Raw genomic sequence first — 72089 nt, forward strand, 5'->3', positions numbered from 1 at the left:
CAGCAGGAGAGACCAATACCTTTCAGTGTAATGAGATGGAGGGTAAGTATGTTGTTGAGGTCATCCCTGGACAGAACAAGATTCTTACTCTGTGTGAGGTGAAAGTATTGTCAAAACTCCAGAGTTTCCACAGAAGGTACTTCTTTCCCGGTACATTTACTTATTCTGTCAGAGAAGGTATACAGAATAATAACTTAAATGAACATACGAAAATAAGTATCAGACTTCGGATTATTGGAGATGATACATGTTTCTTATGTTGAATGTTTTTTTTGTAACTCAGTGGGAGACATTTTTCACAATGCAAATGAGTACAAATCTGAGAAAAACATCCCTTTTTTTTTCAACAATTTGCTTTAAAAAAAGAACACTAATTTACCAAACTTTTTTTTTTACTAATCACCTTTTTGTACAGCGCATTGTTAAAGAAATATGTTAAATAAAATCATACTGTCAAGATATATCACAAGATGTGGTATGAGTAAAAGCTGTGTGCGTGAAGGGTCTAGACGCCTGGCTGAAATAGTGCCTGTTGTGTTCAGTGATTTAAGCAAATAAACGCTGGGGCGATTCATTGAAGTTTTACGGTATTTGAATGTCTGTAGAAACAACATTATTCCTTTCAACATGTATCAGTTGATATGCAGTTTGCTTCCTATTCATAATGAACATGGTTTTGAAAAGTATATTTTTTCAAGCCTGCATTCTTTTGACGAACCAAAGCAGCACCAATGAGTTAGCCAGCCAACTTTGAAAAACAACCAAAGTAAAGACGGATTTTCAGGTACATTTAAAAAAGCTAAACATCAGTATATGTTTTGCGTTGTTGAGTCAATTAGGCCATGTCCATTTCAAGCGTATCTTTTTTTTTTTTATAAAAAGTTATTTAGGGAAGTTTGTGGCTAACTCATTGATCCTGCTTTGCACTATACCCAATCTGGTCTTTTCTCAATAGAATAAAAGCTTTAGGTGTTTTCATTTCATTGTGCAGTGACCATTCAAATGGGTGACAGAATCACCTGTTAAAACATTGAGACAGAGTTGGGAAATAATATAAGTTCATGTATGAACAGTTTATAGAATATAAATAAATGCAATAACCTGAGAAATATCACAGTGTATCGTCTGCTCTTGGAATGTACCTGCTGTATTACAATGATATTCACTCATTCATTACTGTATTTCAACTGGTATTCACTCATTCATTACTGTATTTCAACTGATATTCACTCATTCATTACTGTATTTCAACTGGTATTCATTACTGTATTTCAACTGGTATTCACTCATTCATTACTGTATTTCAACTGATATTCACTCATTCATTACTGTATTTCAACTGATATTCACTCATTCATTACTGTATTTCAACTGATATGCACTCATTCATTACTGTATTTCAACTGATATTCACTAATTCATTACTGTATTTCAACTGGTATTCACTCAGTCATTACTGTATTTCAACTGGTATTCACTCATTCATTACTGTATTTCAACTGGTATTCACTCATTCATTACTGTATTTCAACTGATATGCACACATTCATTACTGTATTTCAACTGATATTCACTCATTCATTACTGTATTTCAACTGATATTCACACATTCATTACTGTATTTCAACTGACATTCACTCATTCATTACTGTATTTCAACTGATATTCACACATTCATTACTGTATTTCAACTGACATTCACTCATTCATTACTGTATTTCAACTGATATTCACACATTCATTACTGTATTTCAACTGATATTCACACATTCATTACTGTATTTCAACGGACATTCACTCATTCATTACTGTATTTCAACTGATATTCTCTCATTCATTACTGTATTTAAACTGACATTCACTCATTCATTACTGTATTTCAACTGATATTCACTCATTCATTACTGTATTTCAACTGATATTCTCTCATTCATTACTGTATTTCAACTGATATTCACTCATTCATAAGGGCCAGGGTAGACCATAAGTAGGGAGTTTTCCCTGGTCAGATCATGTTGTCAGGGAAAACTCAGGGCCCTACATGTAAGGGATAATCAACGAGGGTAATCAACGTTCTCTGAACAATAATTAGCGACTTGGATGGTGTGTTTCACGACTCGCTAGTGGAGTAAGAGCTCTTTCTTAATTCTTTGTTATTTGAATATGCTGGTAACAGTTTTATAAAAGCAATAAGGCATGTATCAGGAATACAGTCACAGGTAAATGGGTTGACAATCCCGGGGGGCCTAACAACACCATTTGCCTGTGACTGCAGTCATGATACAGCCTCTTGTGCCTTATTGCTTAATTAACATTCCTATTACATCACAATAACTATGATTTATAAGTTTCAATTTATGTGGAAGGAATGTGATGATGAGTATCTGCTCCTGCAGAGAGGTGGGTTGGGAATGTGAACTTGGCACATACTGCAGTGTTCTTTCTGTCACACCATTTCCAGGAAAACTAAAATATACTGACACCAGATAATGAAAGTGTAACTAAATAATCTCACCCCTAGTGTGGTAACCTGACTCAGTTAGCCAGCTAACTTTGACAAAACACCAGATATAACTATTGATTTTCAGGTTCATTAAGAAATCTAAACTTAGATCTGTGTTTAAGGTTGTTGAGTTAATTACACCATGCCCATTTCAAGCTTATCTTTCGAAAACATAAATTATTAATAAAAAATATTTAGGCATATTAGCTGGCTAACCGACTGATCCTGTTTAGTTGTAAACCCCTCAGGTCTAAAATCTGTGTGTTTTATCCAACTCAGACTGTTGTAAAAAACTATCGGCCTATATCGAATCTTCCATTCCTCTCGAAAATTTTAGAAAAGGCTGTTGCGCAGCAACTCATTGCCTTCCTGAAGACAAACAATGTTTACGAAATGCTTCAGTCTGGTTTTAGACCCCATCATAGCACTGAGACTGCACTTGTGAAGGTGGTAAATTACCTTTTAATGGCATCAGACCGAGGCTTTGCATCTGTCCTTGTGCTCCTAGACCTTAGGGCTGCTTTTGATACCATCGATCACCACATTCTTTTGGAGAGATTGGAAACCCAAATTGGTCTACATGGACAAGTTCTGGCCTGGTTTAGATCTTATATGTCGGAAAGATATCAGTTTGTCTCTGTGATGGTTTGTCCTCTGACAAATCAACTGTAAATGTCAGTGTTCCTCAAGGTTCCGTTTTAGGACCATTTCACTATACAGTGCCTTGCGAAAGTATTCGGCCCCCTTGAACTTTGCAACCTTTTGCCACATTTCAGGCTTCAAATATAAAGATATAAAACTGTATTTTTTTGTGAAGAATCAACAACAAGTGGGACACAATCATGAAGTGGAACGACATTTATTGGATATTTCAAACTTTTTTAACAAATCAAAAACTGAAAAATTGGGCGTGCAAAATTATTCAGCCCCCTTAAGTTAATACTTTGTAGCGCCACCTTTTGCTGCGATTACAGCTGTAATTGGGTGGGGTTATATCCTTCCTGTTTGGCCCTGTCCGGGGGTATCATCGGATGGGGCCACAGTGTCTCCTGACCCCTCCTGTCTCATAAATACTGGAGGCTGCTGCAGTAGTTTATGTGTCAGGGGGCTAGGGTCAGTTTGTTATATCTGGAGTACTTCTCCTGTCTTATCTGGTGTGAATTTAAGTATGCTCTCTCTAATTCTCTCTCTCTCTTTCTCTCAGAGGACCTGAGCCCTAGGACCATGCCTCAGGACTACCTGGCATGATGACTCCTTGCTGTCCCCAGTCCACCTGGCCGTGCTGCTGCTCCAGTTTCAACTGTTCTGTCTGTGATTATTATTATTTGACCATGCTGGTCATTTATGAACATTTGAACATCTTGGCCATGTTCTATTATAATCTCCACCTGGCACAGCCAGAAGAGGACTGGCCACCCCTCATAGCCTGGTTCCTCTCGTGGGTTCTTCTTAGGTTTTGGCCTTTCTAGGGAGTTTTTCCTAGCCACTGTGCTTCTACACCTGCATTGCTTGATGTTTGGGGTTTTAGCCTGGGTTTCTGTACAGCACTTTGAGATATCAGCTGATGTACGAAGGGCTATATAAATACATTTTATTTATTTATTTAAATATGTCACAATGGGGGATAATCTTCGAAGAGTCCATAAAAACATAGAATATACAATATTATAACAAATTGATCCTGTGATACTGCTCCACAGTCTACATTTCCTGTGATACTGCTACACAGTCTACATTTCCTGTGATACTGCTACACAGTCTACATTTCCTGTGATACTGCTGGACAGTCTACATTTCCTGTGATACTGCTGGACAGTCTACATTTCCTGTGATACTGCTGGACAGTCTACATTTCCTGTGATACTGCTGGACAGTCTACACTTCCTGTGATACTGCTGGACAGTCTACATTTCCTGTGATACTGCTGGACAGTCTACATTTCCTGTGATACTGCTGGACAGTCAACATTTCCTGTGATACTGCTGCACAGGTTACAGGAAAAACAAACAAAGCACCATTTAATTAAACCATCCCCCAACATATTTTCATTTACAGTGAAATGTAACAATGACATCTTCATCACTGGCATCTAATCTGTCCAGTTCATCCAGTTTACCCTGGGAACCTGGCACGGACTGATGCATAGAGACTAAATACACAGGGGAAATAAACATCAACCTGAACCGGTTTGAATGTGGGTGGCTCAACTCAAATTTGACTATAAAAGGACACATCAAGGGTCATCCATTGTATTACAAGAACCAAGACAGGTAATAATTTTGCAACCTACTTTTATAAACCATTTAATGTATACAATACAAAGGTTGTACTTTTAGATGAACCGGATTTCAGATTAAAATTAATTATTTCTCTGAAGTGTAAATATGATATGTTTCTTTCCAGACTCGGCCGTGATTCCCACAAAAATATAGAACCTTCTTCAAACAGACAAAGGTAAGAGTAATGTCTATTTTCCATGGAATATTTTATCTTGGTAGGGAATATCAAATGTACTCATTGAAGTTAGTCAATCAATTCTGTGTGTTGTTGACTATGATTGACTAACTTTACACTCAAGGGAATTGGCCTATATGGACAGGGCCAAATTTCTAACCGAATCAATGTATTTATTTATTTGAGATGGACAATGCACATCAATTAACTTTTCTGTAAATGTGTCAGATTTTGTCAGCTGGCTAGTTTTCAGCTGTAGTCCCTGGGAAGATATATATATATATATAAAACATTTAAAAAAGCTCCCTAAACATTTCACATAACAGATCATAGGTTCTCAAAGTAGGGTCCGTGGACAGATAGCAAGAATATAACATATTTAAGAACATTTCTCTGCCCCATGACAAAATGTGTAGAATGGCAGGAAATTAGCTAGAAAACGGCAAAATTTTCTCTCCAATGGTAAGAGGCAAATGTTCCTTGCCTGGGCCCTAAGACACGGTTCGTCCGGCCATGCTCCGCCAATGTCATATTAAAACTCCTTGTTACAAAAGTTAAATTACACGTGAAAAAGAAATTACAAGAAAACCTAATAGAAAAAACAACAAACCAGCCAGAAAGTTAACAAGTATCTACAACCCTGCTGCAAATAACATGTCATACTAAATATCCTGAATAATGGAAAGGAATATAGCGTTGCGTCTTGCAGAATAACCTATCGGACCGCTTATCTATGTGCTCAGTTGTAGACTCATGTCTAGCTGCATTTCTCCAGTCCCATCCCTCAGCAGTTTACCAAAACAGCGGAAAGGTGAACACTTTGTTATTGTTCAAACTGCAGGTTGTCCCTTTAATTGTTCAATTCTTAATATATGATGTAACGACAAACACAGCGATTACTGGAAGGAAATTAAAGTAGAGTCACACGATCCTTTACAAATCCGTCAAGACAGCGATCATGAGAAAGTGTTTAAAGTTTTAAATAAGCTTGTGAATTTTATTAAATGTATCTACAATATATCACAAAATTGAGTATACCCCTCACATTTTTGTAAATGTTTGAGTATATCTTTTCATGTGACAACACTGAAGAAATTACTCTGGTGAACTCCATGCCCAAGAGGGTTAAGGCAGTGCTGGAAAATGATGGTGGCCACATAAAATATTGACACTTTGGGCCCAATTTGGACATTTTCACTTAGGGGTGTACTCACTTTTGTTGCCAGTGGTTTAGACATTAATGGCTGTGTGTTGAGTTATTTTGAGGGGACAGCAAATTTACACTGTTATACAAGCTGTACACTCACTACTTTACATTGTAGCAAAGTGTCATTTCTTCAGTGTTGTCACATGAAAAGATATACTCAAATATTTACAAAAATGTGAGGGTGTACTCACTTTTGTGATATACTGTCCCCTGTTATATCTTAATGTAATAGCAATACAATGTTCAGATTATCATCAATGACTCATCAACAGCTCTAACAAGTTATCAACCACAGAACATCCTGTATGCATTACCATGGTAACATTTGAAAGGGAACACTTTTGGGATTATGGGGAAATTATCAGAACAAATATGAGGACACAACAGATTACCTGAATCCAAACTTTACACTTTTGACTTTGTGCAGTTTACATTTACGGGTTCATAGGGTTGGTTCCTGCATGTATCATCAAGTATCAATTTAGATAAACATATTTCTCAGAAAGTGATTAGCTCAGTTGATAGAGTCACCGATTAGATTACTTCCCAATCTTAGTTTTAAGAAGAAGTATTCTTGAATTAAGGTCAGAACTCAGATTCTGAATGTCATGGAGACAAACCAAAATATAGAGTGGTAAGTGCATCGAAGGATTGCCTCATCAATTTCATGTAAAAATTATATGCATTAAAATCCCAGCTCTCATTTACAGCTTGTTTCTAGCTAAAGCGTTTCCCACGGGGGACCAGTATGAACATTTATGCAATCACTACTGTAAGTCACTCTGGATAAGAGCGTCTGCTAAATGACTAACATGTAAATGTAAAGGCCTTTCAGAGTTATGCATCGTTATAGGTCGCTTTATATAAACGGGATTGATTTTTCCATTTCAAAATCTAGCAAGCGGTATACTTTTGACCTTTTTCTTGAACAAGGGGTATAGCAAACTCCCTTAATGAATGTTTCAGAACACATTGCATCCTATTGATTTACATAATTCCTCTCACTCAGACACCAAATGTGCAAAAGTAACCCAAATGGCTGGAAGAATAGGGGCATCTTCTTGTTGCTGGGGTGCTCCTGCATAAAACTTCTGACAATTATATCCCATTAATAATTGTAAAGCGGAATCCCAGAACTTGTATACTATGTTACAGTTCATCCCCTGCTTTCCGATTTAGTGCTTATCAGTAACCAAATCTGCCATTTTGATCTCATTTGAGTGTAAAGGGTTAATTAGTAGTAGTACTCAATGTGTCAGCAACTGTATCAGTTATACTGTGCAGATGAAGGTCAGATGGAATATAAACAGTAGTTCTTTATACTGGTCATGTTTATGTATCTAAATCAGTACTTACAGATATGTACTATTAACCTGTTGGGCTATGTTCCTATTCTTTCCTACCATTTGCATTGAAAGCCAACTAAGACCATGTTGAATATCTTGAATGAAAGCTCAACAGTTTTAATGAAACATCAAATACATTTCTAACAAACTCTTAATTTTCATTATAAATGTATATGATGTCAATCAGACATTTCAGCATAGATGAATGCAATATTAAGTCATTACTAATGGGCTCTTGAATAGCTGAATAGCGTAATAAAAAAAATGCAATCCTTCTCTTCCCTACAGGATCTATCAGCATTCACTTTTATTACAACTCCCGAACCTACAAACTGCACAAAACTGGCATAGAAGAAAAACCCGTATTCACATTTCAAGCTGGGATAAACAAACATCCTCATGGCAACCGATAGAACACCAACCCTGCCTAATGCCTATGGTGGTAATATTCCATACCAATGTGACTCCCTGTCACTTTTGGATGTCTTGTGTGAGAATGAGTTTGAGGGGGACACAATCAACCAAACAGATGCAGCCATGGCACAGGTCAACTTTTACAAGGGAGCGCCACCTCAATGGCTGAATTTCTACATGGCTGAACGAGAAGCAGCTGTGGATTCAACCTTCATAAAGAGGGATGGATACAGTAATTTAAAAAAGCTGATTCAAAGTAAGCGAAAAAAGTCCTCGCAGCATTGCCATTTTCAAGCTTTTGCACGAGCCAAGCAGTGGGGGGTCCACCCTAGCCATGCAGGTGCTCTGGGACATGAGGAAAAAGCATAGGTGTGCAGTCTTAAAAGAATCAACGGGGGCAAACAGCACCGCTATCGCCGACCAAGTAATAAACCTTTTCAAGGCAGGAGATTCACAAAACACTGTGCTCCTCTTGCTTGAGGATGAGAACATGGCGGATTGCCTGATGAGAGAAATTGCAGAGAGAAAGATTACGTCGAAAGTTCCTGTACTCATCATGTTAAACTGTGTGCGTAAGTCTTTTATCGCGGAACATGACGATCCAACAACCAGAATTTCAGTGATCCTTAGAAGACAGCTCTCTGAAGAAGAGAAAGACAAATTCAGAAATAAGCTAGATGTGATCCGTAAGCGCTATGCAGACCAGCATACCAAGTTCCATGGTTTCAACATAATGTGTGGAAATTTCAGTAAAACATACATCCAGGATAGTGTTAAGGCTTGTGTTAATAAACATTTGGTGAAGCCCCAAAACCTGCTCCTTCCATTTTTGTCATTGCTAAATTTCTACGTCCCTGGATCCTACCTTCTAGAGTCTGAATGTGCGGAATTCCCTGATGCAAGGTCTCAAGACTTTGAAAGTAGAATGCACCCTTTCAATGACCTCATAGTCACTTTCTCCGGACAAGAGGAAGACAATAAACGTGTCCGGATGAAGCATCCAATGATAGCTGATCAGTGTGTCAAGTTACTGGCTATGTCCCGTGTGACCAGGGGTGACACAACAAGAAACTTCTTGAAGTACTTTTGTAAGGCAGAGGTGCCGCAACATTTGGTGCCCGTCATCAAAGACATGCTAACAAAGAGGGAAATCACAGAAGCAAAAGCACTAGTGGACGAACAGCAGAACGCAGAAGAGGAAACACAGGATTCCTTTTCCAAACTGATTCAAGATATAAAGAAGTATGAAGGATTAGGCATGTGTGAACACATTCTGAAAGAAGCAGTGGATAAGTTTGGGGCAAATCCTTTTTTCCCTCAAGCTCTAGCACGCCTCTACTACATTGAAATTCAAAACTACGAAAAAGCTGAATATTGTGCTTTAAAGGCTAAAGAGAGGGCTCCCAACAATTCCTTCATCGCAGATACTCTTGGGCAAGTTCACAAGGGCAATTTAAGAAAGAAAATAGGACACACACCGTGTCCACCTGCATGTGAGATTTTGGAAATAGCAGGAAAGGCTATAATCGCTTTCAAAGAAGAGGAGAAGGCTGCAGAAAAAGAAGTGGAACTAGAATCAAATAGTTTCAATAACAGGGGAAGCTTTGGCTATCTACAAGTGGCTAACTATCTTTTTGAGGCACTCACAACGTGTGATAATAGGTGGAAAGACATTCTCACAGGGAAAAAGCAAACTCCCTACATAGCTGATGATTTCCCCAGAGGAAAACTCAATGAGTATTTGCCTCATTGCACAACTCACAAGACGGAGTGAAGAAAAGGTATGAGTTCTTTGAAAAGTACCTGACTTACTCAAAGCCCAAAATAGGAAAAGAGGAACCAGGGTACTTCCATGATGATGTTATCGGTTGCTACCAGAAATACACTGGAATGATGCCAATCAGCTTTCCTGGACTGCTCTCATGTCTTGATCAAAAGAGAATTGATCCTAACCTGCAGTGGATGGAACAGCACTACAGAACAATCAATGGTGAAAAAAGGTCAGATGCCCAAGCTACTCAAAACTACATTCTTGTCAACATCCTTCTGAGCCAAAGGGGAGTAAGACGTCAAACGAGAACCATACCTCTACAAACCTTACAAGACATGCTAAAGAAATATGTCAGTGAACAGATTGACCAACCCACTGAATTTCATCTCTTGGCTTTGATGTTGTTTTGGCCTGAGGGTAGGGCCACCCACAACTTTCCCTATGAACAAACCATTGATCTCCTGAGAGGGTCCTTTGTGTGGGACCTCAGTATGTACTTCCGCTCCAGGTACCTTGTTCCATTGTTCCTACTCGGAAAGGGTCAGGGTTTAAGCAGACTGGTCCACAAATCAAGAGTGGACATTCTGATCATGAATAACCTTTCCCCAAAGCAGAAGAACAGAAAACTGGGTAAACTGTGGAGCAGTGGAAAGATATGGGAACTTGAAGCAATCAAGGATCGTTTACTTAGGATCAGGGGCGTGGTCGAACAGTATGAAATATTCCTGAACATTGCAGACAACAGAATCAAGATTTTCCCGGATCAATTGGCCAGCATTCGGAATCCTGGACCAGTTTCGTTCTACCTTGGCTTCAACATCGGAGGACCCGTGGCCTTCAACATCAAGTATGAGGCCAAGTGAAACATTAACATCTGAGAAAAATCTCAAAGTCAGTCTTCCATGTTAGACATCCAAACAGTAGAGTCTAACCCACTGTATATATTTCGGCAAGACAAAATAATTAAAGTGACATGTAAGGGGAAGTTGTGAACATGTTATTGTAATATCTTTGAAATGTTGACATGAATGTGTTTATACTGTATTATGTGATCTTGAAATGTGATAACTACAGCACATTAAAGCATTGCATTGTAACAAAGAAAAGGGCCAGTAGGTAGCCCAGCTATCTGAAGGGCTGCGGTGTTCAGATCCTGACAACAATTCCCTACTGTTGGGCCCTTGAGCAAGGCCCTAACCCCACTACATGCTTTCTACGTAGAAACGCTGCACTGCAACTGTGTGTATGAGATGTGTCCTATCTGAGGGAGTTGAGCAATCAGAGGACAAATGTTCACTGTAACACGAACAATAAAGTTGCATTGTATGTGTAATCAATCACAGCATAGACCCACCATTTCATTTAATGTGTAAAAGAACAATGTACGGTTTGATATGAACAGCTGACGTGACACTCATAATATTACCAATAAAAGTACTTCAATTAAATAAACCAGTTATTTTGCATACTTTACTCCAATATCTGATGTCCATGGTGCAACAAAACAACACAATTACAAGTCCATATACAGTGCATTGCAAAGTATTCAGACCACTTGGATTGACACATTTTAATGTTAATATTTTATCAATGTATTTTACCTTTTTTTTTTTACACCGACAGATTGTTGACTAAAAAAATAAAAAAAGACAAATCTATTTTAAGTCCACTTTGTAACACAATGTGATGAAATCAAAGGGGTCTGAATACTTTTGCACGGCACTGCATCATGCATGAATCTGTGCGAGAAACAAAAATATAGCAAATGATAACAGAATAATTATGATCAAATGAAAGTAAAGACAGTCAGTGTCCAAACATCCTCCTGACAGAACAATTAAATATTACTCCAAGAACTTCCTGCCACCAAAGAGTACACATGAACATGTATTTGGGTTCAATCACTTCAACAGAAAACATTGGCATCCGCAGATGGTGTTAGTGTATTTGTCTGAAAGAGACATTTAGTATGCTAGCTAGTAACTACACTACAGCATAGTACAATAAGTACAATATAATATGATCTGCCTAGGTAGGGTCAGGAGTGCTTCAAACATGTGGTTTGACCAGAGGAGTATATTACAAAGTAGGATCAAAGCCAGCTAACTTTGATAAAACCAGAAATAACTATTTTATCATTCATAAAAGAACTTAGATATGCATTTTTGGTTGTCGAGTTAAGTAGACCATGCTCATCTTTCAATTTTTGTTTTGTTATTTCAGAATATTTAGGCAAGTTAGCAGGTTTACTCCTTGAGCCTGTATTGTAGTATAGCCCTCTGGACATCTAGGGCCCAGAATGTTTTCCTGGTCAGGGGAAACTGCCACAGTACCTAGGGGAATATAAATGTCATACTCCGAGTACTCTGTAACAAAACCAATTGTAGGAGAAGGTCAGAGTGGAGGGACCTCTGGCTTTCTCAACCAATGGAATTGAGAATCTCACATGGTGTTCTATAACATTATCAGTGTGAGTACAACGAGGTGTGTTATCCATTGTTGTAAGGACCATAGTGTTCATAGTTATAGGTCAGCCATCTTAGGAAGATGCATGCAAAACACTAGTTTCTAATTCAAGACAACTGGGAACAAGGTGAAATCATGACATCAGTGATCTTAAAGGTCGGTTCTAAAAAGAACACCGGGATCCCGACTTGGAATACCGTAAAAAAAAAAAAACTGACATGGAAAATTTGTTTTGATCACAATTTCACAGTTGTCTTGAACGCACTGATGTCTGACATTTCCGATCTCCCAATCGGCATAAGGCTTGGAGTATGCAACAGCCAGGCAGGAAAGACCTTTTCTCAACATCCTGGCTCATCATTCACTGTGTCAACATCATCCAGCTCTAACCTTTCTCTCACATACACACTTTGTTTTCAAAGTCTGTCAGCAAGTGGTTTTCCTGTGTACAATATGAAACATCTAAATGGATCTAACATGTTTTGAAGGATGGATCTACAACATATTGAAGGACTTTACACATGGTCATAGCTTTACAGTTGAAGTCGGAAGTTTACATACACTTAGGTTGGAATCATTAAAACTTGTTTTTAAACCACTCCACAAATTTCTTGTTAACAAACTAGCTTTGGCAAGTTAGTTAGGACATCTACTTTTGTGCAAGTAATTTTTCCAACAATTGTTTACAAACATATAATTCACTGTATCACAATTCCAGTGGGTCAGAAGTTAACATACACTAAGTTGACTGTGCATTTAAAAAGCTTGGAAAATTCAAGAAAATGACATTATGGCTTTAGAAGCTTCTGCTAGGCTAATTGACACCATTTGAGTCAATTGGAGGTGCACCTGTGGATGTATTTCAAGGCCTACCTTCAAACAACTCAGGGCCTCTTTGCTTGACATCATGGGAAATTCAAAAGAAAATCGGCCAAGACCTCAGGACATTTTTTTTTTTTTTTAGATCTTCACAAGTCTGGTTCATTCTTGGGAGCAATTTCCAAACGCCTGACGGTACCACGTTTATCTGTACAAACAACAGTACGCAAGTATAAACACCATAGGACCACGCAGCCATCATACTGCTCAGGAAGGAGATGCTTTCTGTCTCCTAGAGATGAACGTGCTTTGTTGAAAAAAGTGCAAATCAATCCCAGAACAACAGCAAAGGACCCTGTGAAGATGCTGGAGGAAACCGGTGCAAAAGCATCTATATTCACAGTAAAATGAGTCCTATATTGACATAACCTGAAAGGCCGTTCAGGAAGGAAAAAGTCACTGCTCCAAAACTGCCATGTAAAAAAGCCAGACTGCGGTTTGCAACTGCACATGGTGACAAAGATCGTACACTTTGGAGAAATGTCCTCTGGACTGATGAAACAAAAATAGAACTGTTTGAACATAATGACCATTGTTATGTTTGGAGGAAAAAGGGAGGCTGGCAAGTCGTAGAGCACCATTCCAACCGTGAAGCACAGGGGGTGACAGCATCATGTTGAGGGGGTGCTTTGCAGCAGCAGGGACTGGTGCACTTCACAAAATAGATAGCATCATGAGGCAGGAACAGTATGTGGATATATTGAAGCAACAGCAAGACAGTCAGGAAGTTAAAGCTTGGCTGCAAATGGGTCTTCTAAATGGACAGTGACCCCAAGCATACTTACAAAGTTGAGGCAAAATGGCTTAAGATAAAGTCAAGGTATTGGAGTGGCCATCACAAAGCCCTGACCTCAATCCTATAGAAAATGTGTGGGCAGAACTGAAAATGTGTGTGTGAGCAAGGAGGCCTCCAAACCTGACTCAGTTACACCAGCTCTTTCAAGAGGAATGGGCCAAAATTCACCCAACTTATTGTGGGAAGCTAGTGGAAGGCTACCCGAAAGGTTTGACCCAAGTTAAACCATTTAAAAAGGCAATGCTACCAAATACTAATTGAGTGTATTTAAACTTCTGACCCACTGGGATTGTGATGAAATAAACAGCTGAAATATATCACTCTACTATTATTGACATTTCACATTCTTAAAATAAAGTGGTGATCCTAACTGACCTAAGACAGGGACTTTTTTTTACTAGGATTCAATCTCAGGAATTGTGAAAAACTGAGTTGAAATTCATTTGGTTAAGGTGTATGTAAACTTCCGACTTCAACCGTAGTTGTAGATCTCTAGATAACATGAAGGCCGCCTACACTGCATCCCACTCAAGTATTCTATCCAGAATACTCTACTATTCAGTCTTTCACTGTATTGGGGTGGTCTTTCACCTCAATGTCTTTATGTCTGGATATCATGTGTCAAGTTCTTCCGCCCCTTGTTCCCAGAGGGAGCAATATAAGACAAAAGTAGTGTACTACAAAAGGGAATAAGGGTACAATTTTGGACTTGTTCTAACGGTTAAGACATCGGCCAGGGTGTGGGTGTGCGGTGGCCATGTGTGTCTTTAAGTTCTTTAGCACCCTGTATTTTTTCCTACAGAGGGTGCAGCCGAAGGGTTTCTCCCCTGTGTGAAACCTCATGTGGGTCGTCAGTTTCCCGTTGCACCGGAACTGCTTCCCGCAGTCTTTACAGTGGTACGGTTTCTCCCCTGTGTGGGCCCTCTGGTGGTGCTTCAGATTCTTCCGGAGCGAGAACGCCCGGTGACACTGGGAGCAGCAGTACGGTTTCTCTCCGGTGTGGATTAAACGGCGGTGCCACCTCAGCTTCCGTTTCCGGTAGAAGATCTTGCCACAGTCCCAGCAGATGCGCAGACGACGGTGGCAGTGTCCCACCAGCCGCAAGTCCTCAAGCTTCACTGGGGAGAATGAGATAAAATAGGATAAAATACAGTGCCTTGCGAAAGTATTCGGCCCCTTGAACTTTGCGACCTTTTGCCACATTTCAGGCTTCAAACATAAAGATATAAAACTGTATTTTTTTGTGAAGAATCAAAAACAAGTGGGACACAATCATGAAGTGGAACGACATTTATTGGATATTTCAAACTTTTTTAACAAATCAAAAACTGAAAAATTGGGCATGCAAAATTATTCAGCCCCTTTACTTTCAGTGCAGCAAACTCTCTCCAGAAGTTCAGTGAGGATCTCTGAATGATCCAATGTTGACCTAAATGACTAATGATGATAAATACAATCCACCTGTGTTAATCAAGTCTCCGTATAAATGCACCTGCACTGTGATAGTCTCAGAGGTCCGTTAAAAGCGCAGAGAGCATCATGAAGAACAAGGAACACACCAGGCAGGTCCGAGATACTGTTGTGAAGAAGTTTAAAGCCGGATTTGGATACAAAAAGATTTCCCAAGCTTTAAACATCCCAAGGAGCACTGTGCAAGCGATAATATTGAAATGGAAGGAGTATCAGACCACTGCAAATCTACCAAGACCTGGCCGTCCCTCTAAACTTTCAGCTCATACAAGGAGAAGACTGATCAGAGATGCAGCCAAGAGGCCCATGATCACTCTGGATGAACTGCAGAGATCTACAGCTGAGGTGGGAGACTCTGTCCATAGGACAACAATCAGTCGTCTTTTTGCACAAATCTGGCCTTCATGGAAGAGTGGCAAGAAGAAAGCCATTTCTTAAAGATATATAAAAAAAAGTGTTGTTTAAAGTTTGCCACAAGACACCTGGGAGACACACCAAACATGTGGAAGAAGGTGCTCTGGTCAGATGAAACCAAAATTGAACTTTTTGGCAACAATGCAAAACGTTATGTTTGGCGTAAAAGCAACACAGCTGAACACACCATCCCCACTGTCAAACATGGTGGTGGCAGCATCATGGTTTGGGCCTGCTTTTCTTCAGCAGGGACAGGGAAGATGGTTAAAATTGATGGGAAGATGGATGGAGCCAAATACAGGACCATTCTGGAAGAAAACCTGATGGAATCTGCAAAAGACCTGAGACTGGGACGGAGATTTGTCTTCCAACAAGACAATGATCCAAAACATAAAGCAAAATCTACAATGGAATGGTTCAAAAATAAACATATCCAGGTGTTAGAATGGCCAAGTCAAAGTCCAGACCTGAATCCAATCGAGAATCTGTGGAAAGAACTGAAAACTGCTGTTCACAAATGCTCTCCATCCAACCTCACTGAGCTCAGGCTGTTTTGCAAGGAGGAATGGGAAAAAATTTCAGTCTCTCGATGTGCAAAGCTGATAGAGACATACCCCAAGCGACTTACAGCTGTAATCGCAGCAAAAGGTGGCGCTACAAAGTATTAACTTAAGGGGGCTGAATAATTTTGCACGCCCAATTTTTCAGATTTTGATTTGTTAAAAAAGGTTTGAAATATCCAATAAATGTCGTTCCACCTCATGATTGTGTCCCACTTGTTGTTGATTCTTCACAAAAAAATACAGTTTTATATCTTTATGTTTGAAGCCTGAAATGTGGCAAAAGGTCGCAAAGTTCAAGGGGGCCGAATACTTTCGCAAGGCACTGTAGGATTATGAATGCAAGACTCCCAGTAATTTTCCACAACTCCCAGAAAAGTGGGAAAAGTGGGAAACCTGGCAAATTTGGGAAAGTTACCAGAATTTTGCGCCCCTGGATAAGATAAAACAGGACAAACTATCCACTGGGGTAAAACTGGGGCGGCAGGTAGCTTTGTGGTTAGAGCGTAGGGCCAGTAAGGTTTGCTGATTCGAATCCCCAAGCTAACAAGGTAAAAACAATCTATGTCATTCTGCCCCTGAACAAGGCAATTAACCCACTGTTCCCCAGGTAGGATCATTGTAAATAAGAATTTGTTCCTAACCGACTTGCCTAGCTAAATAAAATAAAAACTATACATTGAACACAACACATACAGGTCCTTCAGAAAGTATTTATATCCCATTTTGTTGTGTTTCAGTCTTCATTAGATTAAGTCAAAACTGTATCTCGGTCACTCAGGAACATTCACTGTGTTAATGGTAAGCAGCTCCAGTGAAGATTTGGCCTTGTGTTTAAGGTTATCGTGCTGAAAGATTAACTCATCTCCTGTTGTCTGGTGTAAAGCTAACAACCAGTTTTTCCCTCTAGTCTTTTGTCTGTGCTTAGCGCTATTACATTTATTATTTTAACCCTTTCACACGTACCATCACACGGGTGTGATCGTTCTACAGTGGTCCCTGAAGCGTACGATCACACCCGTGTGATTAGAACACTCATTTAGAATGCTCCTTTAGAACGGCAGTTTCGAATGAGGCAACCATCAGCGTTTGAGCTGGCCACACTTTTTTCAGAAACTATTTACACAAACACAGTCTTTACAAAGTTATGTCCAGAGTGTCAGCAGTTTATTTTTGGATGCATTGTTCAGATATTCACAGAAGTAAATATAGCATAACACAATCAACCTAACCGGAAAAATGTAGGCTACATTTGTCCTAGCGCTGAGGAAAGATTGACCCAACACAAGCAGTCATCATGAAACAAGCCCAAGTACTTAAATTACAAGCACACCCAAGTATTACTTTAGTGCCTTGTTGCAAACAGGATGCATCTTTTGAAATATTTTTGTTCTGTACAGGCTTCCTTTTCACTCTGTCAAATAGATTAGTATTGTGTAGTAACTACAATGTTGTTGATCCATCCTCAGTTCTCATATCCAAACTATTAAACTTGGTTTTAACCTGTTATGGCTGCGATCCCCGTACAGGGATCATCATCAGGGGAAATTTCAGAGTGACAACTAAAAATACGTCGTAACATTAGACATTCTTGAAAATGCAAGTGTCTTACACCCTTCAAAAGATTAGAATATTGGTAATCAAACTACTAAACTACACATTCGCATCTGAAGGTAAAATTATGACTTACATTCTGATATCTTGCTCTTATTTCTCTTCCTGAGGGTCCCAGTGATCAAATTAAGTGCCGTTTTCTTTGATAAAATCCATTTTTATAGTCTAAATCGAAACATTTTGTGAACCGTTTGTGCCGTGAATTCCATCTATACATTTTTTACGGAGCATTAGATGTAATTACACACCGTAAACAATCATTTATCTAGTCATGGTTGGTTTCAGTGCATTCCTCTGGATGTTTGCAACACAGCCAAACGTCATTGTTTTTTGCGGGGAGTATTGACCGAAGTGAACTGATTTGAAGACAACGAGCAATTACTACCTTGCGCACCAATAATTTTAGCTAAACTTCATTGATTGACTATATTTCTGCCCAATGACCACTGATCTTCTTGAAATCTAGCTGGGCAGATAGCCAATGAGCTGAGGTAAACGCCAGTATGTAATGGTTTTGGGTTGGACCACCATTCCTTGTTTGTAATCGCACGCGTAACGAACTCCATTCTCGTCTTGATGATCAGAGGAGTTGCTGTGAGGTTTGTTACGCGCAGCTGTATTTCGGAAAGTTGTATTTTCAACGATTTCATTGAAGATATCACGGCGAATAAATCAGGAAAAGCGAAGTTAAAATCTAAAGTGAAAGTGAGACAGATTTTGTTTGAGGAATCTTTGAGTGTTATGATTCAAACAGGAACTGGAAGAGCTGTTTCTGCAAAACTCCTGGACAGTCTGTGGTGCAACGTGGCGTTGGTGGATGGAGCGAGACATGATGTCCCAGATGTGCTCAATTGGATTCAGGTCTGGGGAACATGCAGGCCAGTCCATAGCATCAATGCCTTCCTCTTGTAGGAACTGCTGACACACTCCAGCCACATAAGGTCTAGCATTGTCTTGCATTAGGAGGAACCCAGGGCCAACCGCACCAGCATATGGTCTCACAAGGGGTCTGAGGATCTCATCTCGGTACCTAATGGTAGTCAGGCTACCTCTGGCGAGCACATGGAGGGCTGTGCGGCCCCCCAAAGAAATGCCACCCCACACCATGACTGACCCACCGCCAAACCAGTCATGCTGGAGGATGTTGCAGGCAGCAGAACATTCTCCACGGCATCTCCAGACTCTGTCACATGTGCTCAGTGTGAACCTGCTTTAATCTGTAAAGAGCACAGGACGCCAGTGGCGAATTTGCCAATCTTTGTGTTTTCTGGCAAATGCCAAGCGTCCTGCACGGTGTTGGGCTGTAAGCACAACCCCCACCTGTGGACGTCGGGCCCTCATACCACCCTCATGGAGTCTGTTTCTGACCGTTTGAGCAGACACATGCACATTTGTGGCCTGCTGGAGGTCATTTTGCAGGGCTCTGGCAGTGCTCCTCCTGCTCCTCCTTGCACAAAGGCGGAGGTAGCGGTCCTGCTGCTGGGTTGTTGCCCTCCTACGGCCTCCTCCACGTCTCCTGATGTACTGGCCAGTCTCCTGGTAGCGCCTCCATGCTCTGGACACTACGCTGACAGACACAGCAAACCTTCTTGCCACAGCTCGCATTGATCTTCCATCCTGGATGAGCTGCACTACCTGAGCCACTTGTGTGGGTTGTAGACTCCGTCTCATGCTACCACTAGAGTGAAAGCAGCATTCAAGTGACCAAAACATCAGCCAGGAAGCATAGGAACTGAGAAGTGGTCTGTGGTCACCACCTGCATAACCACTCCTTTATTGGGGGTGTCTTGCTAATTGCCTATAATTTCCACCTGTTGTCTATTCCATTTGCACAACAGCATGTGAAATGTATTGTCAATCAGTGTTGCTTCCTAAGTGGACAGTTTGATTTCACAGAAGTGTGATTGACTTGGTGTTACATTGTTTAAGTGTTCCCTTCATTTTTTGAGCAGTATGTATGTATATATATATATATATATTTTTTTTTCATGTCAGATTACATTTATTTTTTTTATTCAAATGGAATGGAGTAGAACAGCAAACACACACATGGCCACTGCGCCTGCTACTCCTCTCCATTTCCATATGAAATATCCATTGGCTGCTGTTCAGGGGAGGGCAGGACCACAACATTGGCCGGAGTTGAATGGAACAGCACTTCACCTTAGTGACTGTTCCCTCTGCTCTATACAATACATATGTTTATTTTATGTGATGATAAAAGGCTCATACAATATTTTTTTTTAAATGTTTTCTTTCACAGTGATAGCGACTCCGACTGGGAGCCCCCGGTGCCAAGCTGCCCGCTCTACCTGTGCCCCCAGTGGTGTTCATATGCCACAGTTCATTACTGCAGGCATGACTGTGCCTCAGGGCCAAAAGAGCACAGCAGAGGCATCGTTGTGTTCTGTGTCGCATGAACTGCACCACTTGTTCAGTTTCTCTGCGCTTTACATCAGAAAGAGACTGCTATGGGACATGGCACAGGCAGCAAAATATTGTGACGAGGACTTCCAAAGGGTGTACTGTTTTAAAAAAATTAAAAAGTAAAACATTTGTGTGTGTGTTAGAATTGCTTTTTGATATGTTGTATATAGTTATAGGTCATTTCACCAATTTGGCCACTTGGGTACATTTGGGCAACTTGTGTGGGACACCTGGGTGACTTCATGCTAAATGTCATGTAGCTCACCCATTCCTGAAGTTATCAGTCTGAAACTTTGCACACCTACAGTTGCCCTCTTGTGTTATCCATCACAATTCTCCAGCATCCTATCTGACTGTGTGGCTATTCTAGTACATGTGAAAGATGATACTACAACAATAAAAGACAGAAAACGTATGCTCTTTCTTTCTCTTTTCTTCCACCAGATCTACTGTGTTATATTCTCCTACATTCAATTAACATTTCCACAAACTTCAGAATGTTTCCATTCAAATGATACCAAGAATATGCATATCCTTGCCTCTGGGGCTGAGCTACAGGCAGTTAGATTTGGGTACGTCTTCAGGCGGAAATTGAGAACAAAGGGATATAGCCATAACAGGTTAACAGCTCCTTGCAGAGTTGTGCGTTTCTCTCCAATTGTTTTATCCATTTCAATAAAATCATTTTCCAGCTGGTCAACAATTTGTTATTAAACCAATAGAACATGTATTCAAGGTTTGCAGTTCTTGACACAAACCTGTGCACCTGGCACCTACTACCATATCCTGTTCAAACACACTGAAGTCTCGTCTTGCCCATTCACCCTCTGAACGACACACATGCACAATACATGTTAACTAATTATTTTAAAGTGTCTAGACCTCTCCTCCCCTTTATCTACACTGACTTTAAGTGGATTTAACAAATGACATCAATAAGGGATCATAGTATTCCCCTGGTTAGTCTGTCATGGAAAGAGCAGTTGTTTTTAATGGTTTGTATGCTCCGTGCCATAAAAGTATTCACACCCATTCACTTATTCCACATTTTGTTATAGCATGAATTTTATTAAATAGATTAAAAAAATAAAGTCAAAGTGAACTCCAAAAGACAAGCTGAAATATCTTGAGTCAAGTATTTAAGGGAATACCCTAGCTCCCCTAATTTCTACTGAATGTGTAAGCTGCTCACCTGTACATTCTCTGACTCCTTTTAGAAGCAAGAATTACTTTGTACCTCCAGCCAATCACAAGCACTATTGAGACATTGCAGACTGGTTAAAAAAAGATGTTGGTAATCTCCTTAACATGTCCTTCCATAATTTACCTAAGGATGAACAATCTTTGCTTTACAATCTGATACCTCAAGTCCTTATTCGTCCTGCTGATAAGGGTGGGTCGGTTGTACTCATGGACTGGACATCTTATGTAAATTACTGTCATAGACAACTGCTTGACAACACCTTTTACAAGAAATGCAGAAGTGACCCCACTTCCCAATTTCAGAACATGATCTACCACTGTCCTAGATAGGCAAGTTCTGGTCAAATCACCAAAATAAGAACAACCTTTTGGCCATTCAACACCCTAAAATTGCCACATTCTATACTTTGTCAAAATTACACAAATTTTACAAAAACCTCCAGGGCGCCTTATTGTACGGGCTTTGATGCAGTAACGGCTCCCTTATCAACTTTATTTTATAGACCACTCGCAGAACAGCTCCCCCCCTTTGTAAAGGACACTAGTAGTATGATCTATATTATTGAATCTCTTGATCCTCTCTATGATAACACTTTGTTAGTAGTTACTTTTTGATGTGGGGTCGTTATACACAAATATTCCACACGAGGGCGGTATTGAAGCGATAAATTTTCTTCTGCAACGTGACCCTAATGAAATACCTTCCAGTGAATGCACTGTAACATTGGCTGAAATAGTACACACACACACACGCTTCTAAAGGATTTCTTTATTCAGACGAAGGGTACTGCTATGGGACCCCATATGGCTCCTAACTACGCTAATTTGTCTGTGGGTTGGTTACATGGAAACAGTCCATTTTCAATCCCTTCAAAAATTTCAATGTACCGTTTCCAAATAATAATGTTAGAAATTAGAACACTTTTTGTTCTATGGAGGGGTGATGCAAAATAGAGCCAGGCATTCCATGCTTCTCATCTCTTGTTCTGAGCACCTGATATTTACTATGCAACCTGACACACGTGAAATCAGTTTCCTTGATCTTATGATTGTGTGATAATGTTCCATACACTGATCTTTACAGGAAACCTACTGACCGTAACAGTTTGTTGAGGGCTGATCGTTGTCACCCGCTTCCCTTGAAAAAACGTTTGACCTATAGCCAATTGTTGAATCAAAAGAATTTGCAATAGAACTGGCAGATTGAGACAGAAATATGGCTGAGACGCAAAGAACACTCAAGGAGAGGGGGTACAAAAACCGTTAGCTTAATACGGACATTGAGAAAATTCTAAACAAGGAGACATCTTTCAAGGATAGTATCGCAAAAATAAGCATTCTAACTACCCCGCTATTCAATGTGTGCTCTGAACAAATTAAGGGAATTGTTCAAACATTGGCACATTCTAAGATCCGATGACAGTATCCGTAATGTGTTTTTGGACCCTCCATTGGTTGGAATCTCACAGGGCAGAAATCTCAGATCAATTGGTAAACTGATTGACCACCTCAAAATATCCCTTCGCAACATCTATTTGCACCTCTACCAGATGGAAACTAAAAGTGTAATAGCTGCACTCAATGCAATGGCACTTGCAAATGTAGATCCTGCAAACACCCAAACAGGAAAATAGATCCCAATGAAAGGTGTCATGTGCTCCACTAAGGCAGTATTTTTGTACATAATGCTTCTGCAACCGTCTCTTACGGCAGAAAAGAGCTTCTGGATATCAGGACAGCGATCACTCACCTCGGATTAGACAAAGATTTTTCTACAACAACCAAGACGCACAGGACATTCTCCAAACACCCGGCAGGGTCGACATCCCCGTTATTTGCAAGAGGAAACGACGCAGGTACAGAGGACAAAGAGCCGGATGCCTCGTCAGGACCCGCAGAAGGCGAGTGGGAAAGCTGCACCACATCAGTCACTGGCTTTATAAATAAGGGCACCGAGGACGTCATCTCCACAGTGACTGTACGTACATACCCCAACCAGAAGCCATGGATTACAGGCAACACTCGCACTGAGCTAAAGGGTAGAGATACTGCTTTCAAGGTGCTGGACTCTAACCCGGAAGCTTACAAGAAATACTGCTATGCCCTGTGACGAACCGTCAAACAGGCAAAGCGTCAATACAGGGCTAAGATTGAATCATACTACACTGGCTCCGACACTCGTCTTGTGGCAGGGCTCACTAACTATTACAGAATACAAAAAGGGAAGCACAGCCACGAGCTGCCCAGTGACACGAGCCTAACAGACTAGCTAAATCACTTCTATGTTTGCTTCGAGGCAAGCAACACTGCGGCATGCATGAGAGCATCAGCTGTTCCGGACGACTGATCACGCTCTCCGTAGCAGACGTGAAAAATACCTTTAAATAGGTCAACATACACAAGGCTGTGGGACCAGACGGATGACCAGGACGTGTGCTCCAGGCATGTGCTGACCAACTGGCAAGTGTCTTCACTGACATTTTCAACATGTCCCTGATTGAGTCTGTAATACTAACATGTTTCAAGCAGACCACCCTAGTCCCTGTGCCCAAGAACACAAAGGCAACCTGCCTAAATTACCACAGATCCGTAGCACTCAAGTCCTTAGCCATGAAGTGCTTTGAAAGGTTGGTAATGGCTTACATCAACACCATTATCCCAGAAACCCTAGACCCACTCCAATTTGCATACCACCCAACAGATCCACAGATGATGCAATCTGTTGCACTCCACTGCCCTTTCCCACCTGGACAAAAGGGACACTTATGCGAGAATGCTATTCATTGACTCCAGCTCAGCGTTCAACACCATAGTACCCTCAAAGCTCATCGCCGGTGGTGAGGGTAGGTAGCAACACATCTGCCATGCTGATCCTCAACACTGGAGCTCCCAAGGGACAGCCTATAGGGAAGGAGGTCAGAGACCTGACCAGGTGGTGCCAGAATAACAACCTATCCCTTAACGTAACCAAGACTAAGGAGATGATTGTGGACTACAGGAAAAGGAGGACAGCGCACACCGCCATTCTCATCGACAGGGCTGTAGTGAAGCAGGTTGAGAGCTTCAAATTCCTTGGTGTCCACATCAACAAATTAGAATGGTCCAAACACAACAAGACAGTCGTGAAGAGGGCACGACAAAGAGTATTCCCCCTTAGGAAACTAAAAAGATTTCGCATGGGTCCTGAGATCCTCAAAAGGTTCAACAGCTGCACCATCGAGAGCAACCTGACCGGTTGCGTTACTGCCTGGTACGGCAATTGCTCGGCCTCCGACCGCTAGGCACTACAGAGGGTAGTGCGTATGGCCCAGGCTAAGCTGCCTGCCATAAAGGACCTCTACACCAGGAGGAAGTCCCTAAAAATTGTCAAAGACCCCAACCATAGACTGTTCTCTCTACTACCGCATGGCAAGCAGTACCAGAGTGCCAAGTCTAGGAAAAAAGTATTCTCAACAGTTTTTACCTCCAAGCAATAAGACTCCTGAACAGGTAATCAAATGGCTACCCGGACTATTTGCATTGTGCACTTTGACACTTCACAAACTAGTGACCCACAGCGTTTGTCATGATACCCTGATGAAGACAGCTTCTGTTGAAACGTTGGTTATTACATTATTGCATCTAGGCTCCTAGAATGTACAGCTCTGTTTCTTTTTCAAAAACTGCAAACACAGTAGCGTTCATGCTCAGTTTCCTGTGTGTATCAAGAATGGTCCACCATCCAAAAAACATCCAGACAACTGTGGGAAACAAGAATCAACATGGGTCAGCATCACTGTGGACCGCTTTCGACACCTTGTAGAGTCCATGCCCCAACAAATTGAGGCTGTTGAGGGCAAAAGGGGGTGCAACTCAATATTAGGATTGTGTTTCTAACGTTTGGTATACTCAGTGTATATTGCACAAATGAGAAAGGAGTATCCTTCTCAATTCCTTGCATCCTCACCGCCTTCTCAAAACGCATTGGAAAAGGTCAGAGGAGGCTTGGACTTCCTCCTCCAATATGGTTGAGGAGGCGAGGAGATTAGATTCAAGGAATTGAGAGTTACAGCATGGGTAAATACCTGAACAGGTTCTCATCTGCTTCTCCAGCTCATGGGGTAGTGGTGGGGGAGTGGAGGGGGGGAGGGGAGAGCGGTGAGGTGATATGGAGGAGGTGGCTTGAAGTGCTGTGGAAGTGGTGTCACAGCCTTTTCTGCTTCTGGTCCCGCTCAACACTGGTCCACCTCGGTCTCGCTGCTCTTCCTTTGCTGCTGGGTTTAGTATAATGCTTGCTTGTGTGGCCACATGTACATTGGGGTTTACTTGGGTGAGAATCGGCTCTTGTAGCATGCTTAGTTGTGTTGTTGCTGTAATGTCATTGTACCGTTGTGTACTTGGTTGTGCAGTATGCCGGACCAGCTCAATCTCCTCCTTGACTTCCGGTTGTCCCAAGCTTCCTAGTGGCTCTTCTTTGAGAGCAGCACCACTGATGTCATAGTCAGTGAGTGCTTCCAGGTGTCCCACAGGTGTTCTAAGCATGGGTTCTGTATCTATAATCCTAAGGGTGTTGGCTGGCTGTTGTTCCGAATCCACCGGCGTGCTGATGGCAATGGGAACAGGCTCCAGTTTCCCCCTTTCTAATTCCACTTTTTTTTCTGGGCTGACTGAGATAGGAAGAGGAAATAGAAGCCATTTCAGGGGCACTGGAGGTGGGGCCTGGGAAGAACCCACCTGCACCTCCTGTTCAGTCAGTCTGTCTGTCGGGGAGTTAAACAATACGGTGTCATTTGAACACAATGACAGGGTGGTGGTGGCGGTGGCACTGTTTTCAGTGTGTATGCAGTGGGGGTCCGAGACCTCTGAGGATGTCGATGGTTCAAACGTCAATTCAGAGACAAGACATTCATACTCTTGACTCTCTGGAACAAAGAAAGAAACATACTGTTGGCCTCGTAACATTCATCTTTTTCATATCAGTGAGAAACAAAGCACAAATATTGCCCTCCAAATGCACTTAATACAGAAACCTATACAGTGCATTCAGAAAGTATTCAGACCCCTTGACTTTTCCCACATTTTGTTACGTTACAGCCTTATTTCAAGATTAATTACATTTATTAAAAAAATATATTAAAAAAGATTACATTTACAAAAGTATGACGCTACAAGCTTGGCACACCTGTATTTAGGAAGTTTCTCCCATTCTTCTCTGCAGGTCTCTCAAGCTGACGGGTTGGACGAGGTGAGTTGCAGTACATGTTCAATTGGGTTTGAGTCCGGGCTCTGGCTGTGCCACTCAAGGATATTCAGAGACATGTCCCGAAGCCACTCCTGCTTTGTCTTGGCTGTGTGGTTAGGGTCATTGTCCTGTTGGAAGGTGAACTTTTGCCCCAGTCTGCTCTGGAGCAGATTCATCAAGGATCTCCGTACTTTGCTCCATTCATCTTTCCCTAGATCCTGGCTGGTCTCCCAGTCTCTGCCACTTAAAAAAGAAAAGGGCATGATGCTGCCACCACCAAAGCTTTACCGTAGGGATGGTGGGAGGGTTCCTCCAGACGTACTGCTTGTCATTCAGGAAAAATAATTCAATCTTGGCTTCAGACCTGAGAATCTTGTTTCTCATGGTCTGACAGTCCTGTAACTCCAAGCAGGCTGTCATATGCATTTTACTGAGGAGTGGCTTCAGTCTGGCCACTTTCATAAAGGACTGATTGGTGGAGTGGTGCAGAGGTTGTTGTCCTTCTGGACGATTCTCCCAGAACTCTGGAGCTCTGTCAGAGTGACCATCAGGTTATTGGTCACCTTCCTGGCCAAGGCCCTTCTCTCTTCCCCCCCCCCCCGATTGGCCAGCTCTAGGAATAGTCTTGGTGGTTCCAAACTTCTTCCATTTAAAAATGGTGGGGGCCACTGCGTTCTTGGGCACCCTTCCCCAGATCTGTGCCTCGACACAATCCTGTCTCAGACGATTCCTTCGTCCCCATGGCTTGGTTTTTGCTCTGACATGCAATGTCAACTGTGGGACCTTATATAGACAGGTGTGTGCCTTTCCAAATCATGTCCAGTCAATTTAATTTACCACAGGTGGACTGCGATCGAGTTGTAGAAACAGCTTGAGGATGAGGAATGGAATCAGGATGCACTGGAGCGCAATTTCAAGTCTCATAGCAAAGGATCAGGATACTTATGTAAATAAGGTTTTTCATTTATGAGAAATAGATTGAGGAAAAATATTAATTTAATACATTTTAGAAAAAGGCTGTAACGTAACAAAATGTGGGGAAAGGGGTCTGAATTCTTTCCGAATGCACTGTAGATGATTGTTGTTTCACACTGACTGCACTATGAATGTCCCAATGGCAAACATGCATAAAGATGGAAGAATTCAGATATGTCGTCATCGTTTTAGCACTATCCAGTGAGTTGGTAAACTACGTTGCGTGACATGGTTTGATAAATATCTGAATAATCTACCTTTTGCGGCAATTAGGAAAAAACCTCAAGATAGAATTGGGATCATGTATACGGTGCTAATGAACATACAAATAAATTATAAGGAGTGTGATGTATACTACGGCAAACTTAGCCAAACGAGTCATTTGTGGTAAGTGCATGAGGGCCATCATCTTTATGCATCTCTACTACTGGGACAATAAAGGCATGACTTAAATTCTCTTTCCATCCACTACTCCGTCATTTCAATAACTCAAATCCAACGCATTTGAGCAGTTGTCACAAAGTGCTTTACGGTTACCCAGCCTAAACCCCCAAATAGCAAGCAATCCACTTGTCTGGTCCACTTACTTTGCATGCTTTTCCCAATACTGTCACCCTCCTTGAAGACACCAACCTTCACCACCTCCCAGTCCATGTCCAATCTCTACAGGCATAACAATGAATATACTGTTTACTTACATTAGCATTTAGATACTGCTACAGAAGGAAACAACTGACACTGAACATTATAGGGGCCATTAAGTCAAATGGTCCACTAAAAGAGAGGCTGTGTTTCACACACACAATCCAGAGCATTCTTAACACAGAACTAGAATGTGCAGAACGGGATTCCCCATTCAAGTCAATGATGCTGTTCCGTTTCATTCATTCTCTCTTTTATTTTAACCATCTCACCTCATATTTAAGATTAACGTGCATGTCTTCACCATCATCACGCCTTGGCATAGCAACAGAGCCACTGGGGACCTCACCACTATCATGTCGAGTTGCTAGGGTCAACACAACAGAGGATGAACCACAGAGATTTTTTTTATTTTATTTAAAAAAAATAAAAAAAAACATACTTTTCCATTAAAGAAAGGTCTGGAATACTAAGGAGGCAACAAATAATTAGTCTACATACTGGAATACAAAGGGAGCAGAAGTTCGAACTAGCTAGAGATGTAACACCTGTTGTAGCTGCAGGGCCAGTCCTTGCTGTTCTGCCACCCTAGCTGAGACCCCCCAAAAATGCGAAACTAGCATAGTCCCAGTAAGCAAAATTACGTTGAAAAGACACTTAAAAAAACATATTCCCCGGACATTAACGTTATGTTAAATTTAGGTTCTGAGTGGCATTTTCCAGGATGTTGCAATCAGGCTCATTTTTGGTTCTTAATGAAAGTGTGTCAAAGTGTTACTTGAAATTGCATTTTATGAACGCCCATCTATGTGTTAAGCCCAGTGTTGCCAACTCCCCAGTAAGGACTAGAGGTCGACCGATTATGATTTTTTTCAACGCCGATACCGATTATTGGAGGACCAAAAAAGCAGATACCGATTAAATCGGACGACTTTTATTAATTTATAATAATGACAATTACAACAATACTGAATGAACACTTAATATAATAAAGCAATAAAAACCAATGTAGCCTCAAGTAAATAATGAAACATGTTCAACTTGGTTTAAATAATGCAAAAACATGTGTTGGAGAAGTAAAAGTGCAATATGTGCTATGTAAGAAAGCTAACATTTCAGTTCCTTGCTCAGAACATGAGAACATGAAAGTGGGTGGTTCCTTTTAACATGAGTCTTCAATATTCCCAGGTAAGAAGTTTTAGGTTGTAGTTATAGGACTATTTCCCCATATACCATTTGTATTTCATTAACCTTTGACTATTGGCACTTTAGTATTGATTTAATATAGCTTCCGTTCCCCTCCTCACTCCTCCCTGGGCTCGAACCAGGAACACAGCCACCCTCGAAGCAGCGTTACCCATGCAGAGCAAGGGAAACAACCACTAGTTAACTGTAAGGTTGCAAGATTGTATCCCCCGAGCTGACAAGGTGAAAATCTCTCTTTCTGCTCCTGAACGAGGCAGTTAACCCACCGTTCCTAGGCCGTCATTGAAAATAAGAATGTGTTCTTAACCGACGTGCAGTTAAATAAAGGTATATTAAAAATAAAAATGTCAAATCGGCACCTAGAAATAGCAATTGTTATGAAAACTTGAAATCAGCCCTAATTAATCAGCCATTCCGATTAATAGGCCGGCCTCTAAGGACAGTCCTAAATGACCTAATCACCCAATTTTCATAATTGGCCATGTGCATGTAATTGTGATGGACACTGTAGGAGAGAGAAAGAGTAAAAAAAAATATATAAAAAAAACACACCCTAAATATATGTTTAGAACTACAATTCCAACCCTCCTTTATCTGGGCTTGGGACCGGCAAAAGTGACCCAAGAGAGACTTCGTTTTTTATTTTATTTTATTAATTTTAACCTTATGGTCCACTTAGGAGCCTACAACAACTCACAATAAAACATGATTTTTTTTGTATAGAAACTACATTAACAATCTAAATAGACTAAAAAGAGAAAATAGAAAAAAGTAAATGGCAATGTGAGAAAATGATGGTAACTTGTCTGGCCCTAATTCAGGATAAAAACAATTCTCTTTTTTTAAATGTAAACCAGGGCGGGATAAACCAGGGGCTGTTTCCCGCATTCGCAATTCATTTGCAGTCTGGACGTGGAGGAGTGAATATCTCCTGTTCTGACTACAGCTGGGAGGGACTGCTGCGCGAGGACTGGGCCGCCGGTGAGTGCTTTGGGACGGGGGTGGGGACGGGGGTGGGGACGGGGGTGGGGTCCACAACAGCACCAGCTGCTCGTTGAGAAGAGTAAGAACGATACGTGCTTTCACGTCAGTCTCAAAGTCTCCAATAACACCAGAAAAAGTCCCTAGATTTGTCGCTAGTCACTTTTTTAAACATTTTTCGCTAGAGGGGTCTGAATACTCGCTAAATATAGCGACAATGTCGCTAAATTGGCAACACCGGTTAAGCCTACCGTTTGGAAACCACACAAAAAAACGTATATGGTCTGTACCATGTGCAGCCTTATTCTACAGCCCATTAATTCAACTAACGCTGAGACTTCCTGGCAATGTTACATTAGGCCTACTTTAAAATAACGTATGTTAAAGTTACTCACCACGTGGTGTCACTTCAGTGGTTTCCCGTGTGTATGTGCATATTGCCATTTCCAATGCATTCTTCAGTCTGCATGCCTGCACGGCCTCTATGGTGTGGTCTCCGGCGCGAAGAGCAACGGGTAATACTGTATTCTGGATAGTTGCGTTACCCGAAGTGCCTTGGAAAACATGCGTTATCTCCGATACGGCGACATTTAACAGAATATCCAAAACCATTTTAACCTGTGTTTTAAAAGTGTTCACGAAGTCTTCGCGTTCCTCCATAACTGACCAGTTAGTGGAGTTTGGATTACAAATGGGAAGAAATTCTGCGCGCGCATTTCATTGACGTCGTCACAGGTGTCACGTGCCCCAGGTGTCACGAGGTTACGGATTGAGCCCACCTGCTGTTCCCCGGCAGGAATGGTCAAACAACAATTGTTAGTGCCTGAATCGTGTTCGCCTGAGATTTCGCTGACCAGGAACGAGAGACTAAATAAGAAGTTGTAAAATACGGTGTCTTCTGAGATCTAGGTAAGCGACCAATATTTGTAAATAAGTTACCGTTAGTTGTCAACTGTAGCTAGTTAGCTCCACAAGGTGCGCTCGGGCTGCTATTATGCCACAGACTTGGCTAGAAGGGATCCAGCTTTTGTCAAGTTAACGTCAGACTTTACATTTCATAGTAGGTTAGAATAATTTACGCAGCAGGTTAGTATAATTATGTTAAGGTTAGGAAAAGGGTTGGCGTTAGCTAAAATGCAAAAAAAATAACTTTTGAATTCAATTTGACAAAAGATGGATCCCGTCTAGCCATGACCTTATCCCACCTTCTAAACTAGAGCAGCTAGTTAATTAATTCGATTCTCAGCCCTCTAAACTGGAACATGCCATCCATGTAGGTCAGCGTAATCTATTTAAAATATAAATACGTTTCAATTCAACTACGGTTATTTAGAAGCATTGCACTTGCATACAACACATACCCTAAACCCACGGCTATATTTGCAGTGTCTTGAAAGATATATATATATATATATATATATATATATATATATATGTGTATATATATATATATGTGTATGTATGTGTGTGTTATTATGGTGATTTACAGTGGTGTAAAAATACTGCATTTTTGGGGGTATCTGTACTTTACTATTTATATTTTTGACTACTTTTACTTCACTACATTCCTAAAGAAAATACTCGATACATTTCCCCTGACATCCAAAAGTACTCGTTACATTTGAATGCTTAGCAGGACCGGAAAATGGTCTAATTCACACTTATCAAGAGAACATCACTGGTCATCCCTACTGTCTCTGATCTGGGGGATCATTGGCGGAGGTGCCCCTGGCTATCTATAAATGTTTGCTTAATATAAGGAATTTGAAATTATTTATACTTTTACCTTTGATACTTAAGTATATTTTAGCACTTACATTTAATGTGGATACTTAAGCTTATTTAAACTCTTAGACTTTTACTCAAGTAGTATTTTACTGGGTGACTTTCACTTTTAATTGAGTCATTTTCTAATAAGGTATCTTTACTTTTACCCAAGTATGACCATTTGGTACTTTTTTCCCCTACTGGTGATTTATGAGGCTACTATTGAAATTTAAATGGTCCTATTAGCAGTCATGCAACTATGGCCACACATTACCTTTTGAACTAGGTTTACGTCAGCAAGTTCAGAGCTGGTCCAACATCAACATTGTTGATAGGAAAGGGGAAGTGAAAAGTTTAAAAATAGTTTTGTTTTAAACTGCCACATTGGTTACTTCTTAGATGATTACCTTATTATTTAGGCTTTTAGGTTTGTCATTGTTTTACTACTCTGCATATATATCCCCCCCTCCAACATCAGCTTTCCCCTTCCCCCTTCCCATCATCAGCTCTCCCCTTCCCCCGTCCCATCATGGCTACCTCTATGGACCAGTCCACTCTTCTAGAAGACGAGCTCACCTGTCCCGTGTGCTTGGACCTGTTCCGGGACCCCCACCTGCTGCCCTGCGGCCACAATTTCTGCCTGCTGTGCGTCCGCCGGCTCAAACGCCAAGCGGAGCGAGGCCGCTTCCGTTGCCCCGAGTGCCGAGAGAGCCACCGCTGCTCCACGGCCTCCCAGAAGAACTTTAAGCTCGCCAACATCGCAGACGACTTCCGCTACAGGGGACGGGTATGTGCTGTCTGGGGGCTGTATTCATGAAGTGTCTCAGTGGAGGAGTACTGATTTAGGATACATTTAGCCTTTTACATGGACAGGAGGGCCCTGATCCGAGATCAGCACTCCTACTCTGATATGCTTGATACACACGGTCCCTGGTCACATTAGCTGTGTAGCGGTAGCTAAAAACACCAACGAAAAGTTTACATGAATTTTAAGGCCTATCACTCTGATGACCTTAGTTTAAGGAGTATTCATCTTTTTGTTTTGTTTTTTGTTTTTACCTTTATTTAACTAGGCAAGTCAGTTAAGAACAAAATCTTATTTTCAATGACGGCCTAGGAACAGTTGGTTAACTGCCTGTTCAGGGGCAGAACGACAGATTTGTACCTTGTCAGCTCGGGGATTTGAACTTGCAACCTTCCGGTTACTAGTCCAACGCTCTAACCACTAGGCTACCCTGCCACTCCTTTACAATAGCCTGCTCTACTGATTCATAGCCTATAGGCCCCACCCAACAAACACGCTACCTCTCTTCCTCTTCCTTTCTCTATGATGTCCAGGCAGTATCGTCAAGACAACAACAACCAGACGGCAGCCCGACAACAGCCAAGACCCACGTGTCCGTGCCGTGTGACTACTGCTCTCCAGGGGACACTAGCGAGGCGGGGAAAGGGGAACCTGGGGCTGGAGTGGTGGTAGAGGTAGCGGTCAAGACGTGTCTGAAATGCGAGGTGTCCATGTGTCAGGTAAAGATCTGAGAGGCATCCATCATTTTAGCATCCATAATTCCAAATTCACCCATGGTAAAGCACTGTGAAGCAGAAATATTCCAATATTCTTATTCTGTTATCTAAGCACTCTTTTTTTGCACAGCACCAGTATTCTCAACACATTCAAGTGTTGGATGTGCATAACACTTTTTTTTTCTTCTTTTTTTTCTTAAAGCTTTGTTTTATTTTACATTTTCAATCAGCAGGTAAGTCAAGACAAACATTAACTTTTTCTTCATTTTGTCCATTTCAGGAGCACGTGAAGCCCCACCTGGAGCTGCCTGCGTTTAGGGAGCACCCCCTGACTGAACCCCTGGGGGACCTGAGGAAGAGGAAGTGTCCTGAACACGATGAGATGTACCGTTACTACTGCATGGACGACCGGGTGTGTGTCTGCAACGCCTGTACCATCGAGGGGGGCCACGCGGGACACACCATCAAGACCCTGAAGAACACTATGAAGGATCTGAAGGTAACAGGTCTAAAGTTATAAAACCTCTAAAACAGTGAATAGGTTAATCACTGTGTGTTTAAGTCACGGGCACAACTTTCACAGGGGACAGGGGTGACATGCCCCCACCCCACACATTCTGAAATTGCATTTTTGTCCGAGGCAAATGTGTGCTTTAGGACCATGCGGACGCCTCTGAGCGTGTTGGAGTGTTTATCTGACTGGATACCCCCACTTCTAAAACCAAAATTGCACCCCTGGTTTAGGTTACATATCGTTATGGAGGAGTGGTAGAGTTAAGAGGTCTCTGTTTGTTGGTCTACTGGTCAGGAGGGGGATGTACAGGACTAAATGAAGCACTCTAAAAATGAAAGACCCTCACTTAGAACACACTCGCACACAATAAGTATGTACTCCCTATCACTTTCGATCAAACAAAAGGTACACACACAAAGAACACACCTCTATACTCTAGACGAGGCCTCCACAGAATGGCAATTGATGAGTCTAGAACACAGGTGAATGTTATTGTCACTGCTGTTGTCTGACATGGTTGAGCGAATGAGAGACAATGAGTGAGTCCCAAATGTCACCCGAAACCTAAATAGTGGGAAGAGCGCGATCCCATAGGGCTCTGGTCAAAAGCAATGCACTATAACAGGAATAGGGTGCCATTCGGGACTATGACAAAACATAATGTGATCTCACTGTTTGAATGAATTGTTCAAGCTGCTTCCTGAAGTGACTTGTCTGAACCAATGTGAAAAAGGGAGACATTTCCAGTTGAGTTCACCATTTACCCTCACTATAGTCTTGTTGTCATAGTGAATGTAATCTCTTTCCCCTCCCTCAAACCCACTCTCTCCCTCTGTTTCTCTCTCTCCCAAACTCCCTCTCTGTTCTCAGGGTTCTCTGGAGAACCAGCTACAGAAGGTGGACAGGAAGCTGAACAAAGCAGAGAAAAATCTCCAGGAGCAAAAGGAACAAGAACGACTGAACAAGGTGATATTGCTGATCTAAGCTGAGGGCAGCCGGTGATTGTCACGCAAATAACTGCCGGTCTCACGGTAATTGACCGTTAATTAACATAAACACATTTCCCATCTCTTGGCTTCCACGCATAGCCTATAAGCCAATGATGCAGAACTTTGGAACGTCTACATAAAAAGTTAATATAGCCTACACCATCACAATAAATCCATTATTTATTTTAGTCTAAAGAAAAATGATATGAAGAAAATGAAGTCTTATTTCAGAAGAACAGAAGAGCATAATCTGAGTTGTCTTTATGTTAGGCCGTGATCTGGCTATGGCTGTGGGCTACACTAGTTCATTTAGCAGACGAGATTTGTTTAGAATTCCGTGGCATTATTTTATAGTGTGAAAAATACAGCTGAACATAGCTGAATAAAATAGGAGTGCGCACATGGTCCCATTCTGTTTTGAGCGGTTAACAAAGAAACCGTTCCTCCTATATGCTTCATTTAGAGTTATTTATGCAACTTTAGTTGTTCTACAAATGTTGGGCTATATGTTTTGATTTTTTATATATTCTAAGTCGCATCAAAGGCATGAGCTCTGCGTTGTTTATTGCTCGGGCTGTACACACTTAATCAGTCTCTCATTCACAATTTAACAAGCACTTGATAATGCCCCGAATTTCCCGGCAGCATCTACTTTGTGTGGCCGTAATGCCCCCTAAAAAAATGTAATGCCCCCCATGCATTTTTTTGGCTGTTGTGCCCTTGTGCTGCATATAATATTTATAATTCCCTTCTCCCGGCTTCATGCTCCAAAGCACCTCACTCACATGGCTCTCTCAGATTACTCAATTCTTATTGGCCAATGCTCGTCACGTGATCGGGTCTTTCTCACAGGCTAGGTGCATATTGAAGACATTATTATAACTTTCCACATTTACTTTTTGGCATACGATTCTTGATTTAATATTGTCTTTACATATTTTTTTTGGCATTACATATACTAAATCATATAAGTATGAAATTAGTTTTGATTTAGAATGGACCATTATCATGCACCTGTCTCGAAACAGGGGCAGCGGGAAAAAATACATGTCATCTAGCATCATAGCAAAGGGAAGACTCTTTTCACGTGGTTCATTTTCATGCCAGCCAGTGTGTTTGATTAGATTTTCGATTACATTTGCATTGATGTCAGAGTGATTAGAAGGACAGTAGAGTGCTGAGTATCAGGCTGTTGGCAAGTTTGGTAGGCTACTAATGACCATCAGCAACAACAGAGTTTGGAGAAGCCTAATTACAGTGACTAAACTGTCACATGAAATTTGACTGCCATCATGACTTGTGACCACCCGTGTGGCGGTAATATGCTCACCGCAACAGACCTATCTAGGATCAGTTTTGCATTTAAGATTGTAATGAACAAGATTATGGACAGGTGTTCGTTCGCACCTTAAAATTTGTTGTATTAAAAAATATATATATATTTAATCTATTTTCATGTCTGAAGATGGGGAAACTTTTGATCACTGATTAGTTTGTTTTTGGTTAAACACACACCTACCTCTCAACCCTCTCCCTCTCTCTGTGCAGAGGTTCCTGGAGGACTCAGACCAGGGGGTCACAGCCTTGGGAGAGGTGTTACAGGTCCACCTGGAGGGCTTCCTCACCTCCCTCAGGGACTGTTCCTGCTCCCACGGGGTCGAGTGTGGCCCCAGCATCCAGCGGAACATAGCCAAGGCGGTCCAGGACCAGTCCCGTCTGCAGGATGTCCACAGTGGCATCCAGACCCTCGCCCAGGAGAACGACCCCTTCCGCTTCCTAGAGGTCAGTGTGCGGATTAATTGATATACATGGACGTGCCTTTAACATTCTTTTTAAAACCGTCCTGCTGTTCCTAAGTAGCTTTATTGTTTTATTTTCATTAACTAAATGTTGTTGTTTTTTTGATGGGGATTGGAAAAGATGCAGACAATTACATTGATGGAAGCCACAATCCCTGCAATAGTAAAGCTGATCTACCCCCCCCCCCCCAAAAAATAAAAAATAATGAATGATGTTATTCTTTGCTTCTCTGATTTGCTGTTTAGGCATACAAGTCATCAAGCAAAAAGTAAGTGGGTTGTGTGTATGTCTCCAACTGTCTATGGGTGTTGCGCCATTTGCAGTGTGTGTGTGTGAGCTATGTCTATGGGTGAGCTATGTCTATGGGTGACATTTCATTTGTAATGCATGTCTTTCTCTCTCCACCTGTCTATGGGCGACATGCCATTGCTAATGCGAGTGTGTTTGTGTGTGTTTGTCCCAGTTTCTGCAGGCAGTTGAAGAAGCCTCTGTTCCACGCAGAATGCGCTTGCGTGGACTCAGACGGCCTGGCGGAGTCTATGGAGGCTAAACAGGAAGACTTCCTCACTGAAGTACACTCTCACGTCTCTCACCTCATCAACGAGCTCTGTAAGTAACAGACTGGTGTGTGTGTGAAAGGGTAGAGGGAACAACGCTGTCACACGCTCCTCTTCTCTGTTTCATCAACAAAACCAATAACAAAAGGCGCTGAGGCGAACAGTGGCACAGTTTCACCAAATGTGGATTCTACCTTTAACAGTTTTGTCTTCTACCAGGTCCCGTAGTCCGGGAAGAGGAGGACAGCGGAGGAGAGGAGGAGGATGAAGATGATGACGACAGCAGTGATGGCGATGAGCAAGAAGAAGCTGAGGAGGAGATGAGGAGTGAGGAAGAGGAGGCTGTACACGACCAGAGTGAGTCAGCAGACGAACTTTACAGTCCCGAAGGGCAGGAAGAAGACGAGGAGGAGGAAGAGGAGGAGGAAGAAGAGGAGATTCATTCAGACTGATGAAATGACTTCCATTTAAGTCTGATTTTCAGTCAGAAAGTCATGCATTGATGTCAGTGGGAGAATGTGTGAAAAGGCTACTTTGGATTTTTCCATAAATTACCAAAAGAACCATTTTGGGAAACCTTTTAAATATTATACATCAATCTTTAGAAGATGAGCTGTTTGAGTGCATCCCAAATGGCACCCTATTTCTTATATAGGGCACTACTTTCGACCAGGGCCCTATATAGGCAATAGGGTGTCATTTGGAACAGAGACTTTTTTTTTTTTCAAGATTATACTGTAATAACTGAACACTTGAAACTGGGCTTCTCATTCTAACCTCATACGTTCTTTTTTTGACTAAAGCACTTTGTGCCCAACCTCTCTTTTGTAGACCTGGGTTCAAATAGTATTTGATATATTATTATTTATTTATTTTTTCGAATACTATTCTGCGTTTGCTTTGTAATGTAATATAGTTTTGGATCTATTCTATTGCTTCCATTAAGCCAGGCAAGCTTGATCAAGCACTGCTAGAAGTATTTGTAATAATTTCACCTAGTATTTGAACCCAGGTGCGGGCTGTATTATACATCCAGTGAAAGCCACATCTTAAGTATTTTTTTTGATTCTCAGGAAGATGTATTACAAGGTGTTTATTATTTGATGGCACTTTGATAAATAATTATACATAATATAAATAATTGAAAGGTATTGCACTGACCACTTGCAGAAATGTATGTCTTCATAAACTACAATGGGCTACCTGACTAATTATACACCATTAGTGCATTTAGTTAGCATGGTACCAGATCTGTTTGTGCTATCTTGCCAGCTCCAATATGAATGACCATCAGAGTTGGCAAGACAGCAGAAATAGATCTGGGACCAGGCTAGCATTTAGGTGTTCATGTGTAACCAGACAAATGTGAGTGCATGTCCTGACTGAATTCTGATTGATGTGAATTTTATACCAATGAAAGTTAGATGATAGAAGACTTGTGGATGAGTGTGTGAAGCGTGGGTGTGTTTTTCAAAAGCTGTTTGAAAGTTATGTAAAAGTTGGTGAGCTATATGTTTATCAGTCTATCATTTAATAATGAATTGTTCTTATGGTATTATGTTTCATTAGTTGCATACCTGGGTTGTATTCATTAGGCACCAAATGGGGGGGGACAGACTGAAACAGAGAGAGCTCTACCAGCACTGGTCCAATAAGTAGCCCTTGTTGTCCTTTTCCGTTTGGAAAAGGTGTGCACTAATGAACACAACCCATATCTCATGACTTGTAGTTCTGAGAAATATTTGAAGGCCTACTTCTAGTGGTTGTAGCAATCGATAACTTGTTACTTTAGACATGTTTTGTATCGTTATCAATTTGCACAGTTCTGCAAAGAACATAGTGAAAATTGCTTTTTTGTCCTGCAAGGGATTTAAAAAATGTGATCTGAAAAATCAATAATATTTTGGGGGGATTTTCATACTGGTGATTTTGAATGTGGTAAAATTGTCATTCTATCCAGCTAATAAACTCAGCATGAATGTTATTATAATAGCACATTGCATTGATATTTATATTTCATTGGCTTCTTTCAGACCCCCACATTCTTTTACATTAGACTGTCAAATTGCATTTGGATTGTTAATTATTTTCTTCCTTTCACTTTTATGAACACTTGAAACTGTAATTCCAAGAAATGTATAATATGTCAGCCTGACCTCAAAGATGTAACATAGTAACTGCAAATCTGTGACACAAAGGTTAAATAAAAAAATAATACCCATTAAACCTAGCGGTTAAACAGGGAAACAGTTTTTCCACCGTCCTTTTTTCCCATAAGGGATTTTAGAAACACAATAAGGGCTGTATTTCATGTAGGCTTACCTTGGTGTAACGTTTTGATAACAATGTAAATCTTTTGAGGACCAGATTAATTTTATCAATATATTTGGCTCTATTTACTCTCAGATTCGAAAATGCTAATTCACACCGGAGTAGACTTCATGTAAAACAACAAATCCCTGCAAGCTCCTGCATGTCATCTCTAGCTGACACCTTTGCTAACAGGTATTGTGTCAATTTAAAACTTGCACAAGACAGTTCACAGAATTGTTCATTAAAGAAATGTAGCCAAATGATCCATTACTACATTTAACTAACATTAGATAGTTAATCCAGAGATTCTTACTTTTGCCTCAAATAGGCTCTTCCAGATCATCATGGCATTTGTAGTTCTTTATGATAGCCACATTAGCAGCTAAATAGCGGTTCGTTTTTTTTTGGGGGGGGGGGGGGGGTACAGAAAATTAACATCACCTTGTCCTAGAGAGATTTACATGGTTATCAAAACATCACACCAGGCTAAGCCTACATGAAACACAGCCCTTGCTTAAGTGTTTCTAAAATCCCCAATGGGAAAAATGAATGGTGGAAATACGATTGGAACAATCTCCCTGTTTGACCGCTGGGTATTATGACTCATACTGTGGTAGTCTATTTGTATGATATGTTTGGTATGGTTACATAAGACAGAAGGTTACTTAAAACATCTTAAGGTTCTGACCCTTTTTTTTCTCAATTTGCTGCATTCGACCATTAAGCCAAAAACAAAAGGAGGGAGGTTGGCCAGGGAGTATGGGTGGGTGTATAAAGTGAATGTTCGAATCACATCACAGACAATTTTAGCAACATTGCAACTACTTAGCATGTTAGCTAACCCTAACTCCTAAATTGAACCCTAAACTTAACCCAGCTAATGCAACAGCTGGAGGCAGGGCTTTCTTCTATAGAGCAAAATTTTTATGGAATGGTCTGCCTACCCATGTGAGAGACGCAAACTCGGTCTCAACCTTTAAGTCTTTACTGAAGACTCATCTCTTCAGTGGGTCATATGATTGAGTGTAGTCTGGCCCAGGAGTGTGAAGGTGAACGGAAAGGCTCTGGAGCAACAAACCGCCCTTGCTGTCTCTGCCTGGCCGGTTCCCCTCTTTCCACTGGGATTCTCTGCCTCTAACCCTATTACAGGGGCTGAGTCACTGGCTTACTGGTGCTCTTTCATGCCATCCCTAGGAGGGGTGCGTCACTTGAGTGGGTTGAGTCACCCTGGGTTGTGCCGTGGCGGAGATCTTTGTGGGCTATACTCGGCCTTGTCTCAGGATGGTAAGTTGGTGGTTGAAGATATCCCTCTAGTGGTGAGGCGGCTGTGCTTTGGCAAAGTGGGTGGGGTTATATCCTTCCTATTTGTCCCTGTCTGGGGGTATCATCGGACAGGGCCACAGTGTCTCCTGACCCCTCCTGTCTCAGCCTCCAGTATTTATGCTGCAGTAGTTTATGTGTCGGGGGACTAGGGTCAGTTTGTTATATCTGGAGTACTTCTCCTGTCCTATCCGGTGTCCTGTGTGAATTTAAGTATGCTCTCTCTAATTCTCTCTTTCTCTCTATATTTCTCTCTCTCGGAGGACCTGAGCCCTAGGACCATGCCTCAGGACTACCTGGCATGATGACTCCTTGTTGTCCCCAGTCCACCTGGCCGTGCTGCTGCTCCAGTTTCAACTGTTCTGCCTGTGATTATTATTATTTAACCATGCTGGTCATTTATGAACATTTGAACATCTTGGCCATGTTCTGTTATAATCTCCACCCGGCACAGCCAGAAGAGGACTGGCCACCCCACATAGCCTGGTTCCTCTCTAGGTTTCTTCCTAAGTTTTGGCCTTTCTAGGGAGTTTTTCCTAGCCACCGTGCTTCTACACCTGCATTGCTTTCTGTTTGGGGTTTTAGGCTGGGTTTCTGTACAGCACTTTGAGATATTAGCTGATGTACGACGGGCTATATAAATACATTTGATTTGATTTTGATTTACTGTTAGCTGCAACTGCTAAAACCGGTTAAAACAGTGTAGCCTACAGTAATTGTTGCGTTTGTGAAATTATTTTTGATGTGATGTGAAAGTGTAGTGATTTCTGTTTCCAGAACCGTACCGCATTTGATAATGGATTCACGTTTAGATCAGGGGTGAAAATCTGATATCAAATTTCGAGGGGACAATTACAGGAAATTTTTCTCAAGAGCAATTCCTGAGGGACACACCAAAAGTAGTGCTGTAACACATAGCCTACGTTGTAATATGTTAAATGTGTATTGAGGAACCATAATTACTACTACTGGATAATTGATAGGTACCGCAGTTAACTGAAGGGTTGTCCCAACTTGTTCAAATGTTTAAATTATTATAAGACTGGATAATAGTTATAGCAGTGTTCCTTATCAGTCCAGCATGTATGCAGGTATTTGTATTTACAACCAGCAATATGAAAAAAGGCCAGTAGGTGGCAATAGTACTGTACACTGTATGGGTGCAGTTTTTGTTAATACAATGAACATGTTGTGATCTCATCTAATAGAATCTCCATTGAGAACCATCACAAAGTTGGCCTTTTAATTGAACCTTTTCTGATATTTATATAGTCTTATATAGTCATTAAATATGTCTACTACAATATTTTTACAAGAGCAAAAAGCTCAAAATAAGTAGTTCTAAAAGTGAAAGAATACTTCAATGAATAACAAAAATAAATCAACCAAAATATCCTTCAAAAATACTTATTTATTGTTCAGTCAGTGTCTCAACTCTTCAAACAACAACTATGGACATGTATGTCACACAAAGTATGTAATTTTAAATAAAATAACAAAATAAATAATTAGTAAGTGTACTGTCATGTAGTAAAAACTGAAAACTACTAAACAAAATAACAAATATCATACTATACACCAGGGGTTCTCAAACAGGGGTCAGTGGACCCCTAGGGGTCCCTGGTGTAATTTCAAGGGGACCGTGAAATAAAAAACTGTAAAGAACATATTCAGCACCACAAGGTTTCCAGTAACTTTATATATACATAGTACTGAACATAAGAACCAAGCATGTTTGTGGGTTTCAATGGATCCAACAAATTGCTGGCAGATATATTCCCTACAGCATGTCTTTATGTACATTACAGACAACTACGCTGTTCCGTCTCTTTTCGCCCATGCTAGCCCGTAGCCAAGTCTTTAACCTACGGAGTGCACTGAAACTCCTCTAAGCCTCACATGAAGACACTGGCACCACAAACAAAATCCTGATCAGCACCTCAACTTGGTCAAACAACCCCCGCACCTCCACTGGAAGCTTCCTGAGGACCTCCGCTGCCTCTCCACTGCTGCTACAGGGGTATTTGTTGTGAAATAGAGGCAACTGCACTGAAAGAGAATCTATGTTCAGCTCAGGGTACTGATCTAGAGACACATCCAACTCCCCCGTGAGAAGTGCTCTTTCCAACTTGTGCAGGACGTTTAGACTGTCCTGGTCAAAACGTCCGAAAACTGTACCTCCATAGCATCCAACAAACACTTAAAACAATTATGGGAAGATGGATGGAGCCAAATACAGGACCATACTGGAAGAAAACCTGATGGAGTCTGCAAAAGACCTGAGACTGGGACAGAGATTTGTCTTCCAACAAGACAATGATCCAAAACATAAAGCAAAATCTACAATGGAATGGTTCAAAAAGAAACATATCCAGGTGTTAGAATGGCCAAGTCAAAGTCCAGACCTGAATCCAATCGAGAATCTGTGGAAAGAACTGAAAACTGCTGTTCACAAATGCTCTCCATCCAACCTCACTGAGCTCGAGCTGTTTTGCAAGGAGGAATGGGAAAAAATGTCAGTCTCTCGATGTGCAAAACTGATAGAGACATACCCCAAGCGACTTACAGCTGTAATCGCAGCAAAAGGTGGCGCTACAAAGTATTAACTTAAGGGGGCTGAATAATTTAGCACGCCCAATTTTTCAGTTTTTGATTTGTTAAAAAAGTTTGAAATATCCAATAAATGTCGTTCCACTTCATGATTGTGTCCCACTTGTTGTTGATTCTTCACAAAAAAATACAGTTTTATATCTTTATGTTTGAAGCCTGAAATGTGGCAAAAGGTCGCAAAGTTCAAGGGGGCCGAATACTTTCGCAAGGCACTGTATCTTTGGACGTGGCAATTGATTCCAACATGCTCTTAAACTTTCCTGACTGGCCATAGAGGACACCTAACTGATGGACCCAAGAAAGGGAATCCCGGATCAGTGGGGAGGCTGAGCAGACAGCCTGTGTAATCAGATTAACACAGTGTGCTCCACAATGCACACAGAGCGCTAATGGCTGCTGCCTCCTCACAATTGCCTGTGCACCTCTGTATGTTCCTGCCATGTTTGAAGCACTATCGTTACTCTGCCCACGTAAGTCAGACATGGGCAAATTGAGCTTCAACAACACATAATTTGCCACTTTCGCAATGCCCTCGCCTGTTGTCTCCGACACCTTGTATAGCCCAATAAACTCCTCGTTAGGGACACGGTCATGGTCAACATAATGCAGGCAGACACTCTCCTGTTCAGCACCAGAAACATCTTCAGTACCATCAACAATTACTGAAAATTGTACAATCGGAAGATACCTAATCTCAGCTGCAATGCCTCGAATGACTGTATTGGCCATGATGTACAGAACTTTATTCTGTGCTTTGGGGCCTGTGTACATTGTGGTATGCTCTGTTAACCACTTCAGTAAAATGGGATCATCCTCTTCTGCCCTAAGTTTCAAAAGCTGGTATAAATTCCTACTGTCATCCATGTGGCCTCTAAAGGCTTGTCCCTGTCTTACTACATGCCACACCTATTGGAGATGCTCCAGTACATGTTATGCATCTTAGGGTAAGCAGAATCCATGTGAATGTGCAAAGCTGGTACGCAGAATCAATATAAGGGTTAACCATTAGACATGCGTAAGCAGAATCCATGTGAATGTGCAAAGCTGTATCAACACAGGCCTAACGATTCTGGGTCATGCCTGGTCTTGTGCAGGCCATTGTACATACACATTAGTTAATAATTTACAAGCACCATAAGACATGTACGTGCATGAAGAGCATGGGTTTGTATTGCTTAAGAACCATTAGACATGCACCAGCATTAGGAGTGTGCATGTCTGTTTATTTCTGTCATTGCTATGGTTACGCCACGAATAGAATCTATGCCCTAATGTCTGTGCCAATAAGAATGAGGAAACTAAGCTAAAATGAGTGCAAGTCAAAAAGATAATGGTGGCCAGTACCAGAGGTGATGAATTATTAACATAAAGAGGACATAATGTGTGTGATGTAAGGATGAGAACTGTATAAAAAGTGTGTGCCGAAGCTGGGAAGACAGTTGATCCATGGACCAGCTCGGCTTGTTACTTTGTAATAAAGTCTATTTGAATTCACAAGTTCCGGTATCTGAGAAATATTATTAAGCAAATATTTCTATGACACACCGAACTAACAATTTTCATCAAGCAATGCCTTGCGTCCTCCTGCTGTTTACCCCACGCGCTGGATAACTGGACACTGATTGGATTTAGCTGGTGTGCTGATACAGTTACAAAGTGGCGGTGGGTTGGTCAGTTTTGATGTGCTATGAATTTTACAAATGGCTTTTCTCCAGTTCCTAAATCCTGCACTAATGAAAGCAGCATCATCTCTTTGGCCAAAAGATGGCTGGCTTAAAAACAATTGGCTACAGGGAAAACACAACACTCATTTTATTGATGGATTATAATGTAGATTATAATGTAGATTATAATGTAAAACCATTTCTATTGAAACATCAACACTCTGTTGGCAAGAGTTTGCGGTTCTATAAATTGATATGGTTTTGTGCCATAACTGAGGTAACTGGACAATGCTGTGCCACTGTTCCATATACTGGTGCTGCTGGCAACAAGGTTGACACCTGGTTCTGCCGTGGCTGTGACACTGTCCTCTGAAGTCTCTCTCACTGGCTCTTTCACCATCCTCATTGCCTCACAGTCTGTCTCCTAGAAAATAAAAAATGTGTTTGCCATACTCCTAACAACATATATCCAAAACTACACAATTAATCACAATAGCAATACCATTGCCTTAAACAAATCTTAGTTCAGTCACCAGTTTAAGTTGAGTGGGGGTATCCATGGTATTTTCCAATTATGTCCCTATTTTACAGGTCTAAAAAAGAGAGAACCTTTCATTATGTTGCCAAACAAAGACTCAACAAACTTACCTGAGACTCCCTGTCTCTGCCAGTCTGTCTCTGCCAGTCTGTGCCTGCCAGTCTGTGCCTGCCAGTCTGTCTCTGCCAGTCTGTGCCCAGCTCTGTTGCCTGCTCTGCCTAATGACATCATTGTGAAACATTTCCATTATCATTTCACTTCTTATTATGGCTAGACTGTAAACTCTCCTCCCAGACTCACATTAAGCATCTCCAATCAAAAATTAAATCTAATCTATCTACCTATTTCGCAACAAAGCTTCCTTCACTCATGCTGCCAAACATACCCTCGTAAAACTGACCATCCTACCGATCCTCTACTTCGGCGATGTCATCTATAAAATAGCCTCAAACACTCTACTCAGCAAACTGGATGTAGTCTATCGCAGTGCCATCCGTTTTGTCACCAAAGCCCCATATACTACCCACCACTGCGACCTGTAAGCTCTCGTTGGTTGGCCCTCGCTTCATACTCGTCGCCAAACCCACTGGCTACAGGTTATCTACAAGTCTCTGCTAGGTAAAGCCCCGCCCTATCTCAGCTCGCTGGTCACCATAGCAGCACACACTCATAGCACACCCTCCAGCAGGTATATCTCACTGGTCACCCCCAAAGCCAATTCCTCCTTTGGTCGCCTTTCCTTCCAGTTCTCTGCTACCACTGACTGGAACGAACTGCAAAAATCACTGAAGCTAGAGATTCCCATCTCCCTCACTAGCTTTAAGAACCAGCTGTCAGAGCAGCTCACAGATCACTGCACCTGTTCATAGCCCATCTGTATAAAGCCCATCTATCTACCTCATTCCCATACTGTATTTATTTATTTAGCTCCTTTTGCACCACAGTATCTCTACTTGCACATCCATCTTTTGCACATCTACCATTTCAGTGTTTAATTGCCATATTGTAATTACTTCGCCACCATGGCCTATTTATTGCCTTAACTCCCTTATTTGACCTTATTTGCACTCACTGTATATAGACTTTTTTTCTACTGTATTATCGACTGTATGTTTTGTTCATTCCATGTGTAACTCTGTGTTGTTGTATGTGTCAAACTGCTACGCTTTATCTTGGCCAGGTCGCAGTTGCAAATGAGAACTTGTTCTCAACTAGCTTACCTGGTTAAATAAAGGTGAAATAAAAAAATAAATAAACATTTTATCAACTAGTCTTTGTGATATTAGGCTACTAGGGTTCTTACCTTGCGTTTTGGTGTACTGAAAAATGCTCTGATGTCCGTCTTTTTACTGTCATTTTTCTACCTGGCTGGCTGGCTGGATACACACATAGTGTGTAGGTTATTTACAGTAGGAGATGGGCTTCTATCATCTATTAGCTTCTATCATTCTATAATGGGCTTCGATCTACAAGGAAGCTAGCTGGTCAGCTAGCAAATGTGAACGGATTGCAGTGACAAGGGTTGACAGCTGTATGTATGAGTTCACCATTTACACAACGTAAGCTGCAACATTTTGTAATTTTAATATAGTTTATGTTGTCATTTTATATTTGCTGGCTTCCCACAATAGCTGCATTTGCAGAGCTAGCGAGCACCAATTCCGTTTCTGTGGTGTTTGTTATAATCTTTGCTATCTTCGGTTTACTCCAAGATCGGCACACAGGTGCTTCAAAGTCCCCCAGTGACAATTTAGCTTTTGCAACGAGACCATTTAAAGACATTTAAGACAATGGTAGAAGAGAGTGTAGTTATGTTCAGTTTATCGCTAACCTTATCACAGGGATTTAGAAGCACTACAGCTGCATGCTGATCTTGGATCCAACCATTGTGAGGCAAAGGGCGGGGGTCGCAATTTGTGAAACGTAAAAACGCGCTATTAAGTGTCTATAATCAGCACAAGTGCTTTCATTGCGTATTATTAATAGTATTGAAATGAAATAGTTATGTTAACAGTGATATATATGGGGGGAACAAATCAAATTTTTCCGCAGGGTGGGGAGAGTCGGGCCCCCCGTTAAGCTCCTTCATTCCGGACTGAAACCACACTGCTGCTCCGAGTGCGGGAAAAGCTTCCGACTTCAATCACATCTGAAAGATCACCAACGGGTTCACACAGGCGCCAAACCCTTCTCCTGCAATGTATGTGGCAGCAAGTTCTCCAACTACACCACCTGGTCCAGACACAAACAGATCCACACGGGCAACAAACTGCAGGAATGCTCGCAATGCGGGCTGAGGTTCCGATGTCTGGCCACCTTGAAGACGCACCAGCGAACTCACACCAAGGAGAAACCATACACTTGCAGTTTACCCGACTGTGGTAAACGGTTCAGTCATGCGTTGAGTTTGCAAATACATGTTCGTACTCATACAGGAGAGAAACCATTTGCTTGTTCCACATGTGATTACAGAGCCGCGGACAAATCGTCGCTCAGAACCCACGAGAAGAGACACACTGGGGTGAAACCTTACTACTGTGATGAGTGTGGGAAGTCCTTTTTATTACCATATGAGCTTAATATCCATCAGATAATCCACACAGGGGAGAAGCCATACCATTGTGACATATGCGGGAAAGATTTCGCCCAGCTAAGTAACATGAAAACACATCAGAAAACACACATCAAGGAGAAGCCGTACGCTTGCAGTTTCCCTGACCGCAGTTAGTTAACAGTTCAGTCAAGAGTTGAGTTTGGGAAGACATGTTCCCGACACACACGGAAGAGAAATCGTTTGCGTGTTGAACGTGTGATTGCAGATCCGTGGACAAATTGTCACTCAGAACCCACGAGAAGAGACACGGGTGAAGCTTCACTACTGTGACGAGTGTTGGAAGTCCTTTTATTTTTTTGAAGTGGAGCTGGAAGTCCATCCGAGAATCCACACAGGGGAGAAGCCATACCATTGTGACATATGCAGGAAATATTTCGCCCAGCTAGGTAACATTAAAGGACATCAGAAAACGCATCAGAAATAAATGAAGTTTGTATGCAGCAGGTGTGGCAGAGGGTTTGCTTTAATGCAATACTTTACAAGACACAAACAAAGCCACTCGTAAGAGTTTGTCATATTGATGCTTGGGAGGACACGCCTGCCCAGTACAGATGATAGAAACAGCTGTTATAAGCTGTTGAATAAAGCTTTACAATGTTATATATTTGTATTTTGATTGACATGCTGATATTCCTTACCATCACTGACTTGTCATTCACATAGTTGCCTAAATTAAGTCATTACATTTTTCTTTAAAATCTTTCCTTTATATATTTTCTTGTCTCTAAATAAATAAATACAATTCTAATCAAACTCCAACCCTCCATAAAAAAAGTGTTTTATTTTAAACATTTGTGATTATTTTCACAAAGTCATTAACACACAAAGAAACAAAGTGCAACTGCCATCAGATTTCTGCCCTTTTTTTAAGAAACATTTCACCACTCCTTCATTCACCTATCAATGATTATAGGTGGTTTGTCAATGAATAGTTCATCGATCAGGGATGATACAAGCTCCTCCAGGATGACATAGAAGGTGTCTTTGGTGCCACTTAACGTTGTTGGTCCTGAGTAGAGCGTCCTCATCTGGTCCTGGGTGGTGCATTTAGCCATCAACTTATCATAGCTCTCGTCAGCGATAACCCCTGTCTAGGAGTCTTGTCATCCGTGTCCTTTCCCCTAAAATTAAACTTCAAATGTATACAGCTTCTCATTCACCTTTCAATTCTCTGATTAGAAATGGCTCCTGCTCTTTCAGGATCTCTAAGAAAATATCTTTGCCTTTGGGGCCACATCCTGTCAGGGGCCCATCAAAGAGCTCCCTCATCTTCTTCTGTTTGGTTCTTTCAGATCTCACGTCACTGTAGCCATTGTCAGTGATGACTCCTCTCTTCAGGAGTCTGTCCAAGATGGGGCCTTGGCCTGGTAGAGCAGCAAGTCACAGTGTACTTTCAGTGGAAAGCCAGATCTCACGAGAACTCCTTTTGCAGAGAAGGTTGGATGGAGGATCTTGACGTGGAAGCGGGTGACTTCATCCACTTGTTCTACGGACACACCACAGTCTTCTACATGTAGAACTCTCACTTTCTCTTTGAAGGAGGGATCATCACCTGCAGAGATAAAAACAGGTACATTTGCATAAGCATCAGGTTGACATCAACAACAAGGCTTTTTAAAAGTAGTTTGCATCAGTTATATTTTAGTTTAAAAAAATCTACGCCCATACCGAAACAGGCAAAATGTGGCAGATGCACTTCTTCCAGTTCTCCTGCAATGATTGTGACGTCCAATAGGGGGCCTCCTTGCTTGTACCCCAAGCTTTTCATCATTGCACTGTGAGGTTCCCAGGAGCTGAATTGATACTGCAGACTGACGTGGTCTTTACACACCCATCGGAGCCCTGATACTCTGCACTCGTAGCGCCCCGGGGGAGACATGCTAGGTACGGCATGAAAAGAAGACAGAATGGATTTAGTAAGTAAGTCATGTATTTAATTGTTTATCAGCAGTTGACAAACATAATAATAGTTACTTTACTTTGTTAAACTTTTCTGTAGATCCTCACATACTTGTATTTCTTACGTTTTTACAAGTAGTTCAACAAATGCTATAAAGTCAGACTTTCTTTAAATAATGGATAGGAGGTTTATTCCATCTAGTTACTGTTATCTTAAAACAGAATTGTTGGATAGCAAAACTGAAAGCTTTTATCATTCTGTATATGGTGAGGGACTAATACATTCCAGGAGTGTACCTGAACATTGGGGCTTCTTCAGTGATGACCACAGGTTCAACCTGAACCCAGTTGGTAGACTCCTGAATAAGAGAACATTGATCTCTGATTATCACAGATGATCAAACTGTATTTACAACATCATTTTTAAAACATTGCAGTGTTAAATATGTACTTTGAATGGTTTCTTTTCCTTCACTTTTGTAAACCTTATTCTATACATTTATTTTTTACTTGAATGAAGAATGGTTTCTGATTTGAACAATACACTCTTAGAAAAAAAGTAGTTAAATTAAACAATATAGGGTTCTTTGGTTGGTCCCCATAGGGGAACCCTTTTTTGTGCTAGGTAGAACCCTTTGCAGAGGTTTCTACCTAGAACCCTCTATGTAGGGTTCGTCATAGAACCCCCTGTAAATGGTTCTACCTAGAACCCTCTATGAATGGATCTACTTAGAACCTGTTTATTTTTGAAGGGTTCTTCCTTAGAACCCTCTATGAATGGTTCCACCAACCTTAACCAATGAAACTTTTTATGACAATACATAACATATCATAAGGCCTTTCTTTGAATGCATAATTATACAATAACACAGTGGTGGTAGGAAACTCCTGGTTTACAGGCCACAGCAGGCCTGCAAGTCACATTATGCTCACTTGCAAAGTGATGTGTAATTCTAATTGGAATTCTAATTGGAATCCAGCCAGAGTGAGGATATCCAACAATTTTTTATTCACAAATTTGTATCACTCACAACCTGCATTCAGAATAACTGTCAGGGTAGGGAATATTGATAAATGAGACTAAATCTAAACTTGAACAACCATCCCAGTAACGGGTGCAATAAGTCCAAGGACTAACAGACTGTATTAGTTTAGGAAAATGTATGTTATTTATCTTTTTGTAGCACAAGATTAATCAACCAGTCAATGTACATGCAATAACACAGGTTTTGAAACAAACAATTCTTAAAATCAACCGGCAATAGAATATGCTGGGAAATACACTGCTCAAAAAAATAAAGGGAACACTAAAATAACACATCCTAGATCTGAATGAATGAAATAATCTTATTAAATACTTTTTTCTTTACATAGTTGAATGTGCTGACAACAAAATCACACAAAAATTATCAATGGAAATCAAATTTATCAACCCATGGAGGCCTGGATTTGGAGTCACACTCAAAATTAAAGTGGAAAACCACACTACAGGCTGATCCAACTTTGATGTAATGTCCTTAAAACAAGTCAAAATGAGGCTCAGTAGTGTGTGTGGCCTCCGCGTGCCTGTATGACCCCCCTACAACGCCTGGGCATGCTCCTGATGAGATGGCGGATGGTCTCCTGAGGGATCTCCTCCCAGACCTGGACTAAAGCATCCGCCAACTCCTGGACAGTCTGTGGTGCAACGTGACGTTGGTGGATGGAGCGAGACATGATGTCCCAGATGTCCAGACCAGTCCATAGCATCAATGCCTTCCTCTTGCAGGAACTGCTGACACACTCCAGCCACATAAGGTCTAGCATTGCCTTGCATTAGGAGGAACCCAGGGCCAACCACACCAGCATATGGTCTCACAAGGGGTCTGAGGATCTCATCTCGGTACCTAATGGCAGTCAGGCTACCTCTGGCTGGCAGAAATGCCACCCCACACCATGACTGATCCACCGCCAAACCGGTCATGCTGGAGGATGTTGCAGAACGTTCTCCACGGCGTCTCCAGACTGTCACATGTGCTCAGTGTGAACCTGATTTCATCTGTGAAGAGCACAGGGCGCCAGTGGCGAATTTGCCAATCTTGGTGTTCTCTGGCAAATGCCAAACGTCCTGCACGGTGTTGGGCTGTAAGCACAACCCCCACCTGTGTACGCCGGGCCCTCATACCACCCTCATGGAGTCTGTTTCTGACAGTTTGAGCAGACACATGCACATTTGTGGCCTGCTGGAGGTCATTTTGCAGGGCTCTGGCAGTGCTCCTCCTTGCACAAAGGCGGAGGTAGCGGTCCTGCTGCTGGGTTGTTGCCCTCCTACGGCCTCCTCCACGTCTCTTGATGTACTGGCCTGTCTCCTGGTAGCGCCTCCATGCTCTGGACACTACGCTGACAGACACAGCAAACCTTCTTGCCACAGCTCGCATTGATGTGCCATCCTGGATGAGCTGCACTACCTGAGCCACTTGTGTGGGTTGTAGACTCCGTCTCATGCTACCACAAGAGTGAAAGCACCGCCAGCATTCAAAAGTGACCAAAACATCAGCCAAGAAGCATAGAAACTGAGAAGTGGTCTGTGGTTATCACCTGCAGAACCACTCCTTTATTGGGGGTGTCTTGCTAATTGCCTATAATTTCCACCTGTTGTCGATTCCATTTGCACAACAGCATGTGACATTTATTGTCAATCAGTGTTGCTTCCTAAGTGGACAGTTTGATTTCACAGAAGTGTGATTGACTTGGAGTTACATTGTGTTGTTTAAATGTTCCCTTTATTTTTTTGAGCAGTGTATGATATTGATGGGTGTGGTTTTTAATGTTATACTCTACATAGAGGAAAAATGACAACCACTCAACTGGTTATTAATATCAACACTGGGGTTATTTTACACCACTATGTCAGTCACATGTCAAATGATAAAAGGGAATACCAGATATATGCACAAATATTCCCATATAGGTTTACTCACACCTATCTTTTTAAACTCCTGAAGTTAAAGTTTAAACACAAATAAAAATGTACAATAAATAAACTCATTCAGATTCAGAAGGAGTTATGTGTAGAAGGTTTCTTGCCTTCCAAAGAAACCTTCTTGCCTTAACAAAAATCTAAATATACTTTTCTTCCAAAAATGGTTCTTTGCATGTTAATGGTTTTACGTAGAACCCTTTGCCTTACAAATATCCATTGTCTCCCAAAAAGGGTTCTTCAGATGACAAGGATTGTTGGTAGAACCGTACCCCTCCACAAATAACTCTTTTATAATCCTGCTGTCAATTGGGTAATTCCATCTGAAAATGGAGCTAAATGTTTTGGATATTTTCTTATTTTTCCTGAAAACAATTTACATTCATGAATTCCGAGCACAGTCAACATAGGTGGTGGTAAAGAATTTGGATTTGTCAAACACTTATCTACTACTATTGTACTCACCATGACATTGGCACATGTTGTGCAGCTTCTCACGGGCTCTGGGGACAGACATATCAATCAGAAAATCAAGTACACAAAGTACTAACCACGGTGTTAATACAGTCGTGGCCAAAAGTTTTGAGAATGACACAAATATAAATTTTCACAAAGTCTGCTGCCTCAGTTTGTATGATGGCAATTTACATATACTCCAGAATGTTATGAAGAGTGATGAGATGAATTGCAATTAATTGCAAAGTCCCTCTTTGCCATGCAAATGAACTGAATCCCCCAAAAAGATTTCCACTGCATTTCAGCCCTGCCACAAAAGGACCAGCTGACATCACGTCAGTGATTCTCTCGTTAACACAGGTGTGAGTGTTGATGATGACAAGGCTGGAAATCACTCTGTCATGCTGATTGAGTTCGAATAACAGACTGGAAGCTTCAAAAGGAGGGTGGTGCTTGGAATCATTGTTCTTCCTCTGTCAGCCATGGTTACCTGCAAGGAAACACGTGCCGTCATCATTGCTTTGCACTAAAAGGGCTTCACAGGCAAGGATATTGGTGCCAGTAAGATTGCACCTAAATCAACCATTTATCGGACCATCAAGAACTTCAAGGAGAGTGGTTCAAATGTTGTGAAGAAGGCTTCAGGGCGCCCAAGAAAGTCCAGCAAGCGCCAGTACCATCTCCTAAAGTTGATTCAGCTGCGGGATCGGGGCATCACCAGTACAGAGCTTGCTCAGGAATGGCAGCAGGCAGGTGTGAGTATATCTGCCGACACAGTGAGGCAAAGACTTTTGGAGGATGGCCTGGTGTCAAGAAGGGCAGCAAAGAAGCCACTTCTCTCCAGGAAAAACATCAGGAACAGATTCCAAGAACACAGGATGAGATGTTACTATCCTTTGTGCAAGCACTTCCAAGAGTTAATGAACAGTGAGCCTGGTGAACAGACTGATATTCTGCAAAAGGTACAGGGATTGGACTGCTGAGGACTGGGTTAAAGTCATTTTCTCTGATGAATCCCCTTTCCGATTGTTTGGGGCATCCGGGAGAAGGCAAGGTGAACGCTACCATTAGTCCTGTGTCATGCCAACAGTAAAGTATCCTGAGACCATTCATGTGTGGGGATGCTTCTCAGCCAAGGGAGTGGGCTCACTCACAATTTTGCCTGAGAACACAGCCATGAATAAAGAACGGTACCACCACATCCCCCTAGAGAAACTTCTCCTAACCATCCAGGAACCGTTTGGTGATGAACAATGCCTTTCCCAACATGATGGAGCACCTTGCCATAAGGCAAAAGTGATAACTAAGTGGCTCGGGGAACAAAACATCGATATTTTGGGTCCATGGCCAGGAAACTCCCCAGACCTTAATCCCATTGAGAACTTGTGGTCAATCCTCAAGAGGCGGGTGGACAAACAAAAACCCACAACTTCTGACAAACTCCAAGCATTGATTATGCAAGAATGGGCTGCCATCAGTCAGGATGTGGCCCAGAAGTTAATTGACAGCATGCTTGGGCGGATTGCAGAGGTCTTGAAAAATAAGAGTCAACACTGCAAATATTGACTCTTTGCATCAACTTCATGTAATTGTCAATAAAAGCCTTTGACACTTATGAAATGCTTGTAATTATACTTCAGTATTCCATAGTAACATCTGACAAAACTATCTAAAGACACTGAAGCAGCAAACTTTGTGTAAATGACTATTTGTGTCATTCTCAAATCTTTTGGCAACGACTGTACAGTCTTAATTTCCTGGTACTCAAAGCAATGTAAAATCAATGATATGACAAATATCATAAGAATTATATTTAGTGCTAACTATAATCTCCATGAGATGAGTCACAAATACTCCCAGCGTCACTGTTTCCCCCGTGTAGATTGGTGGTGATGGGTTCTGAGTTCTAAACTTGAAAATATGAAGTATCTGTATTCATTTCACTGAGGGAGAGAGGGGAATGTAGAACGTTTACATTCTGTCAGAATATGTTATTGTTAGACATGAGGGATCCTATGGGAAGAAGAATGGCCACAGTCTGGTACATGTCAACATGACAGTTGTGACTTGAGGAGAAGTGAGGAATTTGAGCAGAGGTAAGGTTAGGTCAGATGAAGTGAGGAAGAACAGATATCACAAAAATTCTGTCTAGCAACAGAGGCGTATTGGATGTTCAGAGGTGTAAGGGTAGGAGCATAGGAGGAAGGGTTAAATACCAGTGACTGTGTGAAGATGTCTTATCCTTTGGGTGATTAAACTTGGTTTGAGCTTTACTAATCGTCAGTGGGTTTGGAAGTCTCTTGTGTCACTCGTGTCAAAAACGTAAATGAAAATGAGAAATATATGACTATACAGTAACTGCCTTACCGTCTTTGATCGATTTGATGTCAGGTACTTCCAACATTTTACGAGGTACCTCCCCTGTCATCCTATCTGAATGGAAGAAATGTCCGTGATGGGATGGGTACTGTATGCCATAGGCCACAGGACCTCTAATGGTGAAGCCAAGGTAGAAGCAGACGTCTCCAGACTTCCAAACTTTGCTTTGTTGGTCGGCACAGACTTCAATCTCCTTGCCATCAACACACGCAAACACCCTGTGCTGTCTAACCACTCCATTGACTGGAAGAAGAAGGTCCTGGACACTGGGTTCTCTCCACACCTCACCACTGCTCCACTTTTGATCTATAGTGTCTGTCCTTGCCTCTGGCCGTGCCATTTGATTCTCCTCTACGAATAGGTTGTCTATTTTTGATCTATGAACCAATCTGCTCAAACCCTCACCCTTTCCCAGGAAAATAAGGGGGCGAAGGTACCTTGAGCGAAGATGCTTCTTGTATGTGTCGTTGTAGGAGTCTTGCATCTCAATAATACGTTTATTGAGGTCAATATTGAATCCTATTTTCTTATGCTCCTCGGGCCAAAACAGCAAAAGGACTAAGAGGTAAAACTCTGGGGTTTGGTTACCGTAATTGGCCAATAGATGTCTCTCCAGAGTTCTTCTTAGGATTGGCAAAGGGGTAAGCATTGGAGATGCTGCTTCAACTTTGCTTAAGATGATGTTGGCAAGGATGAAGTTTTGGGAAGCTTGATTCTCACCACCACCGTCTTTATTTTTTTCACATTCTTGTATTTCCTCCCACCATTTTGTTATTCGGCTCAAGTTAGATTCATCATAGCCCTTATCAAGACAGCAAAGCAGTCCAGGGAAGGCAATGGCCATTGCTTCTTTGAGCTTCTGGAGGGGTACATCTATTGCAGACTCTGAGTGTATAGGTGTGCATGTCCCCACGTATTTGCAGTAACAGTTCTTGACATCAGTCTGAAAGTAATGTGGTTCATTTCTTTTCATGCTGGGCTTGGAGTACGTCAGGTAACCATCAAAAAACTCACATTTCCTCTCCACCTCATCCCTGAGGCTGATGATGAGTGGCTTGTACTTGAAGAGCTTTTTCTGTCTGATTGATATGAAAAAGGAGTCAGCAGATATTTCCATGGTAAGGACCTTTTGCCAGTTTCTATCAAGAGAGACAAGTGAGTCAAAAACGATGTTGGCAACCTCTAGATATCCAAATAGTCCTCTGTTGTTAAAGATGTGTGAGACTTTTGTCATACCATCATCTTGCATGTCTGCTCCTTGCTCATTTTCAGCAGCCCATTCCACATCTTTGAAAGCCTCAAAGGCCTTTACTGCCAGTTGCAAGATGTCTTGTGCAGCGATGGAAGGAACATGGACCCTGCTATTTAAATGGTTCTTGTATACTTGCCCCAGAGTGTCAGCAACAAAAGAATTCTTAGGATCTCTGTCTTTTGCTATTTTTGCCCACTGCTCTGATTCACCATATTCCCCCATCCTAAGGTAAAAGAAACGAGCAAGAGCTTGAGGAAAAAATGGGTTTTGCGTGATTTTCTCTGAAGCTAATCGCAAAACAGATACACAATTGCTTTTGGATTCATTGGCTTCAATATCGTGAATCAACCTGGAAAACGTGTCTTTCCTCTCTTCTCCCATTTCCCTTTTTGTTGGCTTGTTTTGTAAAACACATACAAGTCCTGTCTTCTGCTGATGGTCCACTGTGATTTCCCTCTTAGTTAGCATGTCTTTGATGATAGGCATCAAATGTTGCTGCACCTCTTCTCTACAAAAGTCTGTCAGAAAGTTCCTTGCTGTATCACTCCTGGGCACACCTGCCATAGCCAATACCTTAACACACTGCTGTGCAATCAGTGGGTGAGCCATGCGGACGTGTTTGTCTTGTCCCTGTTGTGAAGGGAATGTCACTATCAGATGAGTGAAAGGCTCCATTCGCTGCTCAAAGGAAGGACCTCCATAAATGGGATCTGGAGGCCCCAGGAATGCCTGACATTGAGACTGCAGAAGGTGGGAGCCAGGAACGTAGGCATTCACCAGTGATAAGAATGCAAGAAGCTGGTCATTTTTAGGTCTTCTATTTTTCCTGACATCTCCTGAAAGGGCACACGTTTCTTTAACATAATCTCCACTGAAATTTTCTCGCATTATGTTAAAGCCATGAAACTGTTTGTGTTCATTACTGTAGCTTCGACTGATCTCAATCTGTTTCTCCTCAAACTGTTGTTTCTCTGCTTCAGAAAGTTCCATCCTGAGAATAACATGTCTTGATTTGTTATGGTCCTCTTGTTTGATAACTTCCTTACGCACACAGTTTAAAATGATGACCACAGGCCTGTGGGTTGTAATGTTTCGGTCTGTAATCTCTTTGATGATGGCATCCTGCAGATTCTCCAGAATACGCTCATCTTCCAGCAGTAAGAGCACAGTGTTCTGCTGGCCTTGACCGCCTGCAGTGAAAAGGTGAATCACCTGCTTGGCGATAGCTGTGATGTCTGAGGTAGCACCTGTTAGAACAGCACATCTGAATGTTTTCCTCATATCCCAGAGCACCTGCTTGGCCAGAGTGGTTCCTCCGCTGCCTGGCTGATGCAGCAGATTCATGGTAGGTGTCAGGTCGCCCTTACGCCGTTTCTTAATATTTTCGATCAGCTCCGTGAACCCGTCTCTTTTGATAAAGGGGGTTATTTTATCAGCTGACGTTGCCCTTTCAGCCCAGTAGAAGTTAAGCCATTGAGGTGGGGCTCCTCTGTAAAAATCTACCTCAGTCTTCTTAGCTACTGCGGAGTCTATGTCCTCTTCTTCAAATTCATTTGCGTACAAAACATCCAGAAGTGAAATGGAATCCCTGATTTGACTTCCAACATAAATTTCACGACCACGGGCATTGGATAGGGATGAGCCCTTGTTGTGTGCCATCTTTGTTGTCTCCGGTCCCAAGCTTAACCAGTGTTCTGAATATTAGTTGTACTTCATGTGGTGGTATGGACTCTGAGAAAGGAGACAATAATGCTTCAGTAAGAATGTTGAAGGTCATTAATGGTTATAAACAAAAGGCTGATTACAGTATATTTTTGACTTTTTTGGAGTTTCATTTATATAGCTGATGAGTTGGACATTGGTTTGATTTATCTACTGACACTGCATGGAGCTGACAAATACAGACTGTGTTTTGCTTCTTGTTGCTACCCTCTAATAAATAGGCATCTATTGTAGCAACCCAACACCTAGCGACCTTGTGAAGAGGTTTGGATCTCCTCATGTAATGGCTAAGGTGTTGGGTTGAAAGTCGTGGGACCCGGAGTCATGTCCCAGGCAGGGCTACCCCTGAATTCGGTGCATTGGTGTCAGAAGTTGGATGGCACCTGAGGCCATCGGAGGGGCGTGTACACATGAGGGACGTGGTATAGGGAAGCATGGGGACACACTCTCCCAAGGAACGGGGAAGTGTTGTGAACTTAAACCGACATCTAACGATGGCTGGGTTGACAATCATGCGACTGTCCGGAAATCCAGACATGTTTTGTGCGGAAGTTCCACTCCTTGAGCTCCGTGTCATACAGTGGCAAGAAAAAGTATGTGAACTATTTGGAATTACCAGGATTTCTGCATAAATTGGTCATACAATTTGATCTGACCTTCATCTAAGTCACAACAATAGACACACACAGTCTGCTTAAACTAATAGCACACTAACAATTTTAAGTTTTCATGTCTTTATAGAACACAACATGTAAACATTCACAGTGCAGGGTGGAAAAAAGTATGCGAACCTTTGGATTTAATAGCTGTTTGACCTTCCTTTGGAAGCAATAACCTCAACCAAACATTTTCTGTTGTTGTGGATCAGACCTGCACAACGATCAGGAGTAAATTTGGACCATTACACTTTACAAAACTGTTTCAGTTCAGCAATATTCTTGTGATGTCTGGTGTGAACCTCTCTCTTGAGGTCATGTCACTCCATCTTAAAACCTGTTGAGGTCAGGACTCTGACTGGGCCACTCCAGAAGGTGTATTTTTGTTTTGGGTTGTTGTCCTGTTGCAACACCCAACTTCTGTTGACCTTCAACTGGCAGACAGGTAGCCTTACATTCTCCTGCCAAAAGTCTTGATAAACTTGGGCCCATAAACTGTTCAGGCCCTGTTGTAGCAAAGCAGACCCAAATCATGATGCTCCCTCCCACCATACTTTACAGTTGGGATGAGGTTTTGATGTTGGTGTGCTGTGCCTTTTTCTCTCCACACATAGTGTTATGTGTTCCTTCCTTCCAAACAACTCAACTTTAGTTTAATCTGTCCACAGAATATTTTGGAACATCTAGGTGCTCTTTTGCGAACATCAGACGTGTAGCATTGTTTTTTTTGGACAGCAGTGGCTTCTTCCGTGGTGTCCTCCCATGAACACCATTCTTGTTTGGTGTTTTACGTATCGTAGACTCGTCGACAGAGATGTTAGCATGTTCCAGAGATTTCTGTAAGTCTTTAGCTGATACTCTAGGATTCTTCTTTACCTCATTGAGCATTCTGAGCTGTGCACTTGCAGTCATCTTTGCAGGACGGCCAGTCCTAGGGAGAGTAGCAACAGTGCGGAACTCTCTCCATTTATAGACAATTGTTTTACAGTGGACTGATGAACATCAAGGCTTTTAGAGATACTTTTGTAACCAATTCCAGCTTTATGCAAGTCAACAATTCTTAATCTTAGGTCTTCTGCGATCGTTTTTGTTTGAGGTATGGTTCACATCAGACAATGCTTCTTGTGAAAAGCAAACTCAAATTTTGTGAGTGTTTTGTAAAGAGCAGGGCAACTCTAACCAACATCTCCAATCTCATCCCATTGATTGGACTCCAGGTTAGCTGACTCCTGACTCCAATTAGGTTTTGGAGAAGTCATTAGCCTTGGGGTTTCCAACCTACACTGTGAACTTTTAAATGATGTATTCAAAATAGACAAGAGGAATACAATCATTTGTGTGTTATTAGTTTTAGCACACTGTGTGCGTCAATAGTTGTGACTTAGATGGTCAGATCAAAACTAGGGTGTAGATCAGCTTTAAAATTGCAGATAGATTGTAAATTCCATCAATGTAATTGTCTGCATCATTTCCAATCCCCTATATCTTTTTTTGGTAAATATATATACAGTATATCACAAAAGTGAGTCCTCCCCTCACATTTTTGTAAATATTTGAGTATATCTTTTCATGTGACAACACTGAAGAAATGACACTTTGCTACAATGTAAAGTAGTGAGTGTACAGCTTGTATAACAGTGTAAATTTGCTGTCCCCTCAAAATAACTCAACACACAGCCATTAATGTCTAAACCGCTGGCAACAAAAGTGAGTACACCCCTAAGTAAAAATGTCCAAATTGGGCCCAATTAGCCATTTTTCCTCCCCGGTGTCATGTGACTCGTTAGTGTTACAAGGTCTCAGGTGTGAATGGGGAGCAGGTGTGTTACATTTGGTGTCATTGCTCTCACACACCCTCATACTGACTGGTCACTGGAAGTTCAACCAGGCACCTCATGGCAAAGAATTCTCTGAGGATCTGAAAAAAATAATTGTTGCTCAACATAAAGATGGCCTGGGCTACAAGAAGATTGCCAAGACCCTGAAACTGAGCTGCAGCACGGTGGCCAAGACCATACAGCAGTTTAACTGGACAGGTTCCACTCAGAACAGGCCTCGCCATGGTCGACCAAAGAAGTTGAGTGCACGTGCTCAGCGTCGTATCCAGAGTTTGTCTTTGGGAAATAGATGTATGAGTGCTGCCAGCATTGCTGCAGAGGTTGAAGGGGTGGGGGGTCAGCCTGTCAGTGCTCAGACCATACGCCGTACACTGCATCAAATTGGTCTGCATGGCTGTCGTCCCAGAAGGAAGCCTCTTCTAAAGATGATGCACAAGAAAGCCCGCAAACAGTTTGCTGAAGACAAGCAGACTAAGGACATGGATTACTGGAACCATGCCCTGTGGTCTGATGAGACCAAGATAAACTTATTTGGTTCAGATGGTGTCAAGCGTGTTTGGCGGCAACCAGGTGAGGAGTACAAAGACAAGTGTGTCTTGCCTACAGTCAAGCATGATGGTGGGAGTGTCATGGTCTGGGGCTGCATGAGTGCTGCCGGCACTGGGGAGCTACAGTTCATTGAGGGAACCATGAATGCCAACATGTACTGTGACATACTGAAGCAGAGCATGATGCCCTCCTTTCGGAGACTGGGCCGCAGGGCAGTATTCCAACATGATAACGACCCCAAACACACCTCCAAGACGACCACTGCCTTGCTAAAGAAGCTGAGGGTAAAGGTGATGGACTGGCCAAGCATGACTCCAGACCTACACCTATTGAGCATCTGTGGGGCATCCTCAATCGGAAGGTGGAGGAGTGCAAGGTCTCTAACATCCACCAGCTCCGTGATGTCGTCATGGAGGAGTGGAAGAGGACTCAAGTGGCATCCTGTGAAGCTCTGGTGAACTCCATGCCCAAGAGGGTTAAGGCAGTGCTGGAAAATGATGGTGGCCACAAAATATTGACACTTTGGGCCCAATTTGGACATTTTCACTTCTGTTGCCAGCGGTTTAGACATTAATGGCTGTGTGTTATTTTGAGGGGACAGCAAATTTACACTGTTATACAAGCTGTACACTCACTACTTTACATATTTCTGATCAATTTTATGTTATTTTATGGACCAAGAATGTGCTTTTCTTTCAAAAACAAGGACATTTCTAAGTGACCCCAAACTTTTGAACAATGTATTTTACAATAGTTATATTTTGTTTGTTTTTAGTCCTGTCCTTCCTAACTTCCACCTTTCCCATCTATTGCTAATGTCCATCCAGTTTGATTTCTATTTGCCATATATTTGCTATTTCACAAAAGCTCTGAACCTATATACATTTTACAGACACGGTATATCTTACATTTGTTATCTTGTTGTTATTAGTCCGACCCTTCAGCTCAATTCAACCCCTCCCATCTATCTCTTAACACCATCCATATTTGCCATATATTTTTTCAACTTGCTCTGATACTTCACAAATGTTCTGAACCTTTCTATTCTCATAGTTTCTACAGATTGTAAATTAATAAAGATATAATACTTTTAGCAAAAAGGTGTATAACAATGTCTTGGTTGCAAGAATTTTGTATAATTTAAATTGAACAATTCTAAGTTTTGAATCCGGCATCCTTTTTCGTGTCAGTTCATAAATCATGTGTCATGTAATCGGTACATCGAAAATATCTTCCCAACTATTTTGCAATCTATCTGGCACAGCTGTCCATTTTTTGGTTCTTAAATGAAACTGGTATATTTATCACAACCAATTTTGGTCGTTAATTCAGGGCCGACAGATAAGTTCCTCACTTTTCCTCCTTCCACTTGCCTCTTCCATTTTTGCAGTAATGCTGCAATTAGTTCGTTGTAATTTCGGGTAGAGCAGACATTTCCATATATGTGTGTTAGATGCATGTGTGACATAACTCCACCAGTTCTATTTATGATATAATTTACAAAGATTACACTTTGTAATAAAAATGTTATCGAAAAATAAAGTTTTTTTTAATCAATTAGTATATTTGAGTTTAACCACCATATTTGTTGTATTATTTGTTCTGTCTTTTCTGGTGGATTAAACTGAAATTGAAAACAACTTTCTATGGCGTGTTTAAAAAATAACGCCCTGATCTGTTTCACCTGTTCCTGTGATTGTCTCCACCCCCTCCAGGTGTCGCTTATTATCCCTGGTGAATTTATCCCTGTGTTTCCTGTCTCTCTGTGCCAGTTCGTCTTGTATGTTTAGTCAAGTCAACCAGCGTGGTTTTCCCGTACTCCTTTTGCTATTCTCCTTTTTCTAGTTCTCCCGGTTTTGACCCTTACCTGTTTCTGGACTCTGTACCTGTCTGCCTGACCATTCTGCCTGCCATGACCACAAGCCTGTCTGCCACTCTGTACCTCCTGGACTCTGATCTGGTTTTGACCTTTAGCCCTGTCAATGACCATTCTCTTGCCTACTCCTTTGGATTATTAAACATTGCAAGACTCCAACCATCTGCCTCCTGTGTCTGCATTTGGGTCTCGCCTTGCATCTTGATACATTGTAACTAATTTGCCAGAGAAGCAGTTCGGATTTAAGTATAACTTTTGTATGACTGATGCCTTAAGTGAGAGGTCTAATGCTTTAATAATTTCTGCCCCCCCGAATTCATATTCATTATATAAATAGGCCCTTTTAATTTTATCTGGCAATGTATTATTCTTTACTCATTAATTTAAAAAACAGGACAGGCAGAGGTTCATAAACGGGTCAGAGTCAGGCAGGTACAGTACGGCAGGCAGGCTCGAGGTCAGGGCAGGCAGAATGGTCAGAACCGGAGAAACTAGGAAACAGAACAGCAAGGAGACAGGAAAACACGCTGGTAAGACCTAAACATATCCAGGTGTTAGAATGGCCAAGTCAAAGTCCAGACCTGAATCCAATCGAGAATCTGTGGAAAGAACTGAAAACTGCTGTTCACAAATGCTCTCCATCCAACCTCACTGAGCTCGAGCTGTTTTGCAAGGAGGAATGGGAAAAAATTTCAGTCTCTCGATGTGCAAAACTGATAGAGACATACCCCAAGCGACTTACAGCTGGAATCGCAGCAAAAGGTGGCGCTACAAAGTATTAACTTAAGGGGGCTGAATCATTTTGCACGCCCAATTTTTCAGTTTTTGAGCAGAGAAATACAAGGGAAGGCAGCCAAAGGAGGAATTGGCTTTGGGGGTGACCAGTGAAATATACCTGCTGGAGTGCGTGCTATGGGTGGGTGCTGCTATGCTGACTAGTGAGCTGAGATTTGGCGGGTCTTTACCTAGCAAAGACTTATAGATGACCTGGAGCCAGTGGGTTTGGCAACGAATATGAATCGAGGGCCAGCCAACAAGAGCACACAGGTCACAGTGGTGGGTACTATATGGGGCTTTGGTGGCACTGTGATAGACTGCATCCAATTTGCTGATTAGGGTATTGGAGGCTATTTTGTAAATGATATTGCCGAAGTCAAGGATCGGTAGGATGTCTGGCAGCGTGAGTGAAGGATGCTTTGTTGTGAAATAGGAAGCCGATTCTAGATTTAAATTTGGATTGGAGATGCTTAATGTGAGTCTGGAAGGAGAGTTTACAGTCTAACTAGACACCTAGGTATTTGTAGTTGTCCACATATTCTAAGTCAGAACTGTCCAGAGTAGTGATGCTAGTCGGGCGAGCGGGTGCCGTTGAAGAGTATGCATTTAACAGCAGTTGGAGGCCACGGGAGTGCTGTATGGCATTGAAGCTCGTCTGGAGGTTAGTTAAGACGGTGTCCAATGAAAGGCCAGAAGTATACAGAATGGTGTTGTCTGCGTAGAGGTGGATCAGGGAATCACCAGCAGCAAGAGCGACATCATTGATGTATACAGAGAAAAGAGTCAGCCCGAGAATTGAACCCTGTGGCAACCCCATAGACAGCCAGAGATCTGGAAAACAGGCCCTCCGATTTGACACACTGAACGCGATCTGAGAAGTAGTTGGTGAACCAGGCGAGGCAGTCATTTGAGAAACCAAGGCTGTTGAGTCTGCCGGTGAGAATGCGGTGATTGACAGAGTCAAAAGCCTTTGCCAGGTCGATGAAGACGGCTGCACAGTATTGTCTTTTATCGATGGAAGTTATGATATCGTTTAGGACCTTGAGCGTGGTCGAGGTGGACCCATGACCCGCTCGGAAACCAGATTTCATAGCGGAGAAGGTACGGTGGGATTCGAAATGATCAGTCATCTGTTTGTTATCTTGGCTTCCGAAGACTTCAGAAAGGCAGGGTAGGATATATATAGATCTGTAACAGTTTGGGTCTAGAAAGTCTCCCCCTTTGAAGAGAGGGAGGACGGTAGTAGCTTTCCAATCTTTGGGGATCTCTGAGAGGGTGAACAGGCTAGTAATAGGGTTTGGAACAATTGCAGCGGATAATTTTAGAAATAGAGGGTCCAGATTGTCTAGCCCAGCTGATTTGTAGGGGTCCAGATTGTCTAGCCCAGCTGATTTGTAGGGGTCCAGATTTTGCAACTCTTTCAGAACATCAGCTGTATTGGGGTGAAGGAGAAATGAGGGAGGCTTGGGCAAGTTTCTGTGGGGGGTGCAGAGCTGTTGACTGGGGTATGAGTAGCAAGGTGGAAAGCATGGCCAGTCGTGGAAAAATGCTTAAGGAAATTCTCGATTATCGTAGATTTATCGTGGTGACAGTGTTTCCTAGCCTCAGTGCAGTGAGGCAGCTGGGAGGAGTTGCTCTTATTCTCCATGGACTTTACCGTGTCCAAGAGTGTTTTGGAGTTTGTGCTACAGGATGCAAATTTCTTTTTGAAAAAGCTAGCCTTTACTTTCCTAACTGCCTGTGTATATTGGTTCCTAACTTCCCTAAAGAGTTGCATATCGCGGGGGCTATTCGATGCTAATGCAGTATGCCACAGGATGTTTTTGTGCTGGTCAAGGGCAGTCAGGTCTGGAGTGAACCAAGGGCTATACAGGTATCTGTTCTTAGTTCTAAAAAATTTTAACAGGCATGTTCATTTAAGATGGTGACGGAAACACTTTTAAAGAATAACCAGGCATCCTCTACTGACGGGATGAGGTCCATATCCTTCCAGGATACCCCGGCCAGGTCGATTAGAAAGGCCTGCTCGCTGAAGTGTTTTAGGAAGCATTTGACAGTGATACGGGGTGGTTGTTTGACCGCGGACCCATTACGGACACATGCAATGATGCAGTAATCGCTGAGATCTTGGTTGAAAACAGCAGAGGTGTATTTGGAGGGCAGGATGGTCAGGATGATATCTGTGAGGGTGCATGTGTTTATGGATTTAGGGTTGTACCTGGTAGGTTCCTTGATAATTTGTGTGAGATTGAGGGCATCTAGCTTAGATTGTAGGACAGCTGGGGTGTTAAGCATATCCTAGTTTAGGTTACCTAACAGTATAAACTCTGAAGATAAATGGGGGGTAATTAATCCACATATGGTGTCCAGGGCACAGCTGGGGGCTGAGGGGGTCTATAACAAGTGGCAACAGCAAGAGATTTATTTCTGGAAAGGTGGATTTTTAAAGGTTGAAGCTTGAACTGTTTGGGCACAGATCTGGATAACATGACAGGCTCTCTCTGCAGTAGATTGCAACTCCACCCCATTTGGCAGTTCTATCTTGGTGGAAAATGTTGTAGTTGGGGATGGAAATCTCAGAATATTTGGTGGCCTTCCTAAGCCAGGATTCAGACATGGCTAGGACATCAGGGTTTGCGGAGTGTGCTAAAGCAGTGAATAAAACAAACTTAGGGAGGAGGCTTCTGATGTTAACATGCATGAAACCAAGGCTTTTACGGTTACAGAAGTCAACAAAAGATAGCACCTGGGGAATAGGAGTGGAACTGGGGGCTACATGGCCTGGGTTAACCTCTACATCACCAGAGGAACAGAGTAGGAGTAGGATAAGGGTAGGGCTAAAGGCTATAAAAAGATCAGAGAATAAAAATATGAGATTTCTGGGCATGGTAGAGTAGATTCAGGGCATAATGTACAGACAATGGTATGGTAGGATGTGAGTACAGTGGAGGTAAACCTAGGCATTGAGTGACGATGAGAGAGGTTTCGTCTCTGGAGGCACCAGTTAAGCCAGGTGAGGTCTCCGCATGTGTGTGGGGTGGGACAAAAGAGCTATCTAAGGCATTTTGAGTGGGACTGAGGGCTCTACAGTGAAATAAAACAATTAGAACTTTATTAGACAAGGCATATTGACATTAGAGAGAGGCATAAAGCAAACACAGGTGTGGATCAGGAGAGCTAAGACAACAACGGGTAAATGGCGATGAATGGGCAGAGCAGGTTAGTTAGGTACGTACTTGACCTGAGTTCAAGGCTGGGGCCGACAGGTAAACAAAATGAGGTGCTGTGTTATTGAAACAGGGGGCATCAGCTGTGTAGCCGAGTGATCATAGGGTCGAAAAAGTAGCAATAGGTGAGTCAGGGTGCTGTTTGGTAGTCACTACTAAGCTAGGCGAGCAGGGAACACAGCGTTCAGAAAAGCTAGCGGGCCGCTGATAGTAGGTGGTTCTTCGGTGACATCGTAACAGAATAGCCTGTTGAGACCCACTCGGACGGTTACGTCGGTAGACCAGTCGTGATTGGTCGGCAGGGATCCGTGTCGGCAGTAAAAGGGTCCAGGCCAATTGGCAAAATAGGTTTTGTAGTCCAATAATTGGCTGGAGATGGGCCTAGCTCTAGGCTAGCTCCAGGCTAACTAGTACTTGCTTTGGACAGAGACGTTAGCCAGAAGTAGCCACTTGAATTAGCAGCTAGCCAGCTGCGACAATCCGGTGTAAAGGTTCATTGCTTGCGGTAGGAATCCGGAGATGTGGTAGAGAAAAAGCAGTCCAATATGCTCTGGGTTGATATCGAGCTGTGCAACTGTCAGGAATTGACCGGGCTGAGGCTAGCTGATGTCCGAGTTAACGTGATGACCGCTCGCAGTGGCTAACTGACTACTAGCTAGTAGCTAGTTAGCTGGCTAGCTCATGATGGGGGTTCCGGTTCTAAAGTGTAAAAAAAAATAGCAGATCCGTGCCACATTGGGTGAGGTGGGTTGCAGGAGACTATGTTCAGTCCGTAGATGGAAATTGAAATTAAAAATATAAAAAGTCTATATGAAATATACACAAAGACGATATATACAGTGGGGCAAAAAAGTATTTAGTCAGCCACCAATTGTGCAAGTTCTCCCACTTAAAAAGATGAGAGAGGCCTGTAATTTTCATCATAGGTACACTTCAACTATGACAGACAAAATGCGAAAAATAAATCCAGAAAACCACATTGTAGGATTTTTTATGAATTTATTTGCTAATTGTTCCAGCAGTGGAAGGTGACAGAGCTACAGCAGTGTTTGTCAGACCAGGAGACATCTGAAAATCGTTCTTCGAAATAATCTGTAGTGTCCGAATAGTTTGATAATAATATGACCACACCATCGAAAGGTGAGACTCTCATGAACACGTACGTCAGTTGTTTTCCTCTAGGATGCCCTAAAGCCTCATAAGACTTGTCTGAAAGTAGCCCGGTACCAGTACATTGCCTTCGGAAAGTATTCAGACCACTTAACGTTTTCCACACTTTGCTACATTACAGACTTATTCTAAAATGGATTAAATAAATAAAGTTCCTCATCAATCGACACACAATACCCCATAATGACAAAGTGAAAACAGTTTTAAGAAATATTTGCAAATTGATTAAAAATAAAACTGAAATACCTTATTTACATAAGTATTAAGACCCTTTGCCATGAGACACGAAAATGAGCTCAGGTGCATCCTGTTTCCATTGATCATCCTTGAGATGTTTCTACAACTAGATTGGACTCCTCAGTCCCCCCAAAAATATTTATGCTTTGCCATTATGGGGTAATGTGTGTAGATTGAGGAGGGGAAAAAACAATTGAATCCATTTTAGAACAAGGCTGCAACCTAACAAAATGTGGAAAAAGTCAAGGGGTCTGAATACTTTCCAAATGCGCTCTATATATGTAGTATGTAGTTTAGTGCCCAAAAAATGATTAAATATGGGTCACAAAATGTTTTCTGATCTTTCTTGTATCACTCAGACACTTCAAAACACATTTCCTGTTTGTTTTTTGACTATCTGGTCACGCCTCCAATGGAGGGGCCTCTGCACACACGCCTACAGTAAATCATTCAGACCAGCGCCATAGACAAAGAATACAGGGAAGAAACCACGATTTAGGCTACCTACCTTTAGGCTGCCAAAGCCCACATATACAGTATATCACGTTTGTCATTCTATCGTTTTCATGGAATTTTAATGGTAATTAGGCCTAAATACACTGAACAAATATATAAACACAACATGTAAAGTGTTTGTCCCATGTTTCATGAGATTAAATACAAAATCCCAGAAAATGTTCCATATGCAGAAAAAGTGCATTGCTCTCAAATTTTGTGAACAAATTCGTTTACATCCTTGTTAGTGAGCATTTCTTCTTTGCCAAGATATTACATCCACCTGACAGGTGTGGCATATCAAGAAGCGGATGAAACAGCACGATCATTACACAGGTGCACCTTGTGCTGGGGACACGAAAAGACCACTCTAAATGTGCAGTTATTTATTTATCCGTTATTTTACCAGGTAAGTTGACTGAGAACACGTTCTCATTTGCAGCAATGACCTGGGGAATAGTTACAGGGGAGAGGAGGGGGATGAATGAGACAATTGTAAACTGGGGCTTATTAGGTGACCGTGATGGTATGAGGGCCAGATTGGGAATTTAGCCAGGACACCGTGGTTAACACCCCTACTCTTACGATAAGTGCCATGGGATCTTTAAGGACCTCAGAGACTCAGGACACCCGTTTAACATCACACCCGAAAGACGGCACACAGGGCAGTGTCCTGGGGCATTGGGATATTTTTTTAGACCAGAGGAAAGAGTTTCTCCTACTGGCCCTCCAACACCACTTCCAGCAGCATCTGGTCTCCAATCCAGGAACTGACCAGGACCAGCCCTGCTTAGCTTCAGAAGCAAGCCAGCAGTGGTATGCAGGGTGGTATGCTGCTGGCTGTTTTGTCACACAACACAATGCCACAGATGTCTGAAGTTTTGAGGGAGTGTGCAATTGGCATGCTGACTGCAGGAAAGTCCAGCAGAGAATTAATGTTTATTTATCTAACACAGACTGACTCCAACATCAATTTAGAGAAATTAGCAATACGTCCAACAGGCCTCACAACCACAGAGCATGTGTAACCAGGACAGCCCAGGACCTCCACATCCGGCTTCTTCACCGGCAGGACCGCCTGACAACTGATGAAACTGAGGAGTATTTCTGTCTGTAAAGCCCTTTACAGACAGAAATAAAGCCCTTTTGTGGGGGAAAACTCATTCTGAAAGTCCTTTCAATTGACTGATTTCGTTATACAAACTGTAAAATTGTTGAAATTGTTGCATATTGCGTTTCAATTTTTGTTTAGTATAATTTGTCATCTATGAACATGTTATTCAATGCGTTTCTATGGACTGAGGCCAAATTCAATATTTAATCAAATAATTGTTGTTTATATATTGTTTTTTTCCCCTTCCCTACAGGGGTCCTAGAATTCTAAATCAAATTGCAAAATGATCCATGGAATGACCATCTTAAAACAATTCCATATGTTAAGCTTAGCAGAACCCCCCTTAGACTTGTAGGGGTTAATTGCATTGTCCATGTCAAATAAATAAATACATTGATTCTGTTAGAAATTTGGCCCTGTCCATATAGGCCAATTCCCTCAAGTGTAAAGTTCAATCATTTTATAATTCTTCATGTTGTCGACTAATGGCTCAATTCAATCCGTAATGCTGAAGTTCTGTGTTACAGCATGATTTGAATTTAAAGGCAATGTTCCCGTGTTCGTGGAGACTACATTAACTGTAAAGGCTGCATGAGTCGGCTCAACCACAAATTACCTTTATATTTCAAGTGCTCTATAGCGCTGAACTTCAGCAATACAAATGTATACCAATACAAAATGGAAAATATTGGCATTGTCGTTACCTTTGTTTGTTTGAAGACGGTTC

The 72089-nt window shown here is 41.8% G+C and overlaps 2 protein-coding genes across 5 annotated transcripts; one reads left to right on the plus strand and one right to left on the minus strand.

Moving 5' to 3' along the window:
* Positions 1-14196: 14196 nt before the first annotated feature.
* LOC110531502 (zinc finger and SCAN domain-containing protein 21) lies at positions 14197-31253 on the minus strand. 2 transcript variants are annotated; one of them, XM_036989186.1, is made up of 5 exons: positions 30945-31229; positions 28635-28729; positions 28308-28383; positions 25589-26425; positions 14197-14954 (listed from the first exon to the last, which is right to left on the minus strand). In XM_036989186.1, the coding sequence occupies exons 1-5, from the start codon at positions 31207-31209 to the stop codon at positions 14551-14553; spliced, it is 1677 nt and encodes a 558-aa protein (XP_036845081.1). In that variant the 5' UTR covers positions 31210-31229; the 3' UTR covers positions 14197-14550. The 2 variants fall into 2 exon arrangements, with proteins under 2 accessions (XP_036845081.1, XP_036845082.1); XM_036989187.1 differs by lacking the exon at positions 28635-28729 and having other exon boundaries at positions 30945-31253.
* Positions 30447-39944, plus strand: LOC110531503 (E3 ubiquitin/ISG15 ligase TRIM25). 3 transcript variants are annotated; one of them, XM_036989197.1, is made up of 9 exons: positions 30447-30549; positions 32823-33103; positions 33655-33840; positions 34118-34336; positions 35222-35317; positions 36889-37122; positions 37386-37408; positions 37604-37749; positions 37917-39944. In XM_036989197.1, the coding sequence occupies exons 2-9, from the start codon at positions 32846-32848 to the stop codon at positions 38147-38149; spliced, it is 1395 nt and encodes a 464-aa protein (XP_036845092.1). In that variant the 5' UTR covers positions 30447-30549; positions 32823-32845; the 3' UTR covers positions 38150-39944. The 3 variants fall into 3 exon arrangements, with proteins under 3 accessions (XP_036845092.1, XP_036845090.1, XP_036845091.1); XM_036989195.1 differs by lacking the exon at positions 30447-30549 and adding an exon at positions 31287-31458; XM_036989196.1 differs by lacking the exon at positions 30447-30549 and adding an exon at positions 31320-31458 and having other exon boundaries at positions 32795-33103.
* Positions 39945-72089: the final 32145 nt, after the last annotated feature.

This window comes from Oncorhynchus mykiss, chromosome 9 (genome assembly GCF_013265735.2).
Source record: "Oncorhynchus mykiss isolate Arlee chromosome 9, USDA_OmykA_1.1, whole genome shotgun sequence".
NCBI classification, from domain to species: Eukaryota; Metazoa; Chordata; class Actinopteri; order Salmoniformes; family Salmonidae; genus Oncorhynchus; species Oncorhynchus mykiss.

Bases quoted from the DNA above. Each gene is read 5' to 3' on its own strand.
- LOC110531503 (XM_036989197.1), top strand. From the start codon at position 32,846: ATGGCTACCTCTATGGACCAGTCCACTCTTCTAGAAGACGAGCTCACC. The intron at 35,318-36,888 runs GTGATATTGCTG...CTCTCTGTGCAG, and splicing joins AACAAGAACGACTGAACAAG to AGGTTCCTGGAGGACTCAGA. The intron at 37,409-37,603 runs GTAAGTGGGTTG...TGTTTGTCCCAG, and splicing joins TACAAGTCATCAAGCAAAAA to TTTCTGCAGGCAGTTGAAGA.
- LOC110531502 (XM_036989186.1), bottom strand. From the start codon at position 31,209: ATGGAGGAACGCGAAGACTTCGTGAACACTTTTAAAACACAGGTTAAA. The intron at 28,730-30,944 runs GTGAGTAACTTT...TGTTGACCCTAG, and splicing joins CACTGAAGTGACACCACGTG to CAACTCGACATGATAGTGGT. The intron at 26,426-28,307 runs GTAAGTGGACCA...TCTTTGTTCCAG, and splicing joins TATTGGGAAAAGCATGCAAA to AGAGTCAAGAGTATGAATGT.